Below are 66,069 nucleotides of genomic sequence, written 5' to 3'. Positions count from 1 at the left end.
ATTGATATCAACAGTAAAGACACTTGTATTTTATCAGGTATTCAACCTTTTGCTACTCCGTGTAAATATTGCTATGTTTTCAATGTTGTTTTTATTTCTACATAGCTCATTATACAAGATAGTTAACGCAGCATTCTTCACTATTTACTGCATTTCATGAAAGAGTAGACAACAACCCTACAAATTTACATTAGCCATATTAAAATGTTTTTAACTTTAAAATCGCCTGTCATAACGAGCTAACTAACAGAGCTGTAGCTAGCTAGTAACTAAGCCGATGTCAGACGAGCAGCAAGAGGACTTCACAAAAATGTACTACATTTCATTAATGTTTGGACAGCTAACCTACTTTCAGAATCTGTAATAGTCAAGTTCTAAATTGTATTTTTATTTTAAAACAGTTCTTCATACGAGCTAACTAACACAACTGTAACTTTGCTGTTAGACTTGCAGCATATGTCCTCACAAATTTAACACATTTTACGACGACATTTATGTCGCATTTTAAGACAACAATTCCACAAAGAAAATTTACATTAGCCGTATTTGAAATGTTGCTTTTAACTTTGAAAACGCTTGTCATAACAAGCTAGCTAACGCAACTGTAGCTAGCTAGTAACTAGATCAATGTCAGACGAGCAGCAAACAAACTTCACTACAATTTGCTACATTTAATGAATGTTTACACAGCTAATCCACTTTCGGGATCTCTAATAGTCAAGTTCTAAATTGTGTTTTAATTTTAAAAACAGTTCTTCTTACGCACTAACTAACGTGGCCGTAACTACGCTGTTAGACCAGCAGCATAGTTTACTACAAATTTACTACATTTCATGAAATATTATACGACAACTCTACAATAACAGTTAGCCATGTTTAATATGTTGTTTTTAACTTTAAAATCGCTTGTCAAAACAAGCTAGCTAACACAACTGTAGCTAGCTACTTACTAAACAATGTCAGACGAGCAGTCAATGGACTCCACTAAAATTTACAACATTTCATAAATGTTTAGACAGCTAATCTACCCTCAGAATCTCTAATAGTCAAGTTCGACATTTAATTTGAATTTTAAAACAGCTAGCTAACGCGGATGTGACTACGCTGTTAGACTAGCAGCATACTTCACTACAAATGTACCACATTTCATGAAAGATTAACTCTACAATAAAAATGTACATTAGCCATGTTTAAAATGTGTTTTTTATAGACTTTACCAGGAAAAGAAGACATTTGCAAGGTCCTTCTTAACAGATGTAAGCAGCTTTACCAGTAATGCAGTGGTTTAATAAATGTTTTTTATAAGTTGCCAGGCAACGTAGTTCAATTTGAACCGTCCAAAATGTTAATGTACACACTGAAGTACACAATATATACGTAATTTCTTTGTGATGATTTTTTTGTGAATTATTTGTAACTAAAAATGTTAGAATGCAAGATAAATTTATGTTAAGCTAACTTAAAATGTATATAGAACAAAGAAATTTAAGTTGCTAATATTTTAAAATGGGTTAAACTTGTTACACAATACCAATGGAAGCAACTCAAATAAGTAAGCAATCTACTCAAAAATGTTGATCAAGGCACACATATTTTGGAGTATGTCTTCAGTTATTAAAAGGTTTTACTGTTGAGAAAATTAAGTTGTCTAAAATTAAAAGAATCAATCAGTTGAAGACAATTTCACTTTAGTTGATACATTGTAAAAAGACTATTGGAGAGGGTTGCCTCAATTTTTTCTCATTGGGTTAAGTCATTACTTTTTAGAGGGTACGCCGGTGAAAGAACGAGTGAGAAATGAAAAGTGGAGGGGCGCTGAGGTCAGGACCTCAGTACCAGAGAGAACAGCCATTTCCTGTTGACCCCGGTTTGAACTGTGGCCCATGACCCCCTGTTGCTGCCCCAGGCCCCGCTGGGGGCCAGGGTGAGGTCTTAGTGGGGTATTCAGGTTTGAATGAGTTGGTGAATGCAGAAATTAAGAAAGGAATTGTGACTCTTCTGACTTAAAAATCAGCCTCCAGCCCCTGCAAAATACTGACCGTCAAAGGATTAAAATGACTAATGTCTGTTTTTCACAATTATCTTAAATTGCAATTTTTAAAAGCAACATAAACCCCCCCCCCTCCCCCCAAACGCGTTTTTGTGTAATTCACATTTACTAATATTTGCATAGTTTGTCATGAACCTCCAAGTAGTTACATATGTACCCAGTAAATACATGACTTCTTCCATAGTTTAACTTCAAGTTTCTTGTGCCCATTAATCAATCGGCCTCAGATCAGTATCCTACAATTTCCGTGAAAAGGTGTGTGATTTAATTTTTTTTCGGACTACAAGACGCATTTAAAATTCTTTTTCTTTCTCAAAACTCGACTTTGCGCCTTATAACCCGGTGCGCCTAATGTACGGAATAATTCTGGGTTTATTTACCGACCTCCAAGTAATTTTACTTGGTACATGGTGTAATGATAAGTGTGACCAGTAGATGGCAGTCAAACAAAAGAGATAAGTGTAGACTGCACTATGATGGCAATATGACTCAAGTAAACAACACCAACATTTTAGATGTTCCATTGAAAATATAGCACATTACACACAGCGCTCAAACATCTATCAAAATGTTTTAGTATGACTTTGGTAAGCTATGAAGCCGCAATGTTCGATGGATTGTCGGCGCATTACACATACGAGTATTATTATGGTGTGTGTATAAGGTAAGACATATTATCTGGCGTTTTGTTTCACAATATTATGCAAAAGCAACTTTTCTTACCTTCTGGTACCTGCTGATCTCTCTTTGGGATCTGCGTGAATCCTGAAAAATTGCGCGCGTCTGCCTTTGTCGTCTGCGGCGATACCGTAGTCAATAAACTTCTTTTTTTTCTCTATCTTCTTGTTATGTGACATTCATCCTCCACTGTTGCCATTTCTAATATAAAGTATTGTAAAGTTATTATATCTGTCAGCAAACTCGCCATGAAATAAATAAAACATACCGGTGTAGTAAGTATTTATCATTCACCCAAGGAACTTTCGTTATTAGAGTTCCGGTCGGATGGTTATTTACGGGACACATTTCATGTGTTGTTGTTTTCAGATGAGGAGATGCTGCTCCGTTATTGATTTAAGTAAAATCTGAATGTCATTGAAACAGTTGGCTCCATCTTTTGACACTTCTTCCCCTCCTGTCCTTGCACGTTATACCGCTACAAAAGAAATGACGGTGGGAAGACGCTGCCAAAGGTGAGCCATGTAAATAAGACCGCCCACAAAAAGGCGCACCCTGAAGCGACTGTCAGAAAGCGGCTTGAAGATGATCTGTAAAACATCATTTATGCAACATTTTGACCAAACAACCACCATTACATGTTATGTAGACCACAAGGAAGTGTTTTCAATTTAGAAAAATAATAATAATAACATGACTCCTTTAATGCGCCCTATAACCCGGCATATAGTCTGTTTTTAGCATTTTTTTTTACTAAATAAAAATCTATCAAAATAGTCCTTGTCTACTTTTGAAGCATTAGTATGTGGCCCTCGTTTGAAAAACTTTGCTCACCCCTGTTATTAACATACAGTATATTCCAAACGTTAAAAAAAAATGTTTAAATTATAATAAAATGCTTGTCTCCTTTTACTAGCAAGTATGTTATTCATCAATTTCTACGCGAAAAAATGGAATAATGAAATTCGTAGGGATTTGTGTAGTAACACAAAGAAGCGATTATACATTATAATTCATTTATTATTTACTGTAACAAGCGACCCCTTTGAGAGCAGCCATAACTGTGTAATGTGGCCCTCAATGAAAACCAGAGAGGATAATATAACAACTGGTGTGTCAGCAGCACAGTGATACAGGGGTTAGTGCGTGTGCCTCACAATAAGACGGTCCTGGGTTTGATGTGGAGTTTGCATGGTCTTCCTGTGTCTTCCGGGTACTCCGGCTTTCTCCCAGGAGGATAATTACATATATTGGTGGTGTCGATACCGAGAGTAGTGATATACTGTATATATGATTGATACTATAGTGTTTTGGTCGATATGTTGTTTTTGTAAATGTTGATAAACTTGTAATTATTCCCTGGACACAGGAAGACTTTGAGGACAAAACTTAAGGATTTATATGAGGAGTATATAATAATTTTTGCTTTTGTTGAGTTATTGTGTACTATTGACTTTGTTTGGTCCAAACAATTATACTTAACAAAAGAGAATAAAGAACTGGTTTAAATAGTGTGTTGATATTGTTTAACTGTTCATTGCATTCACCATAAATAAACTGATACCGGTGATCGTGGATGATCGATATCGCAATCGGCACTTTAAAACCCTGATCGGAGCACGCCTAATCTGTGGTGCTCTGGTATGTTTTCGAGTGAAAAAAATGCTGCAGTTAAATCAACGCTGTAGGGTGAGATTTAGTCCCTCGTCTAACCAAGCCATAGAGGGATACGCCTAAACACCCCACACAAGAAATAGCAAGATAACAAGGTACCTTTAGGCCTAGTTTAATTTAAGACACAATTTAACACAAATTGGGTGGTCCCTGCTCTATCGCTAACTCAGTTTGTATTGCCTTTGGGTTCGTAATGCCAGATTATAAATCATGCATCTCACCTAGAAGTTTGTGGCACTGAGTTGGTCAACTTTTAATATCCTAATGCTACCAACTTGATTATATATGGCTCTCAACAAATATAAAGTAGCATAAAATATCGCAGTAGCGCTGGGAAGCACTTTTTTATGACGATTACCCTGAAATTACCAGTTCAAAGACAGCACAAGTGCTGAAAGATACAACCATCCCATCAGTCGGCATCCTCGTGAGAGCAAACATTGTAAGTTTTATGTTCTTATTTGAAAGGTTTACGCAATTGCGCCCACAAAGTCTGTTATTCGTGGTAGCAAACACAGAAAGCCCTCTCTTTGTTGTTATGGATTCACACAGTGCATAGCATAGCAACGGTAGTGTTAGTTGCTAAGCACTGTGTGCATTCAATACACCCAGGTAAGACATTACTAGTTAGTTTGTCAGTGTGTCTCAATTATAGGGGCCCCCTAGAGGGCCGTCAAAACATATCTCTTCCTCAGTGGCGGTCTGTATGGGCATGTAGCGGTATTTAGTTGTAATATACTTTTCCACCACTTGTGGCAGTAATGACAATATAAAATAGAAGACAGAAGTTTCTTGAGCGCAAAAATGTTGACTAAAGTGGTGAAGTTGTGTGTTATTGTGCACTTTCATTTTATTGGCAGTTTAGGAAACACATGCATTATTAATGTAGCTTATTTTAGCACAACCTACTGTGATTGCATGTATATTTATTTTTCATCACCAATTTAGGCGTTTTTTCTTATGCAGTATATTTGGCTAGTATTTATTTTTTCCATCATCCTGATCTAAAGAATAATATTTGGGATTAACACATGGTATCACATCATTTAACAAGGTTGTAAACGGTAAGTAGGTCATATATAAGTATTAAATACGACTAAAATAAAGAGTAAGAATACTAATTCAGTGTTAACATTTGAGTGGCCCTGAGGTCCTAAAAGTTAAGAACCCCAGAGTTAGGTATTGCTTAAAATGACTGAAATACTACAAATATTACATGTTATCATGTTAGCCTGTTACTTCATGATATGAATACTTAAAGGCCGACTGAAATTAGATTTTCTTATTCAAACGGGGATAGCAGGTCCATTCTATGTGTCATACTTGATCATTTTGCGATATTGCCGTATTTTTGCTGAAAGGATTTAGTAGAGAACATCCACGATAAAGTTTGCAACTTTTGGTGCTGATAAAAAAGCCTTGCCTCTACCGGAAGTCGCAGACGATGACGTCACAAGGGTGAGGGCTCCTCACATCCTCACATTGTTTATAATGGGAGCCTCCAGCGGCAAGTACTATTCGGACCGAGAAAACGACAATTTCCACATTAATTTGAGCAAGGATGAAAGATTTGTGGATGATGATATTGATAGCGAAGGACTACAAAAAAATATTAATAATAAAATAAAATAAAAATCGACGGCTCCGGGCGGCGGCAGTGTGAGCGTTTCAGATGTAATTAGACACATTTACTAGGATAATTCTGGAAGATCCCTTATCTGCCTATTGTCTCAAGTTTTTTTTGTAATTTTTCTTTTCTAATCTATTTTCTACCGCTTGTTACTCACATGGTCTCCTAGCTGCTTGGCAAATCATATTTTCTTAAAATGCCTTTACCCATCGATAATGTGACATCATCGAGCTCGCGCCGCAGTGTCGGGCGAGCTTTCCAACCCACACGGATTTTCCGGTAGACTCCCGAAATTCAGCGCCTCTCCCGAAAACCTCCCGGGACAAATTTTCTTCCGAAAATCTACCTAAATTCAGGCGGAGCTGAAAGCCACGCTCCATCCAGCTCCATAAGAACCTGACTCAGCAATGTTGTGACCCTCTTAAACAGGACAATACTGCCATCTACTGTACATAGAATAGAATAGAATTTGTAAATATATTCTACATATATTCTACATTTAAGTGCAGTCAAGGAACATGCATTAGGGAGTCTGTTCTGAAGCCCACAGTAAAGAGACGTAACTTCATCACGTCGCCTGGTTATTGACTCCAACTCAATACAGTATATTACACCGTCGACGAGCAAAATGAAGAAATACGCTGGCAAGTTCCAGAACGATTGGAAACAAAAATTTCAGTTTATCCAGGAGAGTTCGAAGGGGAAGGGGTATATTGCTTGTAAATTTTGTAGAACAGACTTCTCCATTGAACACTGCGGCCGAACGGATATACTCAGCCATGAACAGTCAGCAAAGCACAAAGCGTCGGCAGCACAGCATCGTTCACAACCCAGTATTATGGCCCACCTCGCAAAATGAAGACCCGATGGTGTAACTTATGCTGAGACAAATATGGCTATGCTGATAGTTAGAAGCAACATCCCGTTCTCATTTGCGGATGTCTACAACAAATCCATGATATATGTTCCCGGATTCGGAGATCGCTCGCCAATACGCAAATGGCAGAACAAAGGTTACTCAAATAGTGAAAGGTAAGTGTTGTTGTTTTTTTTAAGTAACCAGTAAGCACAGTACAGTTAGTAGAACAACTGTGTTTTTATTACTGTGTATTTGATAGGTGCTGTCGGAAATTCAACTATTTCTTTTATTTATATATAATAAAATAAATATATATAGCTAGAATTCACTGAAAGTAAAGTATTTCATACACACATATATATATATATTATATATATATATATATATATATGAAATACTCAAGTTGGTGAATTATACTCCTCCCCTCTTAACCACAACCCCCGCCCCAACCACGCCTTCGCCCCCCCCACCCCCCACCTCCCGCAATCGGAGGTCTCAAGGTTGGCAAGTATGGCGGGTAGTGTTCACTCTTTTAGTCAATTAGTGCGTGAGGAATGTATATTTTATATATATATATATATATATATATATATATATATATATATATATATATATGTAGGTGTGGGAAAAAAATCATTGAGGGAACCCCTCATGAAACAGTTCTGTAGAGATGAAGTAGTCTTGTGATTCTTTCCCACACCTACATATTGCGCTCTACCACGGTATCGAGCACTATTTTCTGGATAATCCAATCAAGACATATATATATATATATATATATATCCATATATATATATGTATATATATATAAATATATATATATGAATATATATATATTCATATATATATCCATATATATATAAATATATATATATACATATATATATATATTCATATATATATCCATATATACATATATATATATAAATATATATATATATATTCATATATATATCCATATATATATATATGTGTATATATATATATATATATATATATATATATGTATATATATTATATTATATTGGATTATATATATTAATCCAATGTGGTCCCCTGAGTTAAGAGGTTTGAGGACCCCTGGCTTAATCCATTCCATGATTTAGCTGATAGCAAAGAAAAATCCATAGACTAGCTGCACCTGTGTATAAGCCGCAGGGTACGAAGCGTAGGAAAAAAAAGTAGCAGCTTTGGTAATACGGCAAAATAAATATGAATCCATAACAGTTTTATGCCTTTTGAAAACTTAATAAATTACATGGCTTGGAATATTGCCGGATAACTGCCAGTGAAAGAAAGAATAATTTAATGGCATGTGTAATTGAGTAGCTCAACAAAAATGATGGGCAAAATACTGAACGGACAAAAAAGTCCCCTGAGGTTTAAAGACAAAATCACAAAAAAATTAAATGATCTTCAAAAAATGTCATGTCAAAAGTATCAGTATCGGTTTCCTCTGTATCAGATTGATACCAAAATTGTCAGTATCGCCCAACCCAAGCGTCTGCTTGTGTTGGTCTCCACACAGATGAGCTATGTCTACATATATCAAAGCACATGCAACACGTAGTAAAAAAAAACATTTTAATTCAATAAGCAGATAATTCAGTCCGAGCAGAAAAGAGTGGGAGCAGAAAGTTTCAAGATTCCTTTGGCTGCAGCTCCCTCTCGCACTGCTGTGACGCACAAAATTTACTCAAATGCTTGAAGAGCCTGTCTTGTGTCGGTCTACAGCGGGAAGGGGATTCATATGGCCCCGTTCGTCACGGTTTTACCTGACACATGAAACGTGACAAATTAGCGTGCTGCCATCTCCACTTTAGCCGCCAGATGGCAGTGGAGTGTTGAATATCTTAAAATGTCTTTTGTGGCGATTCCAACGTCAGCTGTTTGTAGAGTGGCGCTTTCCACCATTTTCAGCAGACCTCTTCCTCTCTGGCGAGATCTACCCAGGAATGGGGCCAAATGAATCCCTTCCCTACTCTCTGTGTGTGTGTGTGTGTGTGTGTGTGTGTGTGTGTGTGTGTGTGTGTGATGGACACCGGCTGGCGTATTAAGGAGGTTAGTGATGTGAGAGCGAGGCAGACTGGAAGTCATTCATGGTGTTTAGCTTCATGCTAAGGAAGAGCGCTAGCATTTCAAACGAGCTGCATCCGCCAGGAGTGGCGCACATAAATACAAAAATAGAATCAGCCTTAAATAAAGTGTGTGAGGAGAGTGGGGGGGCGGGTGTGCAGGAAGACAGAGCTGGAAGAAGAAGGAGAAGAAGAAGGCATGGTCACAGGATTAGTTTGAGTCTCTTTCCTGTGGTCCAACGATGACGTTTAAAGCATTGGTCTTGTCCATGGGACACAGTGGAGGAAGCACTTCTACTCTGAGAGAGCTATGGCTTAAACCAGTGTGTGTGTGTGTGTGTGTGTGTGTGTGTGTGTGTGCTACATTGAGGTCGTCGTCTTTAGGGTACAGGGAATGTAAACTTTGGAGCAATTTGTCCTGCTTTTTCTTTAAATATTATGTCATCACACATGGGCCATGCACCGCAGTCACACACCCCTCCCCTCCCCCCAAACCCCCCCTCCCCCGGGCCCTCGCGGCTAGTGCGCATGTATGTCCAGTCCTTGTGTGAGAAGGGGCTCTGCGGGGTGCGCGTGGGGCGGCGGGTGGAGGAGCATGGCGGCGTGCGGGTGCGGGTGCGGCCCCGGGTAGGGGTGGAGAGAAGGTCCAGGGTGGGGAGGGTAGGCCGCTTGGGACAGCAGAGCGCCGGGGTAGTCTCCTTGTAGAGATGGCATCCCCTGTAGACCTGTTGGGACAGAGTGGGAGTGTGAGGATGTTGTATGGGAAGTTGGTAACACCTTAGTATGGGGAACACATATTCACCATTATTAGTTGCTCATTAGCATGAACATTAGTAACATATTGGCTCTTAATTAGTCATTATTAAGTACTTATGAATGCCTTATTCTGCATGGCCTTATTATACAACCAGTAAGCCATTAACTAAGAGTCTTCTCTCAATAACCTCAGAATTATTGCTTATTAGTAACCCTAACCCAGGGTTTCCCACACATTCGTTTATTTGTGGCGGCCCGCCACGAAAGAATTACGGCCGCCACAAATAAAAAAATAAAAATAAATGTTTTATTTTTTTTTCGGCTTTTGACTCGCTCGACCGCTCATAAAAGCAATGGGACTCTGTCTGTGAATGAAGCTTGTAGTTACATATTATATAAATATGTAAATATTATATAAATATGTACATAAAGTGTTGTAATTATATTCCAACTCCGCGTTCTTTTTGGTCATCGCCGCCGCCGCCGCTGCTGACCTGTGGGAAACACTGCTAACCCTAACCCTTATATGATCCCTTAGTGTCCAAATAACTCTAAATTAAGTATTGGTTACTTATAATATGTTCCCCATACTAAAGTGTTACCATTACTTTACTGCTGTTAAATACACGTTAATGATATGTGTATGTGTAAGTATGTGTCAATGAAAGGGCATTTTAAAACTTTTCTTACATGCTATGCCAGTGGTTCTAAACCTTGTTGGAGGTCCCGAACCCCACCAGTTTCATATGCGCATTCACCGAACCCTTCTTTAGTGAAAAATACAATTTAAAAAGTTTTTTTTTTAATTCAAGACAGAGTTACCGTATTTTTCTGACTATAAGTCGAGGTTTTTTTCATAGTTTGGCCGTGGGTGCGACTTATACTCCGGAGCGACTTATAGTCCGAAAAATACGGTATATGTTTTTGGTAACACTTTAGTACGGGGAACATATTCTAAGTAACAAAGACTTAATTTAGAGTTTTTTGGACACCAGGGGAACATATTCTAACTAGGGCTGAAACTAACAACAAATTTGATAATCGATTAATCTGTCGATTATTACTTTGTTTAATCGATTAATAATCGGATAAAAAAGAGACAGACTACATTTCTATCCTTTCCAGTATTTTATTGAAAAACAGCATACTGGCACCATACGTATTTTGATTATTGTTTCTCAGCTGTTTGTAAATGTTGCAGTTTATGAATAAAGGTTTATTTAAAAAAACAATATATGTATTTTTTTAAATAAATAAAAAAAGTAGCCTCTGCGCATAGCATAGATCCAACGAATCGATGACTAAATTAATCGCCAACTATTTTTATAATCGATTTTAATCAATTTAATCGATCAGTTGTTGCAGCCTTAATTCTAAGTAACAAAGACTTAATTCAGAGTTATTTGGTTAGGGTTAGGGCCAGGGTTAGAGAGTTAGGGTTATAATAAGGCCATGCCTAATAAGGCATTAATACGTACCATGTTTTTTTACTGGTGCACAAAATGAACCGTGCATGTGGGCGGGGTTGGGGGCGCGGGGGTGTATAATATAGCCAGGAATCATAACAGATGTATGGGATTGTGGGTATTTGTTCTGTTCTGTTTATGTTGTGTTACTGTGAGGATGTTTTCCCGAAATGTGTTTGTCATTCTTGTTTGGTGTGGGTTCACAGTGTGGCGCACATTAGTAAGAGTGTTAAAGTTGTTTATATTACAACCGTCTGTGTAACCTGTGTGGCTGTTGAGTAAGTATGCCTTGCAATCTCATACGTGTGATGACAGAAGCAGCAAAATGCATGCGTCCGGCCGGCACGCAGATAGCATGGTGTAAAGGCGGGCGGGATGACATGTCGCAGAGGATGTTAAAAGTAAAATCATCACGGCACGCCCTCAATATTGTTGTCTGAGTGAAAATCGGAAACTATTAGCCCTGGGTGATGTCCGGGAGAGGCACCAAAATCCGGAAACTTCCCGAAATAACCGGGGGGTGTTGGCGATTATGCAGCTGAGCCACATCAGAGTGGCCAAAGAGCCGCCTGCGGCTCCGGAGCCGTGGGTTGCCAACCCCTGCTCTAAGGTGTTTACTGACAACATTTGCTAAAAAAAAAGGCTACCATGTTAATGTTAGCATGCATCAAGTGCTAAACTATATGACTCTGGGGTGTATACATGCAAAATTAACTAAAAATTATATCATGTTACCGTTAGCATGCATTTAGTGCCAAAATATGTGACTCTGAGGTGTTTACCGACAAAATTTGCTAAAAAATGCTACCATGTTAATGTTAGCATGCATCAAGTACTAAACTATATGACTTTGAGGTGCATATATGCAAAATTTGGTAAAAATAATATCATGTTACTGTTAGCATGCATTTGGTGCCAAAATAAGGGACTCTAAGGTGTTTACCGACAACATTTGCTAAAAAAATGCTACCATGTTATTGTTAGCATGCATCAAGTACTAAACTATATGATGCTGAGGTTTATACATGCAAAATTATCTAAAAATGATATCATGTTACCGTTAGCAAGCATTTAGTGCCATAATATGTGACTCTGAGGTGTTTGCCAACAAAATTTGCTAAAAAATGCTACCATATTAATGTTAGCATGCATCAAGTACTAAACTATATGACTTTGAGGTATAGACATGCAAACTTTGGAAAAATTACATCATGTTACCTTTAGCATGCATTTAGTGTTAAAATATGTGACTCTGATGTGTATATAGGTAAAAATAGCTTAAAAAAAAAAAAAAAAAGGGTCATAGACCCAATGCTAAATTGCTAACTTTAGCATGTTTAAAGAAACAAAATATATGACTTTGAGGTGTTTACCTGCAACATAGCTATAAAAGCTAACATGCTTACGTTAGCATGCTTACAGTTAGTATAAGTAAAATTCCAAAGGTTCTCAACATTGTTTCAACTGCTAAGATATTTTGCAGCTGTACCATTTTTGACTAAATACAGCCTGATGCTTAAAGTGTTTGAAAACCAACCAGGTGTTTTAACCATGGTAATTGTCAATCAATCAAAAAATATGTATCATATATAGAAGAAGACCGTATTGCTTGGTCAATTGCAAAAAAAATGTGTGCTACAGTACACATTTTCACAATGTTTTTTTTTACTCCAGCATGTAATTATTTATTTGTAATCTGGTTATTTATTTTAATCAATAAAGAAGCTGCTCTGTCAATACCTGCTGTTCGAAGCCCCAGGTGGGCTTGTCCGTCGAGCCCGTAGCCCCCCAGCGCTGCTCCCTCCGGGCTGTAGGGACCACCCTGACCTGCCATGATAACGCAAAAAAGAAACACAACAAAGAGCTTTAGTCAATGGCGCTGTGGGCCACAAGGCGCCATTTTCTAGGGGGGCGCCCCGAGGATGAGGGGGAAAAAAATTTGATTTATTAGCTCCTCGGGGCAAGTGTGCGTTTAGCGAAGGACTAACCTGAGCGATTGGACTGGTCGATCATGGGCTGAACAATTCTCCTCCTCGCGTTGATGAACCTGAAAGGAGCAAGAGCGAAACATGTCAAGGAAGCGGCGCAGAAAATGGGAGTAGGGCCCAGTTAATGGAAAAAAGGCTGACCGAGAGACTGTTAACCTTTTCCCTTTTACAACCACTTAACCCTTTCAGGGGGCGGAGTAAATCAACGTGAGGACCGGGCGCATATTGATCACCCTGTGATAATTGATTGATCTGCATCGATGGGATTGTGGGAAACATGTTTAACCATGCGAGCCTGATTACACAGCTTGTTAGCAGAAATTCAACCGCATGAAATTAAACGGGGACATTTGGATGGAAAAAACACAGAAACATACTTCAACGTGAGCTAAAACCATGTAATGTCTCTCAGCCAATCGGGGAAAAAAGGTTATAAGGCGGTGGTGATCTACTCTGTTTTTTGTACTTTTCACAGGATACAGTTTAGCTGGCATTTTGACACAGGTGAGAAGCACTCGTTGCAAAGTACAACAGGGGCGTCCACGTGACTTTCGTCTCCTCTGCTCCCTCTCCGCTCATTTCCGTTTTCGCCAACAATAGCCGCAATTAAAGGCCTACTGAAATGACATTTTCTTATTCAAACGGGGATACCAGGTCCATTCTATGTGTCATACTTGATCATTTCGCGATATTGCCATTTATTTGCTGAAAGGATTTATTAGAGAACATCCACAATAAAGTTCGCAACTTTCGGTGCTAAGAGAAAAGCCCTGCCTCTACCGGAAGTCGCAGACGATGACGTCACATGTTGATGGCTCCTCACATATTTACATTGATTTTAATGGGAGCCTCCAACAAAAACAGCTATTCGGACCGAGAAAACGTCAATTTCCCCATTAATTTGAGCGAGGATGAAAGATTTGTGTTTGAGGATATTGATAGCGACGGACTAGGAAAAAAACAAAAAAACAAAAAAACAAAAAAACGCGATTACGTTGAGACGGATTCATACTTATTTTTGTATTGTGTTGCTAGTGTTTTAGTGAGTTTAACAGTACCTGATAGTCGGAAGTGTACGTCCACGGCCGGGTGTTGACGCGCAGTGTCTCAGGGAAGTCGACGGCAGCTTTATGGGCGGCACAAGCTCAGCTGATATCCGGTAAGAAAGGACTTTTTAACCACAATTTTCTCACCCAAACCTGCTGGTTGACATTGGGTTGGGATCCATGTCCGCTGTGATCCATAGTAAAGTTTCACCTCCGTGAATTTTAAACAAACACCGTGTGTTTGTGTGGCTAAAGGCTAAAGCTTCCCAACTCCATCTTTCTACTTTGACTCTTCCAATATTAATTGAAAAATTGCAAAAGATTCAGCAACACAGATCTCCAAAATACTGTTTAATTATGCCGTTAAAGCAGACGACTTTTAGCTGTGTGTGTGTGCAGCGCTCATATTCCTAACAGCCCTTGACGTCAAGCATACACGTCATTACGCCACGTTTTCAAGAAAAAACATCCAGGAAATTAAAAATTGCAATTTATGTAGTAAACTAAAAAGGCCGTATTGGCATGTGTTGCAATGTTAATATTTCATCATTGATATATAAACTATCAGACTGCGTGGTCGGTAGTAGTGGGTTTCAGTAGGCCTTTAAGGTAAAAGTGAGTAAACGTGTCATTTCACTCATCACATATATGTATTTCACTTTTTTTTCTACAAAACCCAAAACCAGTGAAGTTGGCACGTTGTGTAACTAGTAAATAAAAACAGAGTATATTGATTTGCAAATCCTTTTCAACCTATATTCAATCCAATAGAATTTAAAGGCAGCAACACATTGCAAAAAATTTTGGCACAGGGGGATATTTACCACTGTGTTACATGGCCTTTCCTTTTAACAACACTCAGTAAATGCTTGAGGAGACCAATTTTTGACGTTTTTCAGGTGGAATTCTTTCCCATTCTTGCTTGATGTACAGCTTAAGTTGTTCAACAGTCCAGGGTCTCCATTGTGGTATTTTAGGCTTCATAATGCACCACACATTTTCAATGGGAGACAGGTCTGGATTACAGGCAAGCCCGTCTAGTACCCACACTCTTTTACTATGAAGTCACGCTGTTGTAACACATGGATTGGCATTGTCATGCTGAAATAAGCAGGGGCGTCCATGATAACGTTGCTTGGATGGCGACATACAGTATGTTGCACCAAAACCCATCCATCCATCCATTTTCTACCGCTTAATCCCTTTTTGGGGTCGCGGGGGGCGCTGGCGCATATCTCAGCTACAATCGGGCGGAAGGCGGGGTACACCCTGGACAAGTCGCTGGGCCTGCACCAAAACCTTTATGTACGATTCAGCATTAATGGTACACGCCATTACCATCACAGCTTTTGAACTTTATGCCTAAAAATCCGGATAATTCTTTTCCTCTTTGTTCCGGAGGACACAACGTTTCCCAAAACAATTTGAAATGTGGACTTGTCAGACCACAGAACACTGTTACACTTGGAATCAGTCCATCTTAGATGAGCTCGGTGTTTCATAGTGTTGCTAATAAAGGGCTTTTGCTTCGCATAGTAAAGTTTTAACTTGCACTAACAGATGTAGCTACGAATTATAAGTTATTGACAGTGGTTTTCCGAAGTTTTCCTAAGCCCCGATGGTGATATCCTTTACACACTGATGTCGGTTTTTGATCAGTACCGCCTGAGGGAACGGAGGTTCGTAATATCATAACTCACGTGCAGTGATTTCTCCATATTTTCTGAACCTTTGATAATATTACGAACCGTAGATGGTGAAAGCCCTAAATTCCTTGCAAAATTCCAAGCTTGTTGAGAAATGTTGTTCTTAAACTGTTAGACAATTGGCTCATGCATTTGTTCACAAAGTGTTGACCCTCGCCCCATCCTTGTTTGTGAATGACTGAGCCTTTCTGAAAGCTGCTTTTATACCCAACAGTGGCACCTGTTCCCAGATAGCCTGTTCACCTGTGGGATATTCCAAATGAGTGTTTGATGAGCATTCCTCAATTTTCTCAGTCTTTTTTGTCACTTGTGCCAGCTTTTTTGAAACACGTTGCATGCATTAAATTCCAAATGACCTAATATTTGTTTACAATGGTTTTCATTTCGAACGTTAAAGTATCTTGTCTTTGCAGTGTATTCAATTGAATTATAAGTTGAAAAATATTTGCAAATCATTGTATTTTGTTTTAATTTACCATTTACCATAACATGCCAACTTCACTGGTTTTGTGTTTTCTACATGTAACAGCATAATTATCTTCTATAAGAGGTGTTTCGTGTTCATATATTTGGGTGTCTGGAACAAACCACAGTTGACTGTGGTAATTTGCTTATCACAGTCAAGTCATATCAAGTAGCAGTCATTAATTATATATCTAATACTTTCATAACTATGGCATACAAAAACTGTTTACAACCTTTTAAATATTTTTTCAACCTAATGACAGCCCTTTGAGACATGAAATAACACTCTTTAGCCATTTTTACACTGTTTTAATCCAATATAACAGTGGTTCTCAAACATTTTTCACCAAGAACTACCTCAGAAAAAACTTGGCTCTCCTTCTACCACCATAATGACCAACTTTACAATACAGTAGCGTAATAGGTTAAAATATCCATTAAAACAAGGCAAAGGTTTTACTTAATGAGTATATTTAATATTACACACAATTTTGAAAAGTGACACTGTGTTTGACAATAGGAAAATTAAACACTGTACTTTAAAGGCCTACTGAAATGAGATTTCTTATTTAAACGGGGATAGCAGGTCCATCTATGTGTCATACTTGATCATTTCCCGATATTGCCATATTTTTGCTGAGAGGATTTAGTAGAGAACATCCACGATAAAGTTCGCAACTGGAGAAAAGCCTGCCTCTACTGGAAGTCGCAGAAGATGACGTCACATGTTGATGGCTCCTTATATATTCACATTGATTTTAATGGGAGCCTCCAACAAAAACAGCTATTCCGACCGAGAAAACGACAATTTCCCCATTAATTTTAACGAGGATGAAAGATTCGTGTTGAGGATATTGATAGCGACGGACTAGAAAAACAAAACAAACGCGATTGCAATCGCGTTGCATTGAGACGGATTCATGTGTTTTTAGAGACATTTACTATGATAATTCTGGGAAATCCCTTATCTTTCTATTGTGTTGCTAGTGTTTTAGTGAGTTTAACAGTACCTGATAGTCGGAAGTGTACGTCCACGGCCGGGTGTTGACGCGCAGTGTCTCAGGGAAGTCGACGGCAGCTTTATGGCCGGCACAAGCTCAGCTGATATCCGGTAAGAAGCGACTTTTCAACCACAATTTTCTCACCGAAACCTGCTGGTTGACATTCGGTTGGGATCCATGTCCGCTGTGATTCATAGTAAAGTTTCACCTCCGTAAATTTTAAACAACGAATCACTGTGTGGCTAAAGGCTAAAGCTTCCCAACTCCATCTTTCTACTTTGACTCCTCCAATATTAAGTGAACAAATTGCAAAAGATTCAGCAACACAGATCTCCAAAATACTGTGTAATTATGCCGTCAAAGCAGACGACTTTTAACTGTGTGTGTGTGCGCAGCGCTCATATTCAGAACAGCCCGTGACGTCACGCGTACACATCATCATTACGCGCCTTTTTCAAGAAAAAAGTCCCGGGATTTAAAAAATTGCAATATAGTAAACTAAACCGGCCGTATTGGCATGTGTTGCAATGTTAATATTTAAATCATTGATATATAAACTATCAGACTGCGTGGTGGGTAGTAGTGGGTTTCAGTAGGCCTTTAATCAAGTAATTATTTGGTGTACCACTAGATGGTGCCTTCAGTTAGTGGTACACTACCACAGTTTGAGAATCACTGCAATATAGTAATACTGCTTGAGGCCTGGCCAATCAGTGACTACGATACTGATTGGTTTGGTCTCCTCTCGTGTCCAATAGTACTGTAGTGTTGGTATTTTTAGTTAATTAAGCCATTTTATACCTAAAAATGTCAAATTTAGGGAAATTATCCTATAAAAATAAATATGCAATATGGGAAAGCAGCAATATGTGAAGCGCGAGGGACAAGTAATTGTTTTACATTATTTCTTAAGGATAACATTGATTTGATAGACTTTTTCGAATGAAAACCGAGGGATGACTACTGAATGTTGTACTTTTATAGCGACAGATCAAAGCTCGATGGTACTACTAAGTACCAAGTCACGTAAAATCAAACGTACACTCGCAGAATCAAACACTTGGCGGAAAAACAAGCAGTCGAGCGCACATAGTGTACTAAGCCGTAATGTTACAATTTTTCACATCAACAAAGAAAGAAAAGGTGCTCAAAAGTACTGTAAGGCTCGAGTTTTAAAAATGTGCTGGCTCAATGCTAATTTACATTGGATATGCCGTAGACCTGTTACCGATTAGCATTAGCGATTTTACATGGCTATTTTGACACCTCCAATTTTTTTTACAACTAAGATGCACGTTGCAATCCCACAGATGGTGTGTGATAAATATAATACTTCAAGCATAGACATTTTGTAGGGCTCTAGAGAAAATACTGGCCTATTCGACTTAATAGCAAAGACTACTTACTGGCTACAGCAACACACCGCAGTCTACAGTATGGCTCCAGCTATCAATTATTTTGGTAATTTATTAGTTATTTGATTAATCATATAAAAACGCTTTACTTTGCTTATTTTAGGGGGAAAAAGGCTACTTTTTTCATAACCTTTTTTTCTTAAAACAATGCATTCTCCACGGTCCAGATTGTAAACATTTGTGTTAGTAATTAAATAATTAATCGAAAATTAACAGAATATAAATCAAATGAATTGTTGCAACCCTACCATAGACTCGAAACTACTGCAATCTAATGTCTTGGAACTGCAACTGCATGCAAAGTTTACAATATAATACTTGCTAATGAGCCTCAGAAGTGTGAGGAAATCAGATATAAAAACGAAACAGCACAGTTATAATTATCAGCTCACTGTTAAACATTAAAGGGGTTCTATAAAGATTTGTTGTCTACATTTAAAACACTTCCTTGTGGTATACATAACATGTAATGGTGGTTCTTTGGTTGAAATGTTGCACGGATAATGTTTTACAGACCGCTTTCTGAATGTCTGAAAGCGACGTTTTGTGGCCGGCCTTATTTACGTGCCCTCACTTTGACTGCTTCTTCTCTCTGTCAACCATGTTATGGATTTTAGTGCTTCCGTAGCAAGTCTACCAACAGATAAGTTCGAACTATACACTACTTTATGTTCGAAATGGCAACCAGGGAGGATGCATGTGCATGTACGAGGCGGTCTGACCCACAACAAGAGGATAGTGAAAAGAAGGAGCTTTTTGACTACAATGTTGGACTACAATGGCGGACTGGTGCAAAACTCTTCAGGTAAAATTCTTTCATACATGGATAATCCACTGATATCACACCAGACATCAATGTCAAATTCCAAAGGGCTCGTTTGGAAGAAGTAAGAAGGAAGGCAAGATTGTTTTATAAATATCCCCACAATGCCTCCCCGGTTTGATTTCCGATTTTCGGGACTTAAGATCCCAAATACACAAAAACAGGTAACAATAAGTAAAAAAAAGTTGTTATTGCATAATAGGGCCCTTTTAAATGAAAAAAAAATATATTAATATCCATCCATCCATTTTCTACCGCTTATTCCCTTTTTTGGGGTCGCGGGGGGCGCTGGGTCCTATCTCAGCTACAATCGGGCGGAAGGCAGGGTACACCCTGGACAAGTCGCCACCTCCTCGCAGGGCCAACACAGATAGACAGACAACATTCACACTCACATTCACACACTAGGGCCAATTTAGTGTTGCCAATCAACCTATCCCCAGGTGCATGTCTTTGTTATCATTAACCAAATTAAAACATGAAAACACACAAAAGTACAAAAAATGTATATCAGTGCGTACCGGTATCGATTCTCAGGTACAAAGAAGTAGTATCGTTTTAAATGTGAAAAGTACCGATCCCTAGGTACTACTGTGCATTAGACTGAAATAAAGGTTTAGTAGTTGTAGTCTTTTAGACTTAACATTTTTAAATTGCCAAGTATTTCAATGAGAGGCCTATAAAAAAGTTAACAGGAAATTTGGTCGTTGTAAATAATTGGATTATTGGATATTGATTTGCTATTTGGTTTTATGAACTTGGAGCGAGTCGATTTTACTGCTCCCATCGCTCCTGCAACAAAATGCTTAGTAGGAAATTTCTTCTCCTGTTAAAAGCTGCTTCATTTATTTATTTATTTATTTGTAGAATTCATTGCAGTCTCATAAAAGCGCTGCCTGGTATTTAATTCTACATTTGTATCCAACTGAATCCCCTCCACTAAAATATATATATATATATATATATATATATATACATGAAAATAAGGTAGAGGAGCTCCAAACTGGCTTCACAGTTTACGCCATTGATGTGAGACACACGCCGCTCCACAAATGACACTTGATATATTTGACCAAAGCCAAGTGATTATTGATAAAGCACACGGAGCTCCAATGAGAGTATTGATTGGCAGAACACTGACCAGTTGTTGACCTGTAAGATGGTCAGACCCGTGTCTTGCGACAGCTGCTTTTTCTGCTCCTCCGAGGGGTACGGGTGCTGCGGGGCGACACACAGAACAAAACAGTTAAAGACCAAGAAGTATTTATATATACATAGTGTGTATATATATATATATATATATATATATATATATATATATATATATATATATATATATACATATACATATATACATATATATACATATATACATATATACATATACATACATATATATGCATATATATATATATATATATATATATATATATATATATATATATACACACACACACATATATATATATATATATATGTATGCGTATATGTATGTATATGTCGCGGACATTATTTATAATTTTATATATATATATATATATATACAAACACATATACATACATATGTATATATATATATATATATATATATACTGTGTATATATATATATATGATCAATATGAGTGAATTTCAGTAGCATCTGTGAGCCCACTGCAGGCTTTAGTTCAAATCCAGTGAAGCCCAGCAGGGTGAATACCAATAACCTGACAATTCACATCTGCTCCCATTTTCAACTTCAGAAAAGCCCCAAATCTTTGAATGTGTATATTATGCGCACACGCACACATACACAAACACACACACACACACCCCTACACACACACTGGGACAATCGGAGAGAAGCGACAATTAATCTGGCTCATTTCATCTCTAATTACCAATATAACAACCTCAGTGACAATTACTCCCTCCATTTATTTCACTTCCACAATTATTCAGTGGCAAGCATTTTCATAAAAGCACTTAATCTCCAGGTCTTGGTGTAATTTAATTGACCTCCACGATACACCCACTGATATCCATTCTTGCCAGTATCCTCTCAATTGTTCAAGCTCAGTTGTCACAGTGGATCCTCGCCTATCCCCTGCATGAATAAAAAGTTGCCCAGTCTGGCTTTTTCACTCCAGAAATATGTCTTTTTTTTTTTTACAGAAAGTCTACAATCATTTATACATTATAATAAAGTCCAAAATGAACAGGATAATAGGTTGGACGATTCCAGTCTCGAGAGGCAGGGTAAAAACTTACTACGAATTTAGCACAGGGATATTTTTCAACCAGTTTATTAACATAAATCTTTAGAACTTCAATATCAATTTTTGAAGTTTCTTTTCACAGCAATTGACTTTTTTTTTCTTTCTTTTTTTTTTAAACCTCATAAAAAACATTTACACCTATCCTAAGGGACGGCGTGGCGCAGTGGGAGAGTGGCCGTGCGCAACCCGAGTGTCCCTGGTTCAAATCCCACCTAGTACCAACCTCGTCACGTCCGTTGTGTCCTGAGCAAGACACTTCAACCTTGCTCCTGATGGGTGCTGGTTGGCGCCTTGCATGGCAGCTCCCTCCATCAGTGTGTGAATGTGTGTGTGAATGGGTAAATGTGGAAGTAATGTCAAAGCACTTTGAGTTCCTTAAAGGTAGAAAAGCGCTATACAAGTACAACCCATTTATCATTTATCATTTATCCTATGGCTTCACGGTGGCAGAGGGGTTAGTGCGTCTGCCTCACAATACGAAGTTCCTGCAGTCCTGGGTTCAAATCCAGGCTCGGGGTCTTTCTGTGTGGAGTTTGCATGTTCTCCCCGTGAATGCGTGGGTTCCCTCCGGGTACTCCGGCTTCCTCCCACTTCCAAAGACATGCACCTGGGGATAGGTTGATTGGCAACACTAAATGGTCCCTAGTGTGTGAATGTGAGTGTGAATGTTGTCTGTCTATCTGTGTTGGCCCTGTGATGAGGTGGCGACTTGTCCAGGGTGTACCCTGCCTTCCGCCCGATTGTAGCTGAGATAGGCGCCAGCGCCCCCCGCCACCCCGAAAGGGAATAAGCGGTAGAAAATGGATGGATGGGCATTTATCCTATTGTTATTGTAATTGAGCAATGGTTCTTATGTTTTTTTCCACCAAGTACTACCTCAGGAAACACTTGGCTTTCCAAGTGCCACTATAATGACCAACAGTGAAACATTTTTTTTTTAAAAACAGTAGCACAGTAGGCCTAAATATTCATTAAAAATAAGGCTGAGTTTATTTAACAGGAATATTTCATATTTTAAACACAGTTTGAACAGTAATACTGTGTTTAGATATTTATTTGAGTGGTTATTTTGCGTACCATTAGACTGAGCCCACCTCTCCGCGACCCCAAAAACGGACAAGCGGTCGAAAATGGATGGATGGATGGATGGATGGAGCCCAGGTACCATTAGAAATAATGATGTTTTGATCAGGAGTTTTTTTTATTTTAACAATACCAATCATCTGTAAGTAAAATCGGTCGATACCAATCACATGTATCAATTGGAGTTTTTCAAATGTATTTATGGTGAGTGCTATTAACAGTAAAACAATACCAATAAAATATTTAAATTATTTTGTTTGAGCAAAATAAAGTTATTAGTACACTATAATTAAAACAAATGCAAAAACTATTATTACTGATTAAAAACCTTTTGTTTTTACCCTCAAAGTCCTCCTGTTTCCATAGAATTATTACTCAAATTGTATTTGATAAGTAAAACAAGCAGAATAGAAATATTGATCGAATCGCTACAGTATCCATCATGTAAGGATAGTACCCTTGGTATCGACACTATCAATTCATGGATCGATCATGTGTATGCTTTGCAGTGGCTGTTAAACAGCAACAGAGCAGCCCAACAATTGTTGTCATATTATTATTATTATATTGTCCTCTCTCTAGATGCTTTCAATGTATTTGTTAATTCCCTGTTAATAACTGCTTCATTTCTGCTGTAACATATTTCCATCAACACTTCTTAAACTTTACTAATCACTTATTTCTTCCGTTGTTTCAAGTTCGTTTAGTGGTGAGTTTTGCGATTAGCTTGCCTTGTCCTGCTTTCTCTTCCTACATTCCTCCGTTGACTTGCAAGAATTGTTCTTATTTGCCGCAATGGAGGATTACTGACTTAGGGAAGCGGCTCCACACGGTGTATGGACATACACAATTAATTGTCGCAGCCTTTTCTTTCCGAGCTGCGGACTGAGACCTGAAAATATGAATCAACATTTAAAAATATGGACTGTTCTGCAAGAATCGGAATGTAAAAAACGATTCCAATTAGGGCTGGGTGATATATCAATATACTCGACATATCCCGGGTTTGTCTCTGTGCGATATAGAAAATGACTATATTGTGATATTCGAGTATATATTCTCCTGCAGTTGATTTGAGCTGCGTTCATTACACTCTTTCTTGTCTCTCCTTCTCACAGAGACTTAAAACAACCGCAGCTTTTTACACACGTCACATCACGTGAGCAACGTCACACGCACCCGCGGAGCAGAGAGGTAGCGACATGGCAACGTTAGCTGTGATGCTATAGCGGAGTGGTGCGAGTGGTAATACGAGAGAGAGAAGGTGCGAATCTGGTAAAAAAATGGAGGAAGAATTCCCAAGAAAAACAGCAGGGAGTACATCGTCTGGCGGTGGTTTGGCTTCAAGCGGGAATATGTTGAACATTTATTCGACAGAGCGCTTCTACAAAAAGTAGCACCACTGCTAATTTGTAGCATCATTTGAAACGTCACTCACGAGAGACTGAATAGTGATTACTCCACATAACAACATCTCCATTCGGTGCCACACCCACAAAATGCCGAAGCAACTATTTCCAAAACAAGACCGTAGGACATACACAATTTGATTTCCTTTTATGCAGCTTATCTTTATTTGACACTTATTGAAATATCTTGTGTGTCATCATTCACAAAAGTGCACTTCATTTGTTTTAAACCATGGGTGTCAAACTCTGGCCCGCCATGTAATTTCATTTGGCCCTTGAGGTAATATCAAATTAAGATTAGAGCTGGCCCGCCGGTATTATTCAGCGGCGGTGGCTCTGTAACACCGCATTCACTGCTGATACTCGTACTTGCTAACCTCCACGATTTTCCCGGGAGACTTCCGAAGTTCAGTGCCGCTCCCGAAAAGGGTTCAAATCCCAGTCAGATCAATCGGTAACTAGGAAAGCTTTTATATCATAGTTTACTGAGACAGGTTCTCAATTAAAAATTTCATTGGGGCCCAAAATTTCCCTTTAAGAAGACCAAGGATGGCTTAGTGGTCAAAACAGGTATCACCCAATCAAAGAGGACTGGGTTTAAATCCTAGTCAGGTTGATCGGTAACTAGGAAAGATCCAGGGGGAGGAGTTAAAGTTCACCCGGACAACAATATTGAGGGTGTGTCTTGAAGGCACTGCCTTTAGCGTCCTCTACAGCCTGCCGTCACGTCTGCTTTTCCGCCATACAAACAACGTGCCAGCACAGTCACATAATACCTGCGGCTTTAACACACACAAGTGAATGCAATGCATACTTGGTCAACAGCCATACAGGTCACACTGAGGGTGGCCGTATAAACAACTTTAATACCGTTACAAATATGTGCCACACTGTGAACCCACACCAAACAAGAATGACAAACACATTTTGGTAGAACATCCGCACCGTAACAGAACATAAACACAACAGAAGAAATACCCAGAACCCCTTGCAGCACTGACTCTTCTAGGACGCTACAATATACACCCCCGCTACCACCAAACTCCGACACCCCCCCACCCCCAATTTTTATTTACATTTTATTTGATATGCCATTGATATTTTTTAATTATTATTATTATAATTTGAAACTATTTTGCTTGTCACTATAAAGTTATATACGCCTTGCTTGTTCAATATTCAATGCAAAACCTTTTTGGGTCCCTATTAAAATGTTAATTTGTTCAACCTTGGCCCGCGGCTTTGTTCAGTTTAAAATTTTGGCCCACTCTGTATTTGAGACCCCTGTTTTAAACTATTGTAGTGTTCTGTACAAAAAGTGCACTTTTATTTAGTGTTGTTTTGATATGTCATCTTACTGACGTCATGCACAAAACTGGACTAATAGATTGTTTTAAAATGTGTCTGAGAATCTTGCACTTTCTGTTTTCAAATGACATAAATGTTTGTGCCACTGCTTAATAACTGTTTAATAAATACAGTTTTGATAGATTGACTTAGTTGTGAATTCTCTCTCTGCATGAAAGTTTACAATGAGCATATATCAATGAAGTATGAACAAGAATGTTTTAATGTAAACACATAGAATCATCATACTGCTGTGATTATATGCATCAAGTGTTCATTCAAGGCGAAGGCAAAATATCGCGATATATATCGTGTATCGCCTAAAAATATGGAGATATTAATAAAAGGCCATATCGCCCAGTCCTAATTCCAATCGATGTTTGATGTTTTTGTTAACATGTTGAAGGTGTTTACCGGTAATAAAAATACAATTATGTGTAACGCATAAAGATTCCCTTCTTTCAAGAAGACAAGAATATAAATTAGTGTATTAGGTTATTCTGATAACTTTCACTGATTGTAATCAGACAGGATTGACAGTAGTGCTGAGAAGTTCCTCAACTTCAAATTTACATTCTGGAGGGAAAAAAAATCATCTCTTTCCAATACCAGATGAAAGTGGTTGGTTTTAGCTTCTCATTTGTCATGCTTCCCTACTCGTTTTTATACTCTTACAAGAAATAATTTGGCATTAACTCTGTAGCTCGCTAGCTTGTATGCGCTAGTTTTCTGAGACTCCTACTTTTCTAGTGCAGGCAGGATGGAGCAGCACTTTTATTGTGTAGACAGGAACTGTGATGTCAGTCTTTACGCTTTTGACGGCCGGTAAGGAGAGGTACTGTATTTCCTTGAATTGCCGCCTGGGCGCTAATTAATTTAAAACCTCTTATCACTCCTGCGATTACCAAAGGCATGCGGTAAAAGTAAGCATACGCTAATTATTTTAAAACCTCTTCTCACTCCGGCACTTACCAAAGGTATGCAGTAAAAATTGGAGTGTGATGTAAGCTTGGACCTTAAATCCTACGGAATAGCTCTTAATCTTCTTCCCTTTATGCGATTTCAAATTACCGGTATTGAAATCAGCCTCCTCTATTTTGAAAATGACGACAGGGGAAGTGTCACTCGCGTGACGTCACGAGTTTGACCAGGCGGTAATACTAAGCATGCGCTAATTATTTTGGAAAGAGAGTTTGACCCGGCAGTAATTCAAGGCAGGCGCATACTATATGCCTTGCGGCAATTCAAGGAAATACGGTAGTCTTTTAAGATAAAAAGTGCTTTTCGCGTTCCAGCCATTTTTGCCCCCCTTCATACAAAGCTCACAGCAGCCAGAGTCATCTCACAAGATCTTCAGGGGCTGTGAATGTCAGTCAAGTGACGTCATCGTGAAGATTGATGATTGGAAATTTTGGGGGTCTATTTTTTTTTTTTTAACTAATGGGCACCCCTGTTGTATACTTTTAAAATCAAGACAAATAATATTAATTTAGCAATAATATTTGAGTGGGCCCCGGGCCCCTTTGTCGTGGTAAAGTTGGGCCCTGAGGTCAAAAAGGTTAAGAACCCATGCAATAATACGTTGTTCTTTTAAAAATCTCCGCTATTCGCCGCCACACAGATTGCAGCAATCACGCACCACCGCTCTCATGTACACTCTATTGCAGAGGCTGTGCAGAAACTATGTTGGCATATTTAATGTTTTGTGCATTCAATGCGGCCTGTATGTCCAAATTTGAATTATTACACCCAATCAAAGTTAATTAATCAAGTCAATTGCTGTAGTCCTGATAATGTTATGCCCTTAATACGTGTGTGAGACATATTAGTGTTTCAAAAGTAGGCATTTTTTTAGTGTGGCCATTATTATTCACAGTTCTTCGTGAATCTATTGCCATTATATGATGTATTAGTTATGGTAATAGGAGTATGGAAAAGGCAAGTGCAACATCTTACCGACAAATGCTGAAAGAGCCACGCTCGCATGATGTTTGTAGCTACTTTAGGGAAGATTCCTCTCTTCTTGTTGTTCCTCCTCTCCCTGTCAGACTCATCGTCATCTCCAGTGCTTGGGGAGGCCACTCCTGCATCCAGACCATCTCCTGCAGGGACAGTAAAATAACGGTCAGGCTGCACCACAGTCATGGTTTGGCTTCTAAGGAATTGCAGTTGCGACACATTTGAGCTTATGACATGTGACAAAATACGAGACCACTTCAAGAAAAGCTGAATATTGTGAAGGTGGAGTTGGAGTGTTGTGTAAAGCTAAAGGTGCTGCAGCAGTTTAATTCACATTTCCCATATATTTCTTAGAATTAGTGTCCCCTGCAGTGGAAGTTGTTTTAGATAGATTTATTTTGTCAGTTTCGGAGACAGAATGAAGGTTTTTTGGTAACAAAATGTGTGGAGGTGTGTCTACAAGGTAGAATGGAGGTGTTGGTCTTGTGGGTACGGGTATGGGTGTGTCGCATGCAAACAGGACGAATTTAAAAGACTAGTACTCATCTGTGCGGCGTACTTTTCTGTGTAGACAGAAAAGGGAGAACAGACACATTTTGGCTTAAAAACTAACGATAAAGGTGAAGTAATAACACTGAAATGCCCACAGGAAGAGGTGCTTTAAAACATGACTAGCTAGCTAGCGGATAATGTCCAGCCGCAATCGGCAGTGTTTTAGCTTCTTCTAAATCTCGAATCCTCGCTTCTATGGCGACAAGTAAAGTAAGTTTTTTACAAGGATCCTCCCTGCAGTTTGAGGAATCGCTAAAAATGCTTCACTCCTTACCATTGGAGGATACGATAGCTCACTGGTGTCACAGTGTAAACAAACGTCATGGTGGATCTACACCTGACATCCACTGTAATGATACCCAATACAAGAGTGTATCAAGTCGATACCGACATGATTACATAAATATTTTTAATTGTCAGAAAATGTTTTTTCTTTATTTTTTAAATTCATATTATATTCATAAACTTAGAAAATACGAGAACCTAAATTATGACCAATGTATGACCCTGAAAATACTTGGTATCGGATCCATACCTAAATTTGTGGTATTATCAAAAACTAATGGAAAGTATCAAACAACAGAAGAATAAGTGTTTATTACGTTTTAACAGAAATGTAGATAGAACATGTTAAAACAGAAAATAAACAGATATTAACAGTAAATGAACTAGTAGATTATTAATCAATTTTTACAGCTTGTGCTTTATAATTTAGACAAAACAATAGGATGGGGAATGACAAGATGTTACTGCATATGTCAGCAGCTAAACTAGGAGCCTTTGTTTGCTTACTTACTACTAAAAGACAAGTTGTCTCGGGCTACATTATGCACCACCGCTAGCACCAAACCCCGTACCCCTCCAACCCCGCCCACCTCAACCAACGCACATGGGGGCTAGCAGGGGTGTATAATGTAGCCCGGAATAGTTAGGGATGCATGGGATGCTGGGTATTTGTTCTGTTGTGTTTATGTTGTGTTACATTTAGGATGTTCCCCCGAAATGTGTTTGTCATTCTTGTTTGGTGTGGGTTCACAGTGTGACGCATATTATTAAGAGTGTTAAAGTTGTTTAAACGGCCACCCTCAGTCTGAGCTGTATGGCTGTTGAACAAGTATGCATTGCATTTAATTACATTTCTCTGTAAAGGCCACATATAATATGTGACTGAGCTGGCAAGCTGTTTGTAGATAATGTAGATAGCGTTAAAGGCAGTACTTTCATAGCACGTCCTAATTATTGATGTGTGGTTGAAAATCAGCAGACGTTCGCGATAATAGTTGCACTGATATTCGGGAGTCTCCCGGAAAAATTGGGAGGGTTGGCAAGAGTGATGCTGTCATGCGGCATTCATATAAAACTCGCGGGCCGCACTAACATTACATTTTTTAGATTAAGGTGCGGGCCACTTGTCTGAGACCCCTGGTTTATACATAACACAAAGCAAAAAAAAACTCTGTATGCAGTGTTATTTAATTTTTAATTTCAAAAGAGTTTTGTGGCTCCCATTGTTTTCTTTATTTTGTGAAACGGGTAAAAATGGCTCTTTGAGTGGTAAAGGTTGCCGACCCCTGATATATGCAGTATATATATATTTTAATACATAACTGTATATACAATTTGTTTGTGTATATAGAGTATGTATATGTATGTGTATATGTGTACAAATGTATGTACAGTATATATGATATACATTATATAACAGTACACACAATGCAGTTCTTAATTTCTCGAGAAGATACACTGCATGTTAAGTAGGAAAGTATAAAACTATATTGCCTATTGTTAAAATGAAAAAAGGCAGTTTAAAAGTTAATGTTATTGGCAGAAACTCATAAAAAGGAAAGCGCACGCATACGACAATTCAATAAAAATGAAATCATTTATTTCAAAGAATGTTGTAGAAATAAATATAAAATTAGGTGCATATGGGATGTGGTTTAGTTGTGGCCTTTTAGTTTACAATAAAGGACCGGTTTGATGTTATAGTGTAGAAACAAAAATATGACTATATTTTGTTTTTGTGTCTGTTTGCATGTGTGAGAGTTTTTTGTGTGAGTGCGTGTGTGTGTGTCACTTATAGTTACTGTATGCACGACAACATCATGGTTTATTATAATTAATACATTGGTTATTTTAAAAAGCTTTGTTTTTGGGCCCCTATTCCAACTTCTATTAGTAATAAAGTATAATGAAGTAATGTACGTAATGTGGTACCTGTATCGCTGCAGTTGTCTGCTGTGTGGAGGGAAGGCAGCCCACAGGTGCCAGGTGTTCCCAAAGGAGTGGTAGCACATTCATCCGGCTCTCGTAACCATGAAGCATTCTGCGTCATAGAGAGACAGATTCTCAATGAGGTACGAATGATGACTCATGAAACTCACTAGGTGTTTGGCCTCACCTGTTCGGACAAGCTGGTGCAGGATCCATTAAAGTCCTCCATGTCAGACTTGGAGCCTCCCTCCCTTTCATCCAGGACCAGGTCTGTGGGCATCTTGCCCTTCAGACAGGTGATGTAACGGTGGCAGAAGTTATCGCATAGGTCGTGAACCTTAGAGAAATAAAACAACAAAATAATGTATAAATGCCACATCAGATTTTTTTATTTTATAAATGTTTATTTTATATAGATGCTTTATTTTATGTATGTATTATTGTTATATTATATTTGTATTTTATATATTTTATTTTATACTATATATTTACCTGGTATTTAAAAATAAATATGTAATCGAGATAAATCCATGGATTTTGTTACTTGGTGTATGCTAGCATTTTTGTATGCTAGCCTTTTAGCTAATTTTGTACATTTGAACATAAAAATAATAGATTTCCTCACCTGGTGCTATTTTGTAAAATCGCTAACTTATTCTTTCCTAGCATGCTCACAAACACGTTTGTCCACAGTTAACTCATAACAAATTGCAATTTATCAATATATATATCTATATATATCTATCTATATATATATATATATATATTATATATTATATATATTTTTTTAAATAATCGTTAGTGTACCTACCTAAAATATACACCCAACATGGGATTGGACAAATGTATCTAAATGTTTAATAATTATTGTTTTTTTTTTTACACAAAATATATAGTACACCAGTGCTGATAATTGAAAAAAATGTATTATTCATAATTGCAAATTTAGAGTCATTATTATAAATTACAGGTTAATACCCGCTTACTTAATTTGCATAAAGTAAAAAATAAACTAATATTTAGACACAAATGCAGTTTTATTCTCAGAATGTCTTTCAGGAAAAAAAAATTATATTTCATTTGGATCAACGTCATATTTGCTCAAAACTTTGTGATAGCGTTATCCAAAGTCCAGTCTGGGTCCATTTGGGGTGAAGTTATCCAGCAAGCAAACCTCCTCACTCATCTTTGCACTGACGTATGCTTTGACCTGATCACTGACCGTATAACAACCCCTCCCCTTGTAGGTAACCAGCCACGGTTAAGGTAAATGAGCAACTGACCTGAAAATAAGTTATGTGAATAATCTGCCTATATACATGATTAATGCGATCATTTTTTGCGATTAATGGCATGAGGTAACTCGTTATTTTTGACGAACCCAAGTGGGTCTCATCACTTGTTTGTCTGTCAGCCTGGTCTCTAGAGTAGTTGCACATGCATCATTTGCAAGCGCGTGTTTGGGAGCTTGCCAAGACAACCTGGGGCACGATAACCAGGAAACGTTGTGTAGAAAAGAACAAACTCCCAACGGCGCAGTCGTGTTCTGCTTTATTGTGGGGGGAGAAAAGCAAGCCCAAATAAGCAACCACATGTTCATAAACAGGCCCAAAAAAAACGCCACCCGCGAGTAACAAACTTTGCCAGGAAGTGAATGAAAAAAAGTCAGCTGTAAATTACACAGACTTGGCAACGCTGCGGTTGCTAGCAGCTAGGAACACTGATGATAACTCAACTCACAGCAATAAGTTTGGTTTTGTGGCGAGAACAAACTGCCAGGGCTTCGAGGATAAACCTGCCATGTAAATTGAATTTTTCTTTGCCCATTTCTGCTCTTTAATCAGTTGGAACACTGTGACTGAATCAGTTGGAACACTGCTCTTTTCCCACCCCTACGGTATGAACTGAGGGTCACACGTAATGGCGCGTCAAAAATATAGTGGAACCTCCATATACACATCCCTCATTATCATACTTGCCAACCCTGCCGGATTTTCCGGGAAACTCCCGAAATTCAGCACGTCTCCCGAAAACCTACCGGGACAAATTTTCTCCCGAAATTCAGGAGGAGCTGGAGGCCTGTTTTCCTGCCCGCTTTCCCACGATATAAACTGCGTGTCTGCCCAATGACGTTATAACTGTAGAATGATCGAAGGCGAGTTCTTGGTTTCTTATGTGGGTTTATTGTTAGGCAGTTTCATTAACGTCCTGCCAGCGCGGTAACAACACACAACAACAGCAGTCACATTTTCGTCTACCATAAAGCAGTTTCTCTGCCGTAAACAGCAATGTTGTGACACTCTTAAACAGGACAATAATGCCATCTACTGTACATGCACCACAACACCTCCAGGCAACACCTGCAGGCAACTTCAACCCTTTATTAATACCCTCCTCCATTCACATCCCATCACCCCGGATTGTAGATAACCTAAAGTAAATAATCGTATGAATTTCTAATGTATATACTTGTTCTTATGCTATCTGAAGTCCCTATGTTTTTTGCTCGCTCTACATATGCTACTAAGTAAGACCTACACGGTTTCAATGTCCATTTCTCTGTTGATGCAATTGTAGATGACTGAAGTATTGATATCAACCAAAGCTCCTCATCCCACCCCCCGGATTGTAAATAATGTAAATAATTCAATGTACATACTATGATGATTAACTTGTGTGATGACTGTATTATGCTGATAGTATATATTTGTATCATGAATTGATTAACGTGGAGCCCGACTTGAACAAGTTGAAAAACGTATTCGGGTGTTACCATTTAGTGGTCAATTGTACGGAATATGTACTGTACTGTGCAATCTTCTAATAAAAGTCTCAATCAATCAATCAATCATGCATATGTGACAATACTCCTCCCCTCTTAACCACGCCCCCACCCCCCGCCCCACACCTCCCGATATCGGAGGTCTCAAGGTTGGCAAGAATGCATTATACAAACTTTTCGATTTACCAACCATACACTAGAAATATGTTTTATTGTACAAACCTTGACTCAGTCTACGGACATTTTATTCAACCATTGTGTGCCCGGCAGCACATCCATTGTGGGTGGGCTAATCGATCTCCATCGGCAGACCAATCAATAGATCTACTTTGTGTGCTTTTTCAGTGTTTATTAGCCCTTTGCAGCCTATTTTATATTGTTCTTGCTCAGTCCCCAAAAAAAACAATGGACAAGCAATTTGTGTTTTGAAGCATTCAGGAAGTATCCACAGCGTTGTCGACATTGCCTCCTACCCAATTCCCCCCTTCAACTCTGCACCAATGTAAAGTGGATTTTATCATTTATTAATCACCATGGTAGCTTGTGTGTGTGTGTTGGCAGGGAGGCTGTTGTTTTGACTTTGTTTTTAAATGGAAAGCTGATCCATCACCCCTTCGTTAAGTTTGTTTTGATTACAGCACTGTAAAGCGCCTTATATTATGTTCTAAGTGTGTATACTTTTACTAAAATACAGACTTTTGTCGAGGCTATAATCCATTATTCATGTTCACATTGCTTCTTATAGTAAGTTTTTCTTCAATATACAATGTTTTTTATTTACTAGCCCAGTAATTAAACAAATTAAGTTCGTAAATCAAGGTTCGACTGAAGTGCCGTTAAAGGAAACTTTCGTTAACTAATTTTGTTTCTATCGACTTTCTGGCCAAGGTTTTTCAAATTTCTTTTGGATTACAAATCAACCAACCTTTTCCAACTCCAGTAAATGAAAGCGAAGAACCTGAATAGCCTGGATCATCTGAGTGAAGAAAGAAAGTGTATGAGTGACGTTGTTGAATTATTACAAGAACAAAGAGGATAAGCAGTAGGCCTGTAACGATATCAAAATCTCCAGTCCAATAATATCACTGTATTAAGGGCACGGTACGATATTATTGTGATATACAGCCACAGGAAAGCTCGGTAAAAATGCCATACTGTGTAAAATGAAGGGGCAGGCATGTTTACAACAAACACGCTTACTGTAATTGAACACTAAAATAATGATCAATCATATTTCTATAATCATATATTCTAACATATATAATCATGTGTTGTAATCATATTTAATACTACAAACATTAATTTCTAAGTGCATATAATAGTGCAGGAACAGTGTTTCAAGCAAATATTTGGAAAAACGCCTCGGGATCCCCCGGAAGGAGTTGGACGAAGTAGCTGGGGACAGGGAAGTCTGGGCATCCATGCTTAGGCTGCTGCCCCCGTGACTCGACCTCGGATAAGCGGAGGAAGATGGATAGATGGATGGAACTTTGAGTTGATGTCTTTAAAGTGACAATGTAAACATCCAGTGTCAAACAATAATGTAGACTTTAGTGTCTTTCAACTTCTACATTATGAGAAGCAGTGTCCTCTACAGTGGACATTTTATACCAGTCTGGAAAATGCTGCTACTTTGAAAAGTTAACTAAGAAATCAACTTTTAATGATTTAAATACTCTCTCAAATTGATGTTCACTGGCTTCAAATATATTTTCAGTAGGGTTGCGAATCTTTGGGTGTCCAAAAGATTCGATTCAGTATCGATTCTTGGGTCGCGATTCGATTATATATCGATTTTTTCGGTTCAACGCGATTCTCGATTCAAAAACAACATTTTTACGATTCAAAAGGATTCTGTATTCATTCAATGCATAGGATTTCAGCAGGATCTACTCCAGTCTGCTGACATGCTAGCAGAGTAGTAGATTTAAAAAAAAAAAGTTTTTATAATTGTAAAGGACTATGTTTTATCAACTGATTGCAATAATGTAAATTTGTTTTAACTATTAAACGAACCAAAAATACGACTTATTTTATCTTTGTGAAAACATTGGACACAGTGTGTTGTCAAGCTTATGAGATGCGATGCAAGTGTAAGCCACTGTGACACTATTGTTCTTTTTTATTAATTTTTATAAATGTCTAATGATAATGTCAATGAGGGATTTCTAATCACTGCTATGCTGAAATTATAACTAATATTGATACTGTTGTTGATAATATTCATTTTTGTTTCACTACTTTTGGTTTGTTCTGTGTCTTGTGTGTGTGTGCTTTCAATTGCTCTGTTTATTGCAGTTCTGAGTGTTGCTGGGTCAGGTTTGGTTTTGGAATTGGATTGCGTTGTTATGGTATTGTTTTGTTGGATTGATAAAAAAAAAAAAAAATGAATGGAAAAAAAAAATGTGATTTTTTTAAAAATGAGAATCGATTCTGAATCGCACAACGTGACAATCGCGATTCATATTCGAATCGATTTTTTCCCACACCCCTAATTTTCAGTGTGACGGTTTATGAGGCGCCGACTTGTCCATCCCTGCCTTCCGCCAGAGTGCAGAAAAATAGATGGATGGATTGAGGATTTATCGAGTAAATTTTTGGTTTACTCATATTTCTCGCGGTGAACATTTTTTAAAAATTTGATTTCCGTCCGTGCGATGCGACGAGACAAGCTCGCTCTGGCTCGAAACGAAAGTGGAACGCAGACTTTCTTACTTCCACCAAAGAAGGTATGTTTTGGCCTGGGTCTGTTTGTTAGCAACCTAACTCAAGCAGTTATGGACAGATTTAATGTCCGAAAAAAACTATTCCTTTATTCTACGACGAGTACCAACGCACTTCACTTCCTGCTTACGGCGTTCCACGCCCCCTCGCCGTGCAGAGGGTTCTGAGAGATATTGTTTATTTACAGACCCGGCCAACGTTAAAGCGCCAGAAAAAAAATACACTCACCAAGGTTTTGTTTGACACCGTCACACGTCACAGGATTATTATGAAGACTTTGAAATGGAAATACCGAGGTAACTATAATAACGTTACACCCCTAACAAGCACTATAGAAGATGGACGTATGGATGGATGGACAATGTCCAGTGCAAAGTGCATCTTACCAAGTTGTCCAGCTCAGGGTTGGAGGAAAATATGGGTTTCTCCGAACGAATCTACAACACCATCATCAGAAATGCATTAGAAAAAAAAAGCCTGGATTCGAAGTCCGCGCCGCGGTTGGCTGTCGCTCACCTGTTTCGCGAATGCGGCGATGTCATCGTTGAATGATTCGGAGGAGCACACGTCGCTGTGGTTGGTCATGCCTGGGAGGTGGGAGGAAGCTGACAGGGAGGAGGAGGAGTCTCGGGGGGAGCAGGTGGCGAGCTCACACTTCTCAAAAACTAAGGCCAATAGTGGGAACAGTGGGTGACTGCACACACACACACACACACACACACACATACACACACACGCACAAACAGTTAACATATCTAACATAAACGCAGTAACAGTTGGTACAGCCGACATTCACGGGAGGTGTGAGAAGTCATTTTATAGCAGATATTTATGAAAGTGACAGCTGGAAACGGAATGTTAATGTGCTTCAAGTGCTCCCGCGGTCTTTGAAATGAGTCACAGCGCGCTCCGCTTCTATATAAGGATTCAAACACACGGACATACCCATAGATCTGGTCCTTGTGGTGTTTAAGGGAGTCGGGGATGGCGGCTCCGTACTGCGGGGGCGGGAGTGGCCTGACGTCCTCTCCGTACACTCCCAGCGACATGCCCTCCGACCCTGAGTAGTGCACCAGCTCTTCATACTGAAACAACAGTTACAGATTGTTTGCTTTTTATGCATGAACTGTCAAGCACATTTATAAGTATATGTATTAGTGATCGATCCAACTATTGATGATTTGATGATATCGATACCAAGGGTTTAATAACAGAGGGAAAAAAAACTAAAAAAAATGTAAGGATCTTGAAAAAAAATGTTCAACTAAAATGTCAGCCTCAGCTCTGTATCGCAGTGGTTCTCAACCTTTTTTCAGTGATGTACCCCCAGTGAATTTTTTTTTAATTCAAGTACCCCCTAATCAGAGCAAAGCATTTTTGGTTGAAAAAAAAAGAGATAAAGAAGTAAAATACAGCACTATGTCATCAGTTTCTGATTTATTAAATTATATAACAGTGCAAAATATTGCTCATTTGTAGTGGTCTTTCTTGAACTATTTGGAAAAAAAGATATAGAAATAACTAAAAACTTGTTGAAAAATAAAAAAGTAATTCAATTATAAATAAAGATTTCTACACATAGAAGTAATCATCAACTTAAAGTGCCCTCTTTGGGAATTGTAATAGAGATCCAGCTGGATTCATGAACTTAATTCTAAACATTTCTTCACAAAAAGAGAAATATTTAACATCAGTGTTTACGGAACATGTCCACAAAAAATCTAGCTGTCAACACTGAATATTGCATCATTGTATTTCTTTTCACAGTTTCTGAACTTACATTCATATTTTGTTGAAGTATTATTTAATAAATATATTTATAAAGGATTTTTCGAATTGTTGCCCCTTCAAGTACCCCCATTTGAGAACCACTGCTGTATCGGATCAATACAAAAATTTGCACTATAGTCAAAGTCAATATATGCATCCAACAAATGCAAATGATGTCCTTGCATTGCTAAAACAACAAACAGGCATCTATTATCACCACTTGTACAAAAACACTGTAGCCAAATAAAAACTTGAATATATTAATTTAGATGACACCATTTTTTTCTCAGTCATTCTGACATTTAAATGTTTATAATTATGTGAACTTAAAATTATGTGTAGTTGGAAACGGATGTTCTGTATTTGTTAGTTAAAATAAGGTTGAAGTAAAGGCCGATACAATTAGAATGACAAGTTGATATCCTTGCGTGCTGGGGACGGATGTGCACACAAGCTTCCCAGCATGCTTTTTGTTTGTGTGTGTTTTACATGTTTACTTGTTGTGTAAATGTTTTTGTTGTTATGGTGTCCCAGTAGTGGCACAGTCACAGATGTACAATTATACAGGGTGGGCCATGAGTTTCCATCCATAGAAAAATGTTTTATGCATATATTTTTTTACGTTTCAGATACCCCAGGACAATGAGTCTAAGATTTTTTTTCTTAGAAAAACTTGGCTTTTCAAGTACCACCATAATGACCAACATTAAAATACAGCAGCCCAGTAGGCCTAAGTATTCATTAAAACAAGGCAGAGGTTTTATTTAACAAGTAACAAGTATATTTGAACAGTAACAGTATGTTGACATATAGGAAAATAAAATAAAGTGGGTTTTTTTGGCATACCACTGGATGGAGCCCACGTTGCATTAGTGCAGGGGTAGGTAACCTGTGGCTCTAGAGCTACATGTGGCTGTTTGGCGCCGCCCTAGTGGCTTCCTGGAACTTTTTCAAAAATGTATGAAAATGGAAAAAGATGGGGAAAAAATATATCTTGTGTTTTAATATGTTTTTCTAGGAGAACAAATGTCACATAAACCTTCCTAATTGTTAGAAAGCCCAATGTTTTATGTTTTTGTTTATGCTTCACTGATGGGAGTATTTTGCAAGCAGCCTTTTGTCCAACTAATTTCCCCGGCCCTTGAATGCTGTGGACTGTGACGCTACAGTTTGTTTTCATGTATAACTTTCCCCGACTCTGCCCCAGAGAGACGTGATTTATGCCACACCTTCTTTGCATAATTTTGTCCACCAAACATTTTATGCTGGCCGTGAATGCACAAAAGTGAGCTTTGTTGACGTTTTTTTACTTTTGTGGAGTGCTACACAGATATATTTGGTCAGTGCATCGCTGCAAACTAATCAATACTAATATGCTATTTAGGCTAGCTGTATGTATATATTGCATCATTATGCGTCATTTGTAGGTATATTTGAGCTCAAGTAATTTCCTTTAGTTGTTTGTGTGCCATGTTGTTCCAGACCACAGAAAACGTTACCCAGCTTGCAAAGATGATAAAAAAGCAATTACAAGAGGACGGACTGCTGTTTCCTTTAACTTGGACACACACCTTTAACTACTCTAAGCCAGTAATTTCTGAGAAGCCTTCGTTTAATAATGTTTTCCACTGTTGTATATATAGAGTGGAAGAGTGGATCGTGAGATCGACAGGCGGATTGGTGCGGCGTCTTCAGTAATGCGGACGTTGTACCGATCCGTTGTGGTGAAGAAGGAGCTGAGCCGGAAGGCAAAGCTCTCAATTTACCGGTCGATCTACGTTCCCATCCTCACCTATGGTCATGAGCTTTGGGTCATGACCGAAAGGATAAGATCACGGGTACAAGCGGCCGAAATGAGTTTCCTCCGCCGGGTGGCGGGGCTCTCCCTTAGAGATAGGGTGAGAAGCTCTGCCATCCGGGAGGGTCTCAAAGTAAAGCCGCTGCTCCTTCACATCGAGAGGAGCCAGATGAGGTGGTTCGGGCATCTGGTCAGGATGCCACCCAAACGCCTCCCTAGGGAGGTGCTTAGGGCACGTCCAACCGGTAGGAGGCCACGGGGAAGACCCAGGACACGTTGGGAAGACTATGTCTCCCGGCTGGCCCGGGAACGCCTCGGGATCCCCCGGGAAGAGCTAGACGAAGTGGCTGGGGAGAGGGAAGTCTGGGTTTCCCTGCTTAGGCTGTTGCCCCCGCGACCCGACCTCGGATAAGCGGAAGATGATGGATGGATATATATATATATATATATATATATATATATATATATATATATATATATGTGTGTGTGTGTATGTGTGTGTATATATATATAGATGTATATATATATGTATATATCTATATCTATATCATATATGTATATATCTATACACACACACACACACACACACACATATATACGTATATATGTATGGACTTCAAATGTTAACACGTTAATGCATGTATTTAATTAAAAAAAATATATTGCGTTACTATAAATTAATGATGACTAACCACAGTGTTTGTTTTAACTGCTATAGGAAGGCAGCACGCATTATGCACAGCCAGTGATGACGTCACACACCAGTGATAATTAGAGCAATGGAACTTTAGATAAAACTGAGGTAATCAGTCAGTATTGCAGCGACAAACTTTCTTATCATGAACGTGAGGATGACGCCTCTAGCATGAATGCTACATAAGAGTTTTAGGGTTGCCAAACGTTCCTTGAAAAACTGAATCGTCCCGTATTTAGAAACAAAAGTATACATTCTGTATTGAGCTGTCAAGGAACGTATTTTTTAATTAACTAAGTGACCAACAGAGCCCATTATGTTTTCATGTTAATTGTTATGTCACACACCAGTTTTGACGCAGCAGTTTCGCTACTATTGCCAACACGCACCGAGCAGTCATCTTGTCAATTTAGCAGATAACTAAGGTCAGTGTATAAACGTTAAAATATAAGTGTTCTGTTATCTGTGGTTGCAATAATACAGTGAGTGTGTTTGCAGGTAGTCCAGCACACGTCGTCATTCAATGAACATTACACATCCAGTTTGCACCCCTTCTTGAGGGAAAGAGAGGTATGTGGCAAGTTAAAACTAATAGTGGTGTGTCATTTATTCCACTATTGAGCTATGAGTGTGTGTGACGTTTTTATTTAATGACAAACTACACAATATAGCATAAAGATAATAACCTCACTGAGAGGACATCTTCATAAATAAAGCCCAATTGGCAGTCATATCACCTAAAGAAATATCTCACCCCTCTTTTTGTCACAGTAGTTTTCATAGTGATGAAAGTTGGAGACCTGCCCTAACATAAAGCTGCACACTGAACAGACTCCTGTTAAAGAAATATGTTTACTTTTATTCCATTTAGTTAAGCAGGAAATATTTATATTTAAGACAAAAAAGTGCACTTAATTCTCTCTATACTTACTGTCACCAAGTATTGAGCAAATCAATGACTTGCAGTTCAGTAAAACATTTAGAAAACGTTATTGTGTGACATTCTGACTACACTTGTATCCAAATATAATGGTAATTTCTTAAGCAAATTTAATTAATGCAAGCAAATAATAACCTGTGATTAACCATGATTAATTACAGATTGAGACAGGACTAATCTGAAAAAAATAATCAATAGTAAAAATTATAATAATCACTTGACAGCCCTAATATATATGTATGTACAGTACAAGCCAAAAGTTTGGACACACCTTCTCATTTCAATGCGTTTTCTTTATTTACCTGACTATTTACATTGTAGATTGTCACTGAAGCATCAAAACTATGACACCTGTGAAGTAAAAAACATTTCAGGTGACTACTTCTTAAAGCTCATCTAGAGAATGCCAAGAGTGTGCAAAGCAGTAATCAGAGCAAAAGGTGGCTATTTTGAAGAGGATTCTTAATAGGACTAGTTGTTAAAGATCCCTAAATATTCAGCACAACAATTAAATGGGGTTTGAGGTATCCTCTTGGGTGGGGTGGAGTTTGGCAATAATCATGTGGTGCCAACAGTACAACACATCTTCAGTTGTGTTCCCCGACGTCATTGGCCGTTTCGGCCATTTATCACAAGACACCCTCTGCCGAGGTTGGCCCACCTCAGGCTGATCAGACCTGGGTGCGTGTCGTATGGTGGCACCACGTGGTTATTTGGCAGCCCATGCTGCATCCCTGCACTTCAGCCACAGCTAGTGGCTGCTACGTTCTGCTGCAGTGGCAAGTTCTTTAATAGCCTTACATTGGGCCTGTCCTCTGATTCCTAATTCTTTCAGGATCCTTGTGGTGGAACTGGCTACAAAGCCTCTACAGCCCACCTCCATAGGCCACACCTTCACATTCCAGCCCCGTGCCTCTGCTTCAGCTGTCAAGTGGGCATATCGCAGCCTCTTCCGTTCAAAGGCTTCATCGATGGCATCCTCCCATGGGACAGTTAGCTCAACGATGAAGACACGGCGGCAGGACATTGACCAGAGGACCAGGTCTGGACGCAGGCTGGTTGCTGCAATTTCGGGTGGGAAGATAAACCTCTGGCTGAGGTCTACCCGCATTTCCCACTCTCGGGCTGCGTTCAGTGGGCCTAAGTCTGGAGGGGATGGCTTCGTCCGCCGTTTTTCTCCTTCCCGGATCAAAGTTGATTTGCGTGGGAAGGTAGCCTGAGCATTTAGAGCATGGGAGTCAAACTCTGGCCCGCGGGCCAAAAATGGCCCGCCGTGTAATTTAATTTGGCCCTTGAGGCAATATCAAATTAACATTAGAGCTGGCCCGCCGGCATTATACAGCGGCTATGCCGCTGTAACACCGCATTCACCGCTAAGACTCATACTTGCCAACCCTCACGATTTTCCCGGGAGACTCCCGAAGTTCAGTGCCCCTCTCGACTATTTCCCGGGGCAACCATTGTCCCGAATTTCTTCCGATTTCCACCCGTACAACAATATTGGGTTAGGGCACTGCCTTTAATGTCGGCTACAACCTGTTGTCACGTCCGCATTCCCTCCATACAAACAGCGTGCCAGCCAAGTCACGTAATATATGCGGCATGTACACACACAAGTGAATTTAAGGCATACTTGATCAACAGTCATACAGGTAACACTGAGGCTCACCATATAAACAACTTTAAAACTGTTACAAATATGCGCCACACTGTGAACCAACACCAAACAAGAATGAGAAAAACATTTCGAGAGAACAGCCGCACTGTAACACAACATAAATGCAACAGAACAAATACCCAGGAGCCCTCGCAGCACTAACTCTTCCGGGACGCTACAATACCCCCCCCCCCCCCCCCCCCCACACACACACACACACACACCCGCCACCACCACACCCCGTCCACCTCATTGTTATTTTATTTTCAAATGATTAGCCTGTGGAAAAAGTTAATGTTGATATTTACCTGCAAATAGAAAAGAGGCATTCATTTTTTTTATTTACATGTTATTTAATATACCATTGATGTTTTTTCGTTTGTATTTTTGAAAGTTGATTTTGCACAATAAAGTTATATAAGTGTTGCTTGTTCCATATTCAGTGTTAAAGCAAATCAGTGTAGCAAATTGAGCAAAAATTAACATTTTTTTCATGCACTTTTGTCTTGCTACTTCAAGGCTTGAATGTTTTATTCATTCATTATTGTTATTTTATTTTCAAATGTATTATTAGCCTGTGGAAAAAGTTTATTTTGATATTTACCTCTGAAAGCTGCAAATAGTAAAAAGGCATTCAATTGTAATTATTTTTTTTATTTTATTTGATATGCCATTGATATTTTAAAATTATTATTATTATTATTTGAAACTCCATTTGGCATCTCACTATAAAGTTGTATAAGCCTGTCAATGCAAAACTTGTTGGGTCCCTATTAAAAGGTTCATTTGTTCAAACTTGGCCCGTGGTTTTGTTCAGTTTTAAATTTTGGCCCACTCTGTATTTGAGTTTGACACCCCTGATTTAGAGGCATGGCAACGGTGACTACTCTCTTATTCTCAAGTTCGGCAGCCAAGCACTTCAGTACCTGGTTGTGGCGCCAGGTGTATCTCCCTTGTGTCAGACTGGTCTTGCAACCTACCAAGATGTGTTTGAGGGTTGCTGGGGCTGTACACTGGAGACAGGCTGGGTCCTCTCCATACCAGAGATGTAGGTTGGTTGGAGAGGTCAGGACATCATACGTGGCTCTAATGATGAAACTTAAGTCTACTAGACTCCATGCTCAACTACACACTAGAATATAAATCATGTTTTCAGTTGTTTCACCTTGTTTTGTTAAGTACATAACTCCACATGGGTTCATTCATAGTTTTGATGCCTTCAGTGACAATCTACAATGTAAATAGTCATGAAAATAAATACAAACCCCGTTTCCATATGAGTTGAAAAATTGTGTTAGATGTGAATATAAACGGAATACGATGATTTGCAAATCCCTTTCAACCCATATTCAGTTGAATGCACTACAAAGACAAGATATTTGATGTTCAAACTCATAAACTTTGTTTTTTTTTTGCAAATAATAATTAACTTAGAATTTCATGGCTGCAACACATGCCAAAGTAGTTGGGAAAGGGCATGTTCACCACTGTGTTACATCACCTTTTCTTTTAACAACACTCAATAAACATTTGGGAACTGAGGAAACTAATTGTTGAAGCATTTCAATCAATCAATCAATCAATGTTTACTTATATAGCCCTAAATCACTAGTGTCTCAAAGGGCTGCACAAACCACCACGACATCCTCGGTAGGAAAACTCACACCCAGTGGGACATTGGTGACAATAATGACCCAGTAGGACGTCGGTGACAATGATGACTATGAGAACCTTAGAGAGGAGGAAAGCAATGGATGTCGAGCGGATCTAACATGATACTGTGAAAGTTCAATCCACAATGGATACAACACAGTTGCGAGAGTCCAGTCCAAAGAGGATCCAAGACACAGCAGCGAGAGTCCCGTTCACAGCGGAGCCAGCAGGAAACCATCCCAAGCGTAGGCGGACCAGCAGCGCAGTGGAATTCTTTCCCATTCTTGTTTTATGTAGAGCTTCAGTCGTTCAACAGTCCGGGGTCTCCGCTATCGTATTTTACGCTTCATAATGCGTCACACATTTTCGATGAGAGACAGGTCTTGACTGCAGGCGGGCCAGGAAAGTACCCGCACTCTTTTTTTACGAAGCCACGCTGCTGTAACACGTGCTGAATGTGACTTGGCATTGTCTTGCTGAAATGAGCAGGGGCGTCCATGAAAAAGACGGCGCTTAGATGGCAGCAAATGTTGTTCCAAAACCTGTATGTACCTTTCAGCATTAATGGTGCCTTCACAGATGTGTAAGTTACCCAACCCTTGCGTTCTAATGCACCCCCATACCATCACAGATGCTGGCTTTTCAACTTTTCTTCGATAACAGTCTGGCTGATTCGCTTCCCCTTTGGTCCGAATGACACGATGTCGAATATTTCCAAAAACAATTTGAAATGTGGACTCGTCAGACCACAGAACTCTTTTTCACTTTGCATCAGTCCATCTTAGATGATCTCGGGCCCAGAGAAGCCGGCGGCGTTTCTGGATGTTGTTGATAAATGGCTATCGCTTTGCATAGTAGAGCTTTAACTTGCAGTTACAGATTTAGCGACAAACTGTATCTAATGACAGTGGTTTTCTGAAGTGTTCCTGAGCCCATGTGGTGATATCCTTTAGAGATCGATGTCGGTTTTTAATACAGTGCCGTATGAGGGATCGAAGGTCATGGTCATTCAATGTTGGTTTCCGGCCATGCCGCTTACGTGGAGTGATTTCTCCAGATTCTCTGAACCTTTTGATGATATTATGGACGGTAGATGTTGAAATCCCTAAATGTCTTGCAAATGCACTTTGAGAAACGTTGTTCTTAAACTGTTTGACTATTTGCTCACGAAGTTAAGCACAAAGGGGTGTACCTCGCCCCATCCTTTCTTGTGAAAGACTAAGCATTTTTTAGGAAGCTGTTTTTATACCCAATCATGGCACCAACCTGTTCCCAATTAGCCTGCACACCTGTGGGATGTTCCAAATGAGTGTTTGATGAGCATTCCTCAACTTAATCAGTATTTATTGCCACATTTCCCAACTTCTTTGTCACGTGTTGCTGGCATCAAATTCTTAAATTAATGATTTTTGCAAAAAAAAAAAAAAAAAGTTTATCAGTATGAACATCAAAAATGTTGTCTTTGTAGCATATTCAACTGAATATGGATTAAAAATGATTTGCAAATCATTGTATTCCGTTTATTTTTACATCTAATACAGTTTCCAACACATATGGAAACGGGGTTTGTAGTCTGCTGACATATGCGGTGACATATTGTGTCATTTCCCATTCTATTATTTTGTCAAAATTATAAAGGACAAGCTGTAAAAAATATTATTAATCTCCTAGTTCATTTACTGTTAATATCCGGTTATTTTCTGTTTTAACATGTCCTATAAACACTTCTGTTAAAATGTAATAATCACTTATTCTGTTGTTTGGATACTTTACATTAGTTTCGGATAATACTACAAATTTGGGCAATGATCCGATACAAAGTAGTTACAGGATCATACATTAGTCAGAATTTAAAATCTCATGTATCCCGGGAAATAGTTCCTGAGTTTATGAATATAATATGACTTTTTTTTTTTTTTAAAGAAAAAAGATTTTGTGACGATAAAAATATTGATGTAATCATAGTGGTATCGACTAGATACACTCTTGTACTTGGTATCATTACAGTGGATGTAAAATGTATATCCACCCATGGCATTTGTTTATATTGTCACGCCGGTGAGCAATCGTATCCTCCTACGGTGTGTAGTGAAACCCATCCATCCATCCATCCATTTCCTACCGCTTATTCCCTTTCGGGGTTGCGGGGGGCACTGGCGCCTATCTCAGCAGCTACAATCGGGCGGAAGGCGGGGTACATCCTGGACAAGTCGCCACCTCATCGCAGGGCCAACACAGATAGACAGACAACATTCACACTCACATTCACACACTAGGGCCAATTTAGTGTTGCCAATCAACCTATCCCCAGGTGTAGTGAAACATGTTCAGCTATTCCTTGTCCTGCAGGGATGATACTTGTAAAAAAACGTACTTTATTTGTGGCAATTGAGGCGAGGATTAGTGATTTAGAAGAAGCTAAAACACTGCAGACTGCAAATGGTCATTAGCCACTAACTAGCTTGCCTGTTTTAAAGCACTTCTTCCTGTGGGGATTTGAGTGTTATACCTTCACCTTTATCATACGTTTTTAAGCCAAAATGCATCCGTTCTCTCTTTTCTGTCTACACACTATGTCTGCTTGTAAGTACTCTGTGATTGTGCACTGCCGAACACGCTCGTCTGCTCATAAAACCAGCAATATGGCGAACCGATACTTTTCAAACAGTGGGGCGATATAGCTCGGTTGGTAGAGTGGCCGTGGCAGCAAATTGAGGGTCGCAGGTTCGATTCCTGCTTCCGCCATCCTAGTCACTGACGTTGTGTCCTTGAGCAAGACACTTTACCCACGTGCTCCCAGTGCCACCCACACTGGTTTAAATGTAACTTAGATATTGGGTTTGACTATGTAAAGCGCTTTGAGTCACTAGAGAAAAGCGCTATATAAATATAATTCACTAATTCACACAGTATAGTACTGTTTTTGATTCATTAGTACCGCAATACTATATTACTAACGGTATACTAGTTTCCATACAACATACAAAAAGGGAACAGACGAGGGTTGAAAAAAAATTTAAAAACTGCCACACTGTCGAGGTGACTTTTTCCTGTTTTATCTACAATTACTTGCTCTCTGTAGCACTCATTTTTACTTTCTCTTTTCACTCCAAGCAGAGAATAAACAGGAAGATGGCGCAACCAAATATAGTTAATAGTGTTATGCTCTTTGAAGTAACGATCCGATTCAGAATTGTTTCTCGATTCAAAATCCAGCCATCCATCCATTTCCTACCGCTTTTCCCTCTCGTGGGTTGCAGGGGTTGCTGGAGCCTAACCCAGTTGCACTCGGATCAATCGTCCTGTCCCCTTAGCAGAAAAACAGCCCCAAAGCATGATGTTTCCACCCCCATGCTTCACAGTAGGTGTGGTGTTCTTGGGATGCAACTCAGTATTCTTCCTTCCTCCAAACACGACAAGTTGAGTTTATACCAAAAAGTTCTATTTTGGTTTCATCTGACCACATGACATTCTCCCAATCCTCTGCTGTATCATCCATGTATCCATTTTGGTATAAACTCGACTCGTCGTGTTTGGAGGAAGAAGAATACTGAGTTGCAGCCCAAGAACACCATACCTACTGTGAAGCATGGGGGTGGAGACATCATGCTTTGGGGCTGTTTTTCTGCTAAGGGGACAGGACGATTGATCCGTGTTAAGGAAAGAATGAATGGGGCCATGTATTGTGAGATTTTGAGCCAAAACCTCCTTCCATCATTGAGAGCTTTGAATGGTTGACCAAATACTTATTTTCCACCATAATTTACAAATAAATTCTTTAAAATTCCTACAATGTGAATTCTTGGATTTTTTTTTCACATTCTGTCTCTCACAATTGAAGTGTACCTATGATAAAAATTACAGACCTCTGTCATCATTTTAAGTGGGAGAACTTGCACAATCGGTGGCTGACTAATACTTTTTTGCCCCACTGTATGTATATATATATATATATATATATATATATACATATATGTGTATATATATATATGCATACATATATATATGTATACCCATCCATCCATTTTCTACTGCTTATTCCCTTTGGGGTCCCGGGGGTCGCTGGTGCCTATCTCAGCTACAATCGGGCGGAAGGTGGCGTACACCCTGGACAAGTCGCCACCCCCATCACGGGGCCATATATATATATATATATATATATATATATATATATATATATATATATATATATATATATATATATATATATATATTTATTTATTTATTTTTAACTGCATACATAAATTGATTATACCTTTGTAGACATATCCATGTCTACAAAGAATCAAATAGTGCCCCCCTACCCCTCTCCCGGGGGTGTGCTGTGATATGTGTGTGGGGCAGCTTCAAATATCTTGACACATGCAGATAAATAAATAAACGCGTGAGGTGTCGGGGGAAAGGAGGCGTGAGAGGCAATATAGTAATAGCATATTTAGTCTTAGTAAACAGCCATCTTGAAACATACAGAAAAAAAGACATTATAATGGGGGGGTGAAAAAATTAGTCACAGAAAAATAATTGAGAACCACCTTGTTAATTGCAAGCAAAGGCGAAAAGATCATTCAACTCAATGTTATTACGTTTGTAAGTTGACCATGATTTTAGTAGTTGATGTTTGTTTAGTTTTTTGCAACACCTGTGTATTGTTTTGGAGTAACAACAAATTGATAACTCCTCCAAATATACAATTGTATGATTTAATTGCTGTGTTAGCTCCAAAGTGCAGAGGCAATGGTTTAGAAGAGCTGGCTCAGTACTGTATTTACATGTCAGAGCTGACCTAGAATTTGTGTTTTTTCTATGTGTGATTGGGAGATGTCTTAATTTCTCATTAAATAATACATGAAAGCAAAAATCAAGGCGTGTGAGTCAGTATCTGCAGTGACATAACAAAATCAAGTGTTCACTTGGTTTATGTGTCATCTTTTTGGCTGTTATACACACTTTGAGGTCCAAATAAAGGTTTTGTCAAACGAATAAAGAATGTGAAATTGGACTGACATACTGTATATGTAGCTGCGGCCTAAAAATGCAAAAAATAATTCACTTTTAAAAACCCTAAGTAGGTAAATTTGTGTTTTTATTACAAATGTTTTTTGTTTTTTTTTACACTAAATTTATGTAACTGAATTTTTGGCGTTTTAATTTTATGAACAAATTTTTTACATGAAATTATGCAGACTATTTAATTTAAAAAAATGTTAGCAAAATGCATGTTTTAAAATCCAAGGTCTAAAAATACAGTCTGTAAACATTCAGTGTTATAAAATTTAGTGCATAAAAATCCAGACTTCACACTTGACACCTCATAGGCTGCAGGGTTTCTGCAGGTGTCAGCAAATATAATTTGATGCTAATTTAACTTAAAACAAATGGAATGCCCGGGCTTCACGGTGGCAGAGGGGTTAGTGCGTCTGCCTCACAATACAAAGGTCCTGCAGTCCTGGGTTCAAATCCAGGCTCGGGATCTTTCTGTGTGGAGTTTGCATGTTCTCCCCGTGAATGCGTGGGTTCCGTCCGGGTACTCCGGCTTCCTCCCACCTCCAAAGACATGCACCTGGGGATAGGTTGATTGGCAACACTAAATTGGCCCTAGTGTGTGAATGTGTGTGTGAATGTTGTCTGTCTATCTGTGTTGGCCCTGCGATGAGATGGCGACTTGTCCAGGGTGTACCCCGCCTTCCGCCCGATTGTAGCTGAGATAGGCGCCAGCGCCCCCCGCGACCCCGAAAGGGAATAAGCGGTAGAAATGGATGGATGGATGGAAATGTAATGCCCATGTCCGACTGCAGATCTTTATCTATTGTCAAAAGCATATAATGGTGTTTATAGACACAATTATAAGCATTTGACAATGATAATGTTGAATAATTAAAAGTTCAACTACGGCCAAATTAAGCACTCATGTAATCAAGACGAGGGGTTAGTGCGTCTGGCTCACAATACGGAGGTCCTGCAGTCCTGGGTTCAATCCCGGGCTCAGGATCATTGTGTGGAGTTTGCATGTTCTCCCCGTGAATGCGTGGGTTCCCTCCGGGTACTCCGGCTCCCTCCCACCTCCAAAGACATGCACCTGGGGATAGGTTGATTGGCAACACTAAATTGGCCCTAGTGTGTGAATGTGAGTGTGAATGTTGTCTGTCTATCTGTGTTGGCCCTGCGATGAGGTGGGGACTTGTCCAGGGTGTACGCCGCCTTCCGCCCGATTATAGCTGAGATAGGTGTCAACGCCCTCCGCGACCCCAAAAGGGAATACGCGGTAGAAAATGGATGGATGGAAACTTTTTCAAATGCAATAAATAAGGTTAATTACTGTGGTATTTTAGTACTATTGTAATTGAAAGGTAAAAACCTGATCAAAATTAAAAGGACTCTCAATATTTGTTAGCAAAAATTGAACTTCAAAAAATATTGAACATCCTAAAGTGCAGTTTTTCCCCCAAATGGAAAAAATGATGGAGTGGTTTGTTTTGTTGTCTTTTTTGTTGCCAATAAAAATTGTATGACATTTTTTTAAATGTCTTCGGGTATTGTATTTCATGCTTTTTAATGCCATTTGAGGCCTTAAATTTAGAAAAATCCCTTTTAATGCTTTTAATTACCTGCAGAAACCCTGGGCTGGTTCTAAAACAAGGTCGATGGCTTCAGTCTTAACTTACAAGAAGTGGATCTTCCACTTTGTTTTGAATGAAATTGTCAGCATAATTACCAATAAAAATTCAGTTTCCAAAATTCCAATGCAAGAAATTCAGTTACGTAAATTCAGTGTCGAAAAAAAAAAGCACACATTGACCTCCATAATCTCCACTTTAAAAAACTCTTTTTAAAACACTCTTTTTGGTGTAACAGACAAAAGAAAACAAATAAATGCAGGGGGGGGAAAAATGACTTATTGAGTCAGCTATATTACCTTGTTAGCGTTTGCTTTTTATCTATGCCTCAGTGAATTGAGCCCACGTGGACATATTAGTGCTGCTTGTGCACGCAGCATCAATAATAAACCCTGGTGTGTTGTTTAGTTCCAACGGGAAACAACTCTCAGGTTTCAAAACCTGCTGTAACTGCCTCACCGAGGTCTGCTATCACACCCTTTAATGTGATGATTCAGACACCCGTGGTGGACACACACACACACACACACACACACACACACACACGGTTCCAGAGCCAAGCCTCCCCTTAGCAGCACTTGCACACAAAGCATCATCAATAAACATGTGGCAGCCCACCTCTGCTAGTGTTAGCGAGCTGATTGGCGCTCCACTGCAGCTTCTCAGGTCAGCAGATCTGCTCCTGCTTGCCTTTCTGCAGGATTAAAAGGGACTCCTGTCGCAGTCCCGCAGGGCCACCGGGATCACAACAAAACCGACAGGCGGCGGCTACAGCGGACGCATTCTTCTATACGACAGCGTTATTTTAAACACGCCGTAAAAGTTATGATCCGCTCGGTGTAGTTTAGGTCCGTGATGGACGGCCACAAGGGTTATGATTTACCACACCGGTGTGTGACTTTTCACACTGAAGTGCTCCTCAGTTACATTCTGTTACGGAAGAAAATATTTTGCGCTCCCTCCAATGCGACTATAAATAGTATAGTTTGTCTATAAAATTGTTATAAGTACACCTCTGCATAACATTGTATCTTTATTAACCTTCCTCGTCTCCCACCGTAGTCCCAGTGAAGCCAAGCGCAACCTACGCTTTGTCGGATTCTACCCCAACCACACTCAAACCAAGCAATAAACAGCGTGAGCAAACAATTTATACTATTAATTATTATCCTCATACTGCATATGGTGTTGCTGTTACTAGAACCTGCATTTCCTTGAGGGAACATATCTAAGGCAGTGTTTTTCAACCACTGTGTGCCGTGAGATATAATGCACCTTAACCTAATTGGTCCAAAAAATATTTTTTGCAAATTAATAATTATAATCTGCAAAAAATGTGCCGTTGCTTAGTGTCTGTGCTTAGTGTCTGTGCTGTGTAGAACTCGGCAGGGTAACCACTAGGGGCGTGGGAAAAAATCGATTCAAATACGAATCGAATCGTTTACGTTGTGCGATTCAGAATCGATTCTCATTTTTTTTAAATCAATCTAACAAACCACTACACAGCAATACCATAACAATGCAATCCAATTCCAAAACCAAACCTGACCCAGCAACACTCAGAACTGCAATAAACAGAGCAATTGGGAGAAGACACAAACACGACACAGAACAAACCAAAAGTAATAAAACAAAAATGAATATTATCAACAACAGTATCAATATTAATTATAATTTCAGCATAGCAGTGATTAAAAATCCCTCACTGACATTATCATTAGACATTTGTAAAAATAATAAAAAAGAACAATAGTGTCACAGTGGCTTACACTTGCATAGCATCTCATAAGCTTGACAACACACTGTGTCCAATGTTTTCACAAAGATAAAATAAGTCATATTTTTGGTTTGTTTAATAGTTAAAACAAATTTACATTATTGCAATCAGTTGATAAAACATTGTCCTTTACAATTATAAAAGCTTTTTTTTTTTTTAAATCTACTACTCTCCTGGCATGTCAGCAGACTGGGGTAGATCCTGCTGAAATCCTATGTATTGAATGAATACAGAATCGTTTTGAATCGGAAAAATATCGTTTTTGAATCAAGAATCGAATCGAAAAAATCGATATATTATCGAATCGTGACCGCAAGAATCGATACTGAATCGAATCGTGGGACACCCAATGATTCACAGCCCTAGTAACCACGTAATACTCTATGTCAGTAGGTGGAAGCAGGTAGTTAAAGGCCTACTGAAACCCACTACTACCCACCACGCAGTCTGATAGTTTATATATCAATGATGAAATTTTAACATTGCAACACATGCCGATATGGCCTTTTTAGTTTACTAAATTGCAATTTTAAATTTCCCGCGAAGTATCCTGTTGAAAACGTCGCGGAATGATGACGCGTGCGCTTGACGTCACCGGTGGTAGCGGACATGTTCTCCCAGCACCGCTCACGGCTAAAAGTCGTCTCTTTTCATCGCATAATTACACAGTATTCTGGATATCTGTGTTGCTGAATCTTTTGCAATTTATTCAATTAATAATGGAGACTACAAAGTAGAAAGATGGAGGTGGGAAGCGGTGTATTGCAGCTGCCTTTAGCCACACAAACACAGTCGGTGTTTCCTTGTTTACATTCCCGAAGGTGAAGCTTTACAATGGAACAGAGCGGTCAAGCGAACATGGTTCCCGACCACGTGTCAACCGGCAGGTTTCGGTGAGAAAATTGTGCTAATAAGTCGGCTCTTACCGTAGACATGAGCGGAGCTTGCGTCCTCCTGCAGCTGCGAACGATTACCTCCTCCCACCGGAGACACTGGCGGTCGCCACACCCGTGGCCACACCCCTCCAAATTTCAGGTACCATATAATCTCACTAAAACACTAGTAACACAATAAGCAGATAAGGGATGTTCCAGAATTATCCCCGTAAATGTGTCTGATAACATTTGAATCGCTCCCACTGCGCTCGCCTATTTTTTTTTTCTAGTCCTTCACTCTCACTATCCTCATCCACAAATCTTTCATCCTCGCTCAAATTAATGGGGAAATCATCGCTTTTTCGGTCCGAATCGCTTTCGTTGCTGGTGGCTATGATTGTAAACAATGTGAGGATGTGAGGAACTCTACAACCAGTGACGTCACGCGCACATCATCTGCTACTTCCGGTAAAGGCAAGGCTTTTTTATTAGCGACCAAAAGTTGCAAAATTTATCGTGGATGTTCTCTACTAAATCCTTTCAGCAAAAATATGGCAACATCGTGAAATGATCAAGTATGACACATAGAATGGACCTGCTATCCCCATTTAAATAAGAAAATCTCATTTCAGTAGGCCTTTAATTGCTTTGTAAAAGTCGGAATGTGTTGGGTGAGACGAGGATGCTTTGTTGTGATCCCAATATGCAGACCACAGCGGGAGACCGCGTGCAGGTAAAAAGGTATGTAATGCTTAAACCAAAAATGAACGAAAGGAAAAAGCAATGCCAATGCAAAACGAAAGTAAAACTGAACGGGCTACAAAGTAAACAGAAACAGAATACTGGACGACAGCAAAAACTTACGGCATCCACAAAGTACATCCGTTCATGACATGACAATCAACAATGTCAACACAAAAAAGGATGGCAACAACCTAAATAGCGTTGCTTGCTAACACAAAGCAGGTGCGCGGACTAGCGCTCAAAAGAAGACATGAAACTGCTATAGGAATACACCAACAAAACAGGAAGAGCTACTAAAATAACCAGAACTAAAGAACTACACACAGGAAAACACCAACAAACTCAATATAAGGCACGACGACCTGGTGGAGTTTAATTTTTTTACCTTTTCTGTTAGTGGTGTGCTGTCTGATTTTTTATGAAAAAAATGTGCCTTGTTGTGCTAATAAGTCGACTCTGACCGTAGACATGAGCGGAGCTTGCGTCCTCCTGCAGCTGCGGACAATTACCTCCTCCCACCGGAGACACTGGCGGTCGCCACACCCGTGGCCACACCCCTTCAACTTTCAGGTTCCATATAATCTCACTAAAACACTAGTAACACAATAAGCAGATAAGGGATGTTCCAGAATTATCCTCGTAAATGTGTCTGATAACATCTGAATCGAAAGGTTGAAAAACACTGATCTAAGGGACTGACACGTTTCTATTCAACATCGTCCAGGGGTTTTAAACTCATGAATGCCACTATAATGAACAATAACGACAACTAAATGAGGCAATTCCTGAAGGAATTGCATGTGAATGCTCCAATGCTGACGTTGAACTGAAATCCTGGAATTGTTTTATAATTGTTGACGTAGAGCACATCATTCTTGAACAGGCTGAATATTTTGAAGTTGGAACAGTTTGAATCAGATGAAAACTGTGCGAGTTGTGAAACTTTGAAAAACGTTCCATTCTTTTCAATGGAAAATTTCCCCGAAATTTGAGCATTTACGGAAAAGCTGGAATTTTTTGGGAAAATAGTAAAAAACTTGACTGTTGTGAATGAGTTGAAATGGTTGGAGTTGGAATTTTTGAAATCGGCCGAAAAAAGTTGAAGTAGTAACATTTTTAATTGAGTAATGATATTAAGGAATTCCTGTAATTTCAGGAAAAACGGGAAATTTTCCAGCTCGAAAAACAACTTTTGTACAACAAACTTTTTTGTCCTGATTAAGAGGAATGTTGGACGGTGGAACGGTTGAAGTGGGTTGATAAATGTGGAAGGAGTAGTCGCCAGAAAAAAGGGTCAAAAAGGGTTTGAAAAAACGGGAATTCCTGGAATTTCTTTGAACTTGGAAAAATTATAGTTTGAATGTCCAGGATGATTGGAATGGTTTGAATCGGTTGAAAAATGTGGAAATATATGTGAAAAATGGCCAATTGATTTTCAATCGGAAAAATGTCCCGAAAAACCTGGAGTTCTGGGAAATCTGGGAAGTTTTGGAATTTTTTAAGGGAAAGCCCACGATTCCCGAATGGGCTGAACAGTTTGAAGTTGGAACAGTTTAAAACGGAGGAAAAATGTGGAATGTAAAGCACGTCAAAATCTGGAAAAGAACAATGATAATAAAAATAGATGAATTTTGTGTGAATGTTTGGGAACATTCACACAATAACACAATATACACACAACCACAAAGAGCAACTTCCTGTAAGCAAACAAAGAGTCAGATTTTACAATAAAAAAAACTGGCAGCTCAGTCGCCAGAATTTTACCATAAAAATGGAAGTGGTACTGTTTTTCCATTTCCCGTAACGCAGTCTGTAAAAAAACAATTCTAGATTTTACGGAAATTAAAACTTAGTCGCCGAAATTTCACCATAAAAATTACAATGTTGATGTTTTTCCATTTACAGGACTGTACTGTAAAAACAATGATTGTAGATTTTATAGTAAAAAAAACTGGCAGCTCAGTGCCCAGAATTTTACCATGAAAATATCACTAATGTCCTTTTTTTTCATTTACAGTATTGCACTGTAAAAACCAATGTAGATTTTACGGTGTAAAAAATACAAATACAACTGGAGTTACTTGTAGAAAGAGTTTGAAAATTTGCAATATTAAAACGTGATACTGAAGGAAATACTTCACAAATATCAACATTGTATCAACATTTCGACATAAATCCCCTTCACTTGTGTTTTTACAGCCAGTTTACGTAACAATTGTCATCATTATACTGGAGCATACATTTCGTCGGTGACAGTGACAATGATGACTTTGAGAAACCTTGGAGAGGACCACACATAAGGGCAAACCCCCCCCACACCCCCTTAGGGGACCGAAAGCAATGGATGTCGAGCGGGTCTAACATGATACTGTGAAAGTTCAATCCATAGTGGATCCAACACAACCGTGAGAGTCCAGTCCAAGACTTAAGTGTTATTATGACAATGACAATAAAAATAATTGATTGATTGAATTGATCACTTATGGTAGCTAACAGTAATGTCCTGTTGTCATGAAATCATTTAACAACTAATTCACAGTTTGGAATACTTTTTAATTTCAATAATTCAAGTAAATAACTATGATCTGACATCAAGAAGTACTACAAACACTCCTTTTTTTAAATTATTTTCCATAAGACGGATGTAAAAGTAAAAATTCATGGGTGTGGTTATAATACATTGTTTAGGCCAGTGGTTCTCACATGTGGGTACGCGTACCCCTGGGGGTACTTGAAGGTATGCCAAGGGGTATGTGAGAGTTTTTTTTAATATTCTAAAAATAGCAACAATTCAAAAATGTTTTATAAATATATTTATGGAATAATACTTCAACAAAATATGAATGTAAGTTCATGAACTGTGAAAAGAAATACAACAATGCAATATTCAGTGATGACAGCTAGATTTTTTTGTGGACATGTTCCATAAATATTGATGTTAAAGATTTATTTTTTTGTGAAGAAATGTTTAGAATTAAGTTAATGGATCCAGATGGATCTCTATTACAATCCCCAAAGAGGGCACTTTAAGTTGATGATTACTTCTATGTGTAGAAACCCTTATTTATAATTGAATCACTTTTTTATTTTTAAACAAGTTTTTAGTTATTTTTATATCTTTTTTTCCAAATAGTTCAAGAAAGACCACTACAAATGAGCAATTATTTTGCACCGTTATACAATTTAATAAATCAGAAACTGATGACATAGTGCTGTATTTTACTTCTTTAACTCTTTTTTTCAACCAGAAATGCTTTGCTCTGATTAGGGGGTACTTGAATTAAAAAAATGTTCACAGGGGGTACATCACTGAAAAAAGGTTGAGAACCACTGGGCGATCTAGGTTAGCATATGCAGGCTATACATGTATGCTAACTTTTTCCCAATTGTTTTTATCCTCTTTGTACCGTTCTGATGTGAACAAAAAGTCCTTAACTGTATTTTTAGAACATACGAACCAGCCAAAAAAGGTCCCAAGGACGTACTTTGGACATCCCTGCTTTGCATACTTTCCTTTTTTTTTTCTTTTTTTTTTAACTTTACTTTTGTTTTATTTTATTTTTTTTGTATTTCATGTTATGTGCTATTAAAGCTGTGGGCTGCAAATGGCAAGCGGGCCACACTTTGGACACTCCTGTTGTACATATAATACATAATAACATCCAATTAAACCAGCTTACATAGGGATAGATGCAAAAAGAGTCTTTTTCTGTGTTGATTTGTGTTTATATTTGTACAACACGGCATCCAATTCAGGTTTTGCTGATCAATAATATTTTAAAACAGTCTAAAACTAACCTATGCAGATATGCGAAGACAGGAGACAATTGGTATTAACAATTTAATTTTAACGCTCTTTTTTCCCCCCATTTTCGCCGTATTTTCTTTTAGGTTTAAATGTGTTGTTAAATAAATAATAAAAACAATTAACTGTGGGCCGCAAATGGCAAGCGGGTCATACTTTGGACACTCCTGTTTTACAAATATTGACAATATTTATTATTAATTATGTGAGCTGTGTGCTTGGTATTTTTACGTATATTTTAATCTATGTTTTATGTGTTAATATGAATTTGCACTAAATTAGTTTTGCTTACAATTTCGTTGTACAATGACAATAAAGATATATTCTATTTTATTCTATTCTATTCTATTCATCCAACCTAAACCAGCTAACAAAGGGACAGATGCAATAAAAGTATTTTTGTGTGGATTTGTGTTCATAATTGTACAATAACACATCCAATAAGTGTTTTATCCTATTTGCTGTTTCAAAACAGTCTGGAACCAACCAATGCAGATATGCTAAGACGTTAGGTATTTAATAATTAGTATTAAAGTTTGAACTATTTAACTCTTTTTTTTCCATATTTTTGCTGAATTTTGGGGGGTTTAATTGTGTTATTAGAGAAATACTAAAATAATAATAATAAACTGCGGTCCGCAAATGGCAAGCAGGCCACGCTTTGGACACTCTTGTTTTGCGTATTTTGACAATAACATATAACCTAACCAAGCTAATATAGGGACAGACGCAAAAAAAAGTGTTATTGTGTTGATTTATGTTTATATTTGTACAACAACACAACATCCTATAACGTTTTTGATTATCTATATTGTTTTTAAAAACTCTAAAACCACCTAATGCTGATATGATAAGACGTTACAGTAAGATTTAGACAAACTTTAAGCTTCAATTTTTTATTATCTTCACTGTTTTGAAATAGTATAAAACCAGCCTATGCAGATATGCTAAAATTTTTCCATTAGTAGGTAATTAGAATACAATAGACTTTATTGTCATTATATTTGCATATAACGAGATTAAAGACTCCAACTTAAGGTGCGGTTGTGGGAACAAATATGGGGTAAAATAAATAACACAATTGAACTAACAATTGAAATAAACAGACTACTATCCAATAAAAATAACAAGAAATCCTGTACAATACACAAAACACTGTAGAAATACAAAATACTGTACAATATACAGTATTTTGCATTTCTACAGTGTTTTGTTATTAGTATTAATTAGTATTAACATATGAACATTTTGACGTTTTCTCCATTTTTGCTGCAGTTTTTTGTTGTTGTTGTTGTTGTTGTTGTTGTTTAATTGTGTTGTGGGGGTAAGTCGTGGGTCAAAAGCAATAATTGGCCGTGGGCTACAAATGACAAGTGGGGCCGCACACTCTTTTACATCCATCCATTTCTACTGCTTGTCCCGTTCGTTGTGGCGGGGGGTGCTGGAGCCCATCTCAGCTGCACTCGGGCAAAAGGCGGCGTACACCCTGGACAAGTCTCCACCTCATCACAGGGCCAACACAGACAACATTTATTTTACACATAAAATCCAGCCTAACCCAACTAACATAAGGATAGATGCAAAAGAGAATGTTTTGTGTTGATTTGTGTTCATATTTGTACCACAACACAACATTCAATAACGTTTTTGATTATCTATATTGTTTTTAAAAACTCTAAAACCAACTCATGCTGATATGATAAGACGTTACAGTAAGACTTAGACAAACTTTAATGATCCATAAGGGAAATTGTTCCACACAGTAAGAAGATAATGGGTGTCCACATTTCCTCTTGTTTTCCCTGTTTTTGTTGTAGTTTGTTGTTGTTGTTTAATTGTGTTGTTAGAATGTGTCATGGGTCAAAAAAATGATTGGCCGTGGGCCATAAATGGCAAGTGGGCCATACTTTGGACACTGCTGTTTTACATACGGCACATAAAAAATAACATCCAACCTAACCAAGCTAAAACAACAACACACCATCCAACTGTTTTTTTTTTTAATTTTACTGTTTTTACAAAAAGGTCTAAAACCACTCCATGCAGATATGTTAAGAAAGTAATTAGTGTCAACATCTGAACTTTTGTCTAATTTCTTCATCCTTTTTTACGGTTTTGTTTTATTTAATTGTGTTGTTACAATGTGCTGTGGGTTAAAAAAACTAAATTTGCAAGTGGGCCGCACTTTGGATAATCCAGTTTTACATGTACCAACAATATCATCCAACCTAACCCAGATGTGACATAAGAACAGATGCAAAAAAAAGTGTTTTGTGTTAATATGTTTACAGAAGGTCCAATAAAACACGGGTGTCCAAACTTGTTTGCAGCAAGGATAAAGAAAAATCAATAAATTAAGATATTTTGTATATTTTTTTATGTTTTAAAGAAGCTAAATCCAACCCATGCAGCTATTAGTAATCACATTTTAAAAACGTTGTTACATTATGTCTTTTTGCACTTTTTTTCCATTTGTGCTGTTGATTTTGTTTGTTTTTTGTGTTTGCTCAAATGTCTTTTTTTTAACTGTAAATAAAAAAAAAATTCCACACTTTGGACACCTGTGCAATACCGACACTAACAGAGGGATGCTCATGTTCAGAACATGTTTATGTTAGTGCAGAGGTATAGAAATTAGGGATGTTTCTAACATTTTGGTTACCTTTAGTTGACACCAAGAGATACATGTTTATTTTGGACAGTGCATATAAAAAAAGACCCAAGGATCATAATATGACTTATAATGCAAACTAGAGAAGCCTGCACAGGTGCCCATTATATTGAATTATACCTATTTTGAATTTCTGCACCGCCCCTTCAAGTTCTGCAGGACCCCTGGAGGTCTCACTTTGGAGAAACCAATGCACTGTCCTAAACGGCTTATCAAATTGTTTCATATCGTCCCATGTGGCCACCGGGAGCAGAAAGCACCTGCTCTGAGGCCCTGGTCTCTGGGACACCTTCTAGTTTTTTGGAGGCTGGCTATTAACACAATCGCCGCTATCGGATTGCGCGTCTCTATTTACGCACGGACCAGGATCAGGTTTCTGTGCGTCAAGACGATCAAAGCGCATTGTGAGAGATGACAAATTCCGCGGATTTCCCCCTTTTTAAGTCCCGGAGCTGGTAAATAGGCTTCAGGTGGCAAGAACACCCTTTGTTACAGCATGTAATTTTCTTTTTTTTTAATATGTATATATATATATATATATATATATATATATATATATATATATATATATATATATATATATATATATATATATACATATATATATATATATATATATATATATATATATATATATATATATATATACATATATATATATATATATATATATATATATATATATATATATATATATATATATAAAGGCCTATAGAGTCATTCAACTTTAAGTAACTTTCTTTTATTTTGCACATTAAAAGACTATATTGCATGCACGTTTTAATAGTACAATCAAAACAAAGTTCTTGAAAAAATGTAAAAGTGTATTTAACTGTATTTGAGACTTCTAAGATGTTTAATTATCGTTAGAAATTACTCAACCATAATTATTTATTTGCATTGTTTTATCATATATGTTTTTATTTTAGTTGTAATATATGTATTAAGTAATATTACAGAAAAAGTTATTTTACAACTCAGTTGGTGAGTTTTTCCCCCCAAATGAATGCACAAGTATAAAATTAAATATTTATGACATGTATTAAAAAGTAAAAAGTAATTGACTTGGTTTTCATAAATTATTTTAAGTGCACAAATGTTTTACATAAAAAACAATTTAAAAAAAACTATAAGAAAAGTGCAGTGTTTGAAACCACCAAGTTTCCCAAATTTACATGACCATTATTTTGGATTTGAAATTTCTTGCAATGATTATCTTCAAATTCGGATGCAAGCGCACAGTGTAAATATGTATGTGTGTGTGTGTTTCTCTAATTGCACTGAGGTCTCAGCCTGCAGCCCCACTTCTCCTGCTCCATGCCTGTGAATCAGTGTAGCAAAAAAACTGACCTACTTACTGAGTTGAAGAGCCGCCTCTGCTCTCCTCCTCTTAATGACCCGCACTATCTAACCCCTGTGTGCATTCAGATTGACACAACAACCCTATTATGTATTTCCAGTGCCAAAAACCCAACAAACACACAAATACCTCCACAGTCTCCTCCACCAATGATAATCTATAGCCCCTTAAAAGTTCAAAAGCCTGTGCTTTTTTTTTTTTTTTTGCAACTTATGAACATTGCTTTAACACCCAAATAGCTTGGGTCAGCACCCTTCTGGGCCTGCAGGTTTGTGCAAAAGTGAACTCCTTACTAATAATTAGCCTAGTAGTTGTTTTTTAACCCATTCAAGTGTTCGTGCAAAAACGCATAAACGTGATGAAATAAAATTAAAAAAACGCACACAAAGAAAGCATCGACTTACCCTCTTCTCCATGCGACTCGCCAGGCGGTTCTTCCCAGGAGATGATGATGCTCTGCCCGGCTATAGTCCAGCAAGCTCAGCCTCGGTGCTCTGGAAAAGATGTAACGTTGTTTTCAAAAATACTGATATATGTTCTTTAACCATGCAATATGAAAAATAGATATAAGGCATCCTGGTGATTTTATTACACCATAATTGGCCGACTGCACTACAAAATGTCGCACCTAAACGTAAATATGTTCCAGTGTTAAGTCCGGAGAGCGGCGGCTTCCTCCAGCTCCTCGCGTCCGCCCGCAGCGCCTCTCCGTGCGGCTGTGTGCTGCTGCAGCGGTCGGGGGGGATGCTCGGTACACGCGGTCGGGAGAGAAGGCGAATGTCCACGCGTGCAAAGTGCAAAATGTCACCGCTGGTGTTTTTTTTGTTTTTTTTTTCAGGCTGAAGAAGAAGAAGAAGAAGAGGAGGAGGAGGAGGAGGAGTGACGATGGTGGCGGCGTGCAGGAAGGTTTCCGAGGGTCAAAACGCGACGGGGTCTCTTCTTGCTCCCCCTACCCTGCCTCCTTTACTCCTCCTCCTCATCACGCAGACAAACCCCCACCTTCTTCTTCTTTGAAAAAAAAAAACTAATTTGCTGCATTTCCACGAAGATAACTCTTAAATTCTACAAACGGTTTTTTATGCAATTATCACATTAAAATGACGTGATCTTGTTTTTGTGTGCTCGAGGGCCCCATTTAGTTTAATTACAAGTAGGGGTGGGCTGGAGGGTCGATACAGGCGTCAATCATATCGATACACGTATTGGATCGATACCAGCGTTTTTTTTTTAATTCATTCATCCATCCATTTCCTACCTTTTGTCCCGTTCGGGGTCATCCATCCATCCATCCATTCTCTACCGCTTATTCCCTTTTGGGGTCGCGCCTATCTGAGCTACAATTGGACGGAAGGCGGCGTACACCCTGGACAAGTCGCCACCTCATCACAGGGCCAACACAGATAGACAGACAACATTCACACTTTTATTCACACACTAGGGCCAATTTAGTGTTGCCAATCAACCGATCCGTGAGTTTGAAAATATCTGGGTACATATGGAGAGAATTTTGATTTATATATGTCACGCTGGGGCTTCACGGTGGTAGAGGGGTTAGTGTGTCTGCCTCACGAAGGTCCTGCAGTCCTGGGTTCAAATCCAGGCTCGGGATCTTTCAGTGTGGAGTTGGCACGTTCTCCCCGTGAATGCGTGGGTTCCCTCCGGGTACTCCGGCTTCCTCCCACTTCCAAAGACATGCACCTGGGGATAAGTTGATTGGCAACACTAAATTGGCCCTAGTGTGTGAATGTGAGTGTGAATGTTGTCTGTCTATCTGTGTTGGCCCTGCGATGAGGTGGTGACTTGTCCAGGGTGTACCCCGCCTTCCGCCCGATTGTAGGTGAGATAGGCGCCAGCGCCCCCCGCGACCCCAAAAGGGAATAAGCGGTAGGAAATGGATGGATGGATGGATATGTCACGCTTATGGTTCATGTTTTGTTTTGGTCATGTTCGGTTTAGTTTTTTGGACATTTAGTTCTGTTTTGCATTTCCTTGTTTGTCTTGTTACCATGCCAACTCATTAGTTTTCATCTGTCACGTCGGATCATGGCCATACTACCCTGAGCATCCCCAATCTCGTTTGGATGGGAGACTGCCTAGGAATACCAGGTGCTGTTTGACCTTTGGACTCTTTAAGTTCCTTTTTTTTTTCACTCCCTGTTTTGTCACGATGACGACCAATCAGTTCACCTGTCTTGTCTCACACCAATTTCAATCACCACATCTCGATTTAAAGGCCTACTGAAATGAGATTTTCTTATTTAAACGGGGATAGCAGGTCCATTCTATGTGTCATACTTGGACATTTCGCGATTATTGCCATATTTTTACTGAAAGGATTTAGTAGAGAACATCCACGAAAAAGTTCGCAACTGGAGAAAAGCCCTGCCTCTACCGGAAGTCGCAGAAGATGACGTCACATGTTGATGGCTCCTCATATATTCACATTGATTTTATTGGGAGCCTCCAACAAAAACAGCTATTTGGACCAAGAAAACGACAATTTCCCCATTAATTTGAGCGAGGATGAAAGATTAATGTTTGAGGATATTGATAGCGACGGACTAGAAAAAGAAAAAAAATGCGATTGTAATCGTGATGCATTGAGACGGTTCAGATGTTTTTAGAGACATTTACTAGGATAATTCTGGGAAATCCCTTATCTTTCTATTGTGTTGCTAGTGTTTTAGTGAGTTTAATATTACCTGATAGTCGGAAATGTACGTCCACGGCCGGGTATTGACGCGCAGTGTCTCGGGGAAGTCGACGGCAGCTGATATCCGGTAAGAGGCGACTTTTTAACCACAATTTTCTCACCGAAACCTACTGGTGGACATGTGGTTGGGATCCATGTCTGCTCTGATCCATAGTAAAGTTTCAACTCCGTGAATTTTAAACAAGGAATCACCGTGTGTTTGTGTGGCTAAAGGCTAAAGCTTCCCAACTCCATTGTTCTACTTTGACTTCTCTAATATTAATTGAACAAATTGCAAAAGATTCAGCAACACATATGTCCAAAATACTGTGTAATTATGCCATTAAAGCAGACTACTTATAGCTGTGTGTGTGTGCAGCGCTCATGTTCATAACAGCCCGTGACGTCACGTGTACACGTCATCATTACCCGACGTTTTCAAGAAAAAAAGTCCCGGGAAATTTAAAATTGCAATTTAGTTAACTAAAAAGGCCGTATTGGCATGTGTTGCAATGTTAATATTTCATCATTGATATATAAACTATCAGACTGCGTGGTGGGTAGTAGTGGGTTTCAGTAGGCCTTTAAGCCTGTCATTTTATGTTGGTCGTCCTGGCGTCATTGTGTTTCTTTTCATGCTCTGTCCATGCCAGTTTTTTCATTCCAAAGTCCTTGCTGCCCTTGTCCAGCCTTAGTAAGTGTTTGCGTTATGTTCATAGTTTGTTAAAGTGTTAGTTTTGTCTCTTTACCCAAGTTGTGCCTCCGCTGCGAGCGCTTTTTGTTTGTACCTTTTTTTAGTTAAAATTAAATCATGTTTTTACCTGAACGTCATGTTTTGAGTAGTCTGTCTGCCTTCCTGGGGGAACGACCCCGCAGCAAGCTGCGAACCCCCCATTCTGACAATAAAAATATTTATTTATACCGTATTTCCTTGAATTGCCGCCGGGGTGCTTACCAAAGGCATGCGGTAAAAGTAAGCATGCGCTAATTATTTTAAAACCTCTTCTCACTCCGGCACTTACCAAAGGTATGCAGTAAAAAATTTGAGTGTGATGTAATCT

The 66,069-nt window shown here is 38.7% G+C and overlaps 1 protein-coding gene across 1 annotated transcript; it reads right to left on the bottom strand.

The window, feature by feature from the left end:
• Window positions 1–8,461: 8,461 nt before the first annotated feature.
• meis3 (myeloid ecotropic viral integration site 3) lies at window positions 8,462–63,283 on the bottom strand. Its single transcript, XM_061918894.1, has 13 exons — window positions 62,945–63,283; window positions 62,721–62,810; window positions 36,904–37,043; window positions 36,475–36,652; window positions 36,345–36,395; window positions 34,160–34,210; window positions 30,640–30,789; window positions 30,456–30,564; window positions 27,684–27,829; window positions 20,774–20,850; window positions 13,177–13,235; window positions 12,929–13,015; window positions 8,462–9,691 (listed from the first exon to the last, which is right to left on the bottom strand). Exons 2-13 carry the CDS (start codon window positions 62,730–62,732, stop codon window positions 9,486–9,488), a joined length of 1,266 nt encoding a protein of 421 aa, XP_061774878.1. The 5' UTR covers window positions 62,733–62,810; window positions 62,945–63,283; the 3' UTR covers window positions 8,462–9,485.
• Window positions 63,284–66,069: the final 2,786 nt, after the last annotated feature.

Source organism: Nerophis ophidion, linkage group LG13, assembly GCF_033978795.1.
Source record: "Nerophis ophidion isolate RoL-2023_Sa linkage group LG13, RoL_Noph_v1.0, whole genome shotgun sequence".
Classification (NCBI taxonomy): Eukaryota; Metazoa; Chordata; class Actinopteri; order Syngnathiformes; family Syngnathidae; genus Nerophis; species Nerophis ophidion.
The sequence above is the reverse complement of the archived record's forward strand: the minus strand, read 5'-3'. Positions and strand labels throughout refer to the sequence as shown.

Coding starts and splice junctions, on each gene's coding strand:
- meis3 (XM_061918894.1), bottom strand. Junction 30,790..34,159: donor ATTTACTGGAGTTGGAAAAG/GTTGGTTGATTT, acceptor TATTTCTCTAAG/GTTCACGACCTATGCGATAA. Junction 13,236..20,773: donor ATCTTACAGGTCAACAACTG/GTCAGTGTTCTG, acceptor TGCTCCTTTCAG/GTTCATCAACGCGAGGAGGA.